Genomic DNA, 72,057 nt, shown 5'->3' on the forward strand with positions numbered 1-72,057 from the left:
GTTCCTCATTACATTTTCGGGAAAAGCCAACAACCTGCAGGGATAACGATGCAGCCAGGAGTTTCTCTTTTGGCAAAAGAATTACACTCAGAATATGAGTGCAGAAAGGTGGTAAGAGTAGGCCTCATTGTACAAAAGCATTGATTAAGAGGCGCTGGATTATAAACATCATAGCTATATTTCATGTTTATTGTCAGTACAGGAATATCACGTCACCCTTAGTTCAGGTTGTTCTTGTTTTTCAGACATTGTGGGGCAACGTCTTTTTTGCTGTTTTTGTGCACCAGGCAGTTTGTTGTCCCCCTTTAGGGTGAGTCACGACAGTGTTTTATGAGCTGTGTGTACTGTGAGTGTTTGATGGTATGTGTGAAGAGTTCCCAGAATGTGTGTTTTTAGTTTAGTATGTGAATGTGTGTGTGTACATGCGTGTTTTTTTTACAGGGGTCCGGCGCAGGCCAGCCTTTTTGAAGGAGGCCAGACAGCTGCCTTTTACTGCCCCAGGGGGTAATAAACAGTGAGGGAGGCGTAGTTATTTACCCCTTTTATTGGGGCAGCAGGCAGAGGAGGGGACTTTATTGGGGTCACACTGTAACTACACAGCTGCAGGGCAAGAAGAGAAATAAAGAAGAGATAGTTTGTAAAAGAAAAGAGCCATTTTGCATCACTAAATTCCTGTGCGTGTGTGTGTGTGATTGTGTGATTGTGTGTGTGTAAACCGGGAGTCATCCATCTTTCTCACCGCCTTTTTTCATTTCCAGGTCCCTTAACAGCTCTCTTCTTGTCAAGCACATCTGCTGTCAATCTGCTGTGCCCTGTAATCAAATTGGCATTTCCTCCTGTTTCCGACATGCCCACTGACCATTTGATGATTCACGAGTAGCTCACTGTTCGACCCAAAACATTCCAAAATGCACCTCTAGGGCTGTGTTTGAATGGCATACTAACCATACCATTCATACCAAGTATGACGTAAAGTTTAGTATGTAGTGCATTTTTGACTGCTAGGTATTTAGACGTGAGAAATGTCTGAAGTTTACTAGACTAGCAAGAATTTCTGAAACGTATTTAGAATTTATGAGCTTACTGGACAAACTCAAATGACCCAAAATGCATTGCTGCTTTTCAGACTGTCAAATGACTGACTGCATGGCATATGGTTTAACTAAATAACAGGCATGGCATAGGCTATGGTTTAACTAAATAACAGTTAGATTAAATATTTGGGAATAATAGCAAGTGACATTAAGGTCATAGTATAGGTAAAAGCTAGATCCAGCAGCCAGTAAGCCTAGCTTATCGTAAAGACTGGAAACAGGGGGAAAAAAACAAGTTCTCCGACAAATAATTGCGAAATCTACTAACCAGCCAAGGTTTAAATACTGAAATTTCAGTGATGGACAGCAGCGTATTGTCATTTTTGCCCTATAAAAACAATGTAACACGTAAAAAAGTGAGCTTTATGGGTGCTGTTATGCCAATGTTGTTACCTCCACGATGTGCCTGGCTAGTTGTTTCAAGTCTTTCTGTTAAGCTAAGCTAACCAGTGTGGTATGGTTATTCTCATTTGAGTATTGTCAAGTCGCTTTCCCAACATTTTAAACTATTCCTGTACTTCAACATGCCTTTAAAGACTTTTCCAGAGTTATATGAACAAAAAATCCAATTGGCCTGTGAAATGGAAATGAAACGTTGCAGTCTAATAGTGGCAGTCCCTCAGCTGGCTCTCTGCATGTCGCCTCACATGCCAGGGAAAATTGCAGGATGAGCAAATCCAAATGTGTGATAGAAAAGTGAGCTGACAGAGAAAAAAGTCAAATGGAAAAAGATGTTGAGCCTTGAATCACAGCGAGGGAGGAATAACGAGGGCATGTGGCAGAGAGATGATTGACAGAGAGATGGATGGGAAGACAGAAAAACTGAGAGGGGGGGGGGGGGCAGACAAGTTATTCTAGTTGCAGACAGCTGCCGAGAGCCTAAAATAAGATGTTGCTATCTAATGTGTACATGTTCTGCAGCTACACTCTCAAACCATAAAACATGTGCCCTGTTAATCGCGTTATGTCCCTAATGGTTTTCAGTTCAGGAGGGCCAAGAATCCACGTCAGGCTGAGTTAATATCGTGCTTTATTGTTTTTCCATAGAAAGTGTTGTTTCCTAGGATCACATTTCATAAAAAAGAGACAGAGTAAAAACTTTAGCAGTACTGGATCAGACTCCTAGTGTGGTAATAAATATAAAATGTCGTCATGAGATAGAAAAGGTTAAATTTGTGGAGCAGGGCTAAAGGAAAAGAGAGGAAGGGGCACATCAAAACTGACCTGAGAGCTCAAAGATTGGTTACACATCTACAAATGTAGTCACACACACGCACACACACAGACACGCACACAATGCCAGATAAATGAGCTGTCAATCAACAAATCTATCATATTTTCGTGTTTAAAACCCAGCTGGTCATGTTTGCTGGAGCTGGAGAGACAGCGGGATAACTCAGGAGCTAAGACCATCGTGTAGATATGTGAAATACTAGATACAGTTACCACATGAATTACATAGTGAAGATAACAGAGATACTGGAATAACTAGAGACTTATATCTCCCAGTGCCGCCTTAACAAAGGGTGGTGGTGATGCAGGAGAGGAGAGGAGAGGGGGGGGGGACAAAAAGTGAGAAGTGCTCTTGTTCATTGCCGCTCGTAGACTCTGCTGCATATCACATTGTCTGCTCCCATGGTCTGTAAAGAGGAGAATGTGGGTGGTTAAATACTGGCAGTTTTTAAAAGTTAACGGTGGGGTAGGTAATTTTGGAGAAACCAGCTCGAGTGCGCTAGAATTTGAAAATACACAGCCGGAAACAATCTGCCACTTCCTTACAGAGCCCCTCCTCCAACACACACGAACGCGCACATGACCAATGAGGGCACGAGAAAAGTTTGTGCACAGATGGAAGGCTGACAGGCAGGTAGGCCATCCAGTTACTTTAGCCGGGCCGGCTAAAATGATTGGTCGTGATTTTTACAGTATTACGGCTTCCACAGGTGACATTTTGTTATGCATTTTTTGTCAAAGCACTTAAGATATTCATTGCTATCGGGATGTTAAGAGCATTCCATGGAATATAACAAAAAGTGTATCTCGAGCCGGTTTCTCAAACTTACCCCACCTTTAAGTATTATCATAAATGTTTATTTTAAACCTTTAAACCTCCAAATTGACCAGTTGTTAATGTCTCCAGTGGTGAATATATCACTATGTGAAACTCTTTCGAACAAACAATAAGGAATCTTTTTAAGCAAACATGCAGCTCCTTGCAAAACACGTTATAGTACGGCTGGCTTCTAAAGAGCAGTTGTAGTTTTGGTGTTTTAAAAACATGCCAGGAGTCTCTGATTTGAAAACACCCAAGCAACCATTGTTTCAAAAATAGTTATGTTTAAACTGTGTTCAATTTGAAGCTCTGTTTTACTCCTGAGAGAACTTTAGGACGCATTCTCTGGTTGGAATGGTTAACCGGTTAATTTCGTCAGATAGTTATTTTTCAGTCAACCTGTGACAGCCTGGTCATTTCTTATTAAATAGAGTTCTTTCTGTGGATTTGCACCTTATTTTTCACAGAGGAGAGTTTTGGTAGCTGTCAGAAAGAAATAATTATATTCAGTAACATCGTTTTTTGTGTTTCTTTATCAGCCTTCACTTCACAAATCACTTTACGTCCCAGTTCTCTGTTTGCCCTGCCCTTTCAGATAAGACACTGTTTGCACACTCCCTTCCATGACTTCAAGCGCGACACAGAAGCTTTCATCTCCTGCCAGGAAAATAATTACATTGGCATTTCAGTTCTCTAAACTCAATTACATAATTATACAATCTAAAGAAAACACTTCAGATTATAGTCTGTAGTGATTTAGTTGCACAAACGCAACATCTCTATAGAATCTTTATGCTTCTACATCTAAACTATTGTGTACTGTACCAGGATCAGTTTGCCGTCATTGGTGATCTCTCGGGTCCAGGATGTTTTAGGCCCTTCTCCTTTCTGCAGAGTCTGCTCACAGCTGATCTTACTGTCGGTTTCCCAGCGTGGATGACTCTGAAGACAGATGAAGAGAGAAGGAGATACATCGTTGGATGCATGCTAATTGTTGGATGTATAGATGAATGAATGCACTGATGTATGTGACGCCATTCAGATGGGAAGGGAGATAATGGAGAGAGAAACAACAAAGGTGGAGCAGGCGATCACTGAGAAGTGATAACTTGTGATGCGCTCATTGTTACGGTTGCAAATGTTTGCTTTGGAGACGGACAAACAGAGGCTATGTTTGGGAAAACGGGGAACGCAACGGGGAGAATTAGGGAGGGACGGAGGGCAAGCAGGGGGAACAGAGGGATGACAAGAAGTTAAAAGGGGTCGAGGAAAGTGTAGAATGATAGGCCTTCAGAGACTTAAGGGAGGAGTAAAGAAAGGCTATCAGTCCAAATATGATGAAAAGCCAAATGAAACAGATTGATGTAATCTGGACAGCTCCCTCCCCAAATGCATATTTATTCTATTTACTTATGTGTGTGTGCAGAGAAAATAGTGCTGTGTACCGTGCAGGGGCGTCCGTCCACAGTGATCTCATTGAACTCCTGCCCCACAGTGAAAGTAATGTGGGTGGTGCGGACGGTGGTGGAGGTTTTAATGGACAGCGTCTCTCCGTCCTGCGTGATCTCCACCAGGGGCTTAGAGGCTGCCTTCACCGCAATCATACGCAGCATCATGTTCACACCTGAAAGAAAACCCGCATAAATATGACAATGATAAACTAGACAGGTATATAAAAAGAGATTAAGGTTTGATCAAAATGAATGCAGCTTTGTCACTTTTGTGTGTGCATGCAATGTCCAGACATTTGTTACATTTATTATTATTCTTTCAGGAAGTTAAACAGACATTTCTTTCAATCCTGCACTCACACAAACTCTTCTCGTCATTGTATGCAGGAACTTTTGTATTTGAAGCATGACAGGGGACTGCGTGTGCTTGCGTGTTTGTGTGTTTGTTTGTGTGTGTGTGTGTGTGTGTGTGTGTGTGTGTTTGTGTGTGTGTGTGTGTGTGTGTTGTGTGTGTGTGTGTGTGTGTGTGTGTGAGTGTGTGTGAGTGTGTGTGTAGCTGTTTGTTCACAGTGTCTGCCTGCACACTCAGGGTAAAAGGAGCAGCCCAGCATTGCGCAGCTCTGTCCAATAATGATGACAGAGGAAACAATGAGGTCAAGACCGGCACATCTGCATTCCCTCCAGACTTAATAACACACGCACACACACACACACACACACACACACACACACACACACACACACACACACACTCAAACACATGGGCTAATATGATTATTTGTACTGCCTGTAATTTAATCTGCACTGTTCTCCATTTTTCAATTATATAGCACACGTATGCTCACATACAGCGTGGGAAAAGAGAGGGAACCAGGAGCAGAGGGAGAGAGGGAAGGCAGATGGGAGGGGGAGGTCAGACAGACGAGGGGCAGTGGTCTGTGGGTGGTGTGTGAAGATCTCAGCCCAAGTGTGAGGGGAAGTGTGTGTACGTCGTCCTCCGTGTATCTGCCGTCGAGTTGGGTTTCGCACTTCTCACCTCTCACACATTCCCACCTGTCACCATGGGTAAATATATACACACTCTGAAATGCACAGTCATTCAGCGAGCATTAGTCCAGGCTGCACACTGTATGCACTGTATGTACAGCAGACACAACACAGTATTTATGTGCAGTGTCATCGAGTGCAGAACCATTTTTTCATTGTGATAGACTCATTATCACCTCTTGCATCGGGCCGCATGTTGAACACATATCAGTGTCTTATAAACGTGTGTTTGATTTTCATATATAGTAGTAGTAGTTTCACAGATTTGCAGTCAAGTGTGGATACTAAGTATATGCACTCAAGTACTGCGCTTAAGCTCACATTCTGCTGTACTTTGTATTGTATTGTAATAATACTTAACATTTTAAGGGTACATTTTTTACTTTAAATATGATGCATCTTAAATTAACCCAGTTAGCAAATAGCTACGTTAAATTCCCAGACACAAAGAGACTCAGTCTACTGGTACATTTAGCGGACATCAGTTGCATAGTTATATATAATTAATGAGAACCCCACACAATCAAAGAATGAGTATACAAAAAAATATGTACCACTTCCTATAATGACATTATAAAGATTAATTAATCTAAAGGTCAGTAAACTGATAGTGGGGTTCAACCAGCATTATAGCTCCAGAGCCTCTTGAGAACAAAAATGTCTCCTTCCTAAAAGTGTGGATTACTTCAGGCAAACAACCGGCGAGTGGACTGAACTCTTCATGATGGCTCAGACTGAAGAGAGGAGTCAGTGCCGGACTGCGGACCGGTTTGAAGTTTCTCAAGACACTGCCAGTTTTAGAAGTAAAAAATGACCTAAACAGACTTTTTATATTTACACAAACCTGGCCACATGAGGACACACACACACACACACACACACACACACACACACACACACACACACACACACACACACACACACACACACACACACACACACACACACACACACACATGGATAGACAGACGGTCAGGGTTGGAGGTCAAAGAGCAGAGGGCATGGAAGCATTTGGGACACTGGAGGGGAGGGGGGCAGGAGTGAGGAAAGGGAGAGAGGATGGAGGGTGCTGGGTGCTGACAGGCTGCCTCCAGCTGCGCTTTGCTCCCCGATGAAGCCGAGGGGCCATTCCTCTCAGTTAGTCAGAGGGAAAGTATAGGAACACATGCTGGGATACATGTTTGTGTGTGAGAAAGAGTATTGGGTTCAACAGTGGCACTTGGTGGAGTTTAACCTAAATTATGTTGCAGATCCTCCTCAATGAATACTTTTCTTACATCTCTATACCCTCGTCTACGCCTACTTGTGCAAAAGCATGCACAAATGCCCTCTCATTACACACGGGGCAATATCTGCCACTTTTCCATTTGTCATAGAACCTTACTTTCCGCCTGACTCACCAACACACAGGCTGAGACACAGAGAAACATAAATAGAGGGAGATAAACAGACAGTTTGAGACATATTAAATGCTAATTGGTGTGTCAATCTAACAGGGAAGTTGGAATTTGAGCTCCCACCCATGTGGTAATGTGTCTACATTCAGAACAATAGCGCAACTTGCCAGCTATTTTAATAACGTCGTGTGTGTGTGTGTGTGTGTGTGTGTGTGTGTGTGTGTGTGTGTGTGTGTGTGTGTGTGTGTGTGTGTGTGTGTGTGTGTGTGTGTGTGAGAGAGAGAAAAAGAGAGAGAGATAAAGAAAGGCCCTGTTGTTTGGTGTAGTCATCTCATAAACTCATGAACTCATGTCTCCGTGTGCGCCTACGTGATTATATGAATTCCAGGTGTGTGCTGGCAAGTCATTTCATGGGAATTGGCTACTAACGACAGACGGCTCTGACGCTGACATGCACGCGCAGAGTCACACACACGCGGCCTGTGCAGACTCCATATAGTGAAGTTACAAAACAGTGAGAAACTCAGCAGCAAGTGTTTGTCTTTTTTTCCCCTTCTGTCACATCAGATAATGATGCGACTGTCCAGCACTGTATCATGAAATAACGGTCCTCTTTAAGAAACACACAACATTAATTACACTGTAATCTGAGTTTTTTTTTATTTGAACTGTATTGTCATACTATATTTTAGATATTTTTATTTAAGTGTATTTGAAGTGTACTAAGTATTATGTTCGTAACCTGTATTTAAATCAGGCTTTATAATTATTTGAGTGACCGAGATCATGTACGTGTATTTCAAGTGTACTATTTATTAATTTATTGAGCTGTACTTAAATCAGGTTTTAAAATTGTTTGACTGATCATGCAATGTTATTATTTGTTTATTGATTGTTATGAACCTGCCTGAGGACCACAGATGGAAATTAGCTATTAGCTATAATCTGGCATATTGCATCTCTTCTCTTTGCTGAGATGAATGTTTTTGGTCCTTCTATAAATAAATACAAACAAAACACGCACGCACGCACGCACACACACGCACACACACGCACACACAAAATCCGAGGCTGTTTTACAGACAGATGTGCTGCCGTTTGTCTCTATTGTGTTAGCAGGGGAGGCCAAAGGGGGAGAGGAGAGGACGAGGGGTGATGCTGGCTGGAGGCCAAGCACTCAGTTTTGGGTTCTGCAGAATGACAAAGACCCCCTACCCATGCGGTACAGAGGGTGATCCTGGTGCGCGGGCACAGAGGAAGATTTGACCTATAAATGTGCTGAGAAAGCTGCAGTTTGAGCTGACACATCTTATCTGTGTCATTACGCACAGAAATTAAAGCCACTCTTGCGCAAAAATTCAAACTGCCACATTCGGCCAGGGGTTTTTCTTTGAAATAATAACTTGAGTCACTTACCCAACTTTTTTAAGAGTTCCTCGAAGTTCTCAGAAGTCTTCATCTCCCAAGTGCCGGCGAAATCAGGGATTTTTCGCTCCATTTTATGCTGCAGGTATTTTGGGGATTAATAGGTGTACTGTCAGGTCCAAGTGTGCTCGGTGCGCTGATGTCCTGCGCGTCTTGCTTCCAAAATGCTCCAACTGTCCCTTCTGAGTCTCGTCTGGGTGTGTGTGCGCACCGTAGGTTTTGGCTCTGCGCGTCAGTTTCTGCTGCCCTCTTCCCGAGATGAGTGGACTGTCAGGGCTCTGGTCTAGACTCTTACCTTTGTGCTGGTGCACTGTATAAGTGGCTGCGCTTAATAGAATTGCACGGAGAGCTACTTGTGTAGGGATGTACACGCCCCTAAAACACGAACCCGCCCCGAAGGCCAACAGAATACCGGCAAAAGTTATCAATGCCTCAACCTGACCACGCCCCTGAATGCAACATGTGCACTTCAGGGCTGTCCATAGAGACAGAATTGATAGACCCATCTGATCCACGCGCCTAGCTTGAAAGCCAGAGTGACCGCGCCCTGATGGTCCTGTGAGCTCTGGAGAAACCCCTTGATATAATGTTATATGATATCACAATGTCGAGGTGTATGAGGTGTTTGGCCTATGAGGCAGCCAGTAGGCTCATATGTCGGTTAAATTAGTGACTTCAATGCGGTTTCATTATTTGTACAAACAGGGAAGCCAGACCAGTCTGTTGACAGAACATGTCGTCTTGGCAGGGCGGTGCAAAGGAAGAACCAGTCAACTGGCAGACTGAAGGGTGCAGGGTGGCAGAGTGTGTTTGCGTGTGAGTGCGCGTGCGTGTCTGTGTGTCTGTGAGAAGAGAGGCCAAGTCCACCCCCCAGCCTCCTGTGAGCCACGGCGGTGTGTCATAAAAATAAAAGTGGTGGTAATGGGATACAGCTTCTGGCCTCGACCGGTGGGCTATCCATTTAACTGGGCTTGCGTCAGAGGAAAAATCACTCCGAACGCGGGAGGGAGGCAAAGGGGAGAGAGAGGCAGAGATTAAAATAAGAGGTGGGATTGGCGCAGGTCGGCAGGGTATCCTCAGGGCTTTTCGCCCCCCCGCTGCTCGGACGGAAGAAAGGGGAAAGGAGGAGGAGACGCCGGGGCATTTGGAACCGCGCGTCAGACGGGCCTGTGGGGCAGGGTCAGGGGCCCGCGTGGTTGGAGGGAGTCCTATAAAGAGCACACACACCCACCCACACACACACACACAGTGTATGTCGGCGCACGCGCACGCGCTGATGATGGATGGCAACGGGACAAAGCCGACGTTAACTATTGACTTTTGATGGATGATCCTATCCGCTACACTGCACGGCGAATTAGCGCGAGGTAAACCGGGCATCTTGGAGGAAGCCCCCCCAACAGGCCGTATAGACTTCACGCACACACCCCGGACCCCGCTAATACACCGGCTCCATGCCAGACTTATAACAGACTCACTGACTAACAAAGGTGAATCACTGGCTCAGATTGAATCTTGGTAACGCAATACGCGCTTTTACGCACAGACATGCGTTCAAATCCAGAGCCTTGCATCGGGTCAGCTGCTCTGTTTGATGTGAACAAAGCTCACTCACATTGTTCCCGTTATCAGACACACACACGCACACACACGCGCACACATACACGTCATTGGCCACACACCATGCCACAATCACAGCATGTGCTCACAAGTTCTAATAACCGTGAGGCATGGACAGCCAACTGTAATTTCCTCTTCCACCTCCATTTCACTATATTTGTTCACCATGACAGCTGACTTGCATGTTTGCTCATGCAATAATGAAATAAAACAGTAGAAAGTAGAAAAGTACGATTTAAAGGCCTGATTGGTTCACATCCACTACACATGTTATATATGAATGTAAAGCAGCATCAGGCTGCCTCTCTACTGCTACGGTGGTCTCTGCAACATGGCCTGTTCAGATGAAGGAGAGTTGATCATGCCCAGTTTGAAAGTGACTGATGCAAACACAAAGGTTACAATGGAGAGCTGTCCGGTGTTGGGGAAATTCATCTTCAGCCTCGCTGCAGGCTATTAGCATATTAGCATGACACAACAAGAAATGCATCAAAGGCCACTGAATCCAACAGGCAGCCGTGCAGCCCAGCGACAGCCTCACCCATCTTGTGTGCATGCTGTCCAGAGGGGGCTTGATAAAGAGCTCTGAAATGTGTGTGATGCTGCATGTCAGCACGTGATGACAAAGCACCGCTCAGCATTCAGATGCACTCAACCGTGCTCTGCTCATATCAACCTTTCTCTCTGCACTCATTCCTTCCCTCCATTCCCCCTTTTCCTTTCTGCCTCTCCTTTACCTCACGCAACCCCCCCCCCCCCCACCCTCCTCATTTTCTTCCTCCTCCTCCTGTCAAGCTTTTGTTCTTTTGTGCTGCTCTGACACATTCCTCAAACACGCTGAAGAGAAGAAGAAGGGGAAAACAGAAAGGGAGAGGATGGAAGAAAGAAAAGGGGGGAAGCGTTAGTGAGAAAGTTAGAGACTAGAGTGCAGGTCATTTTTTATCTCATTGTTGGGGAACAGGATAGGGAGAGTGAGTCAGCAAAGAGAGCGAGAGAGCGAGAGACCTTGGAGATCAAAGGCAAACAGAAAGTGACAGTGATGGAGAGCTTGAGACACTGAGAGAATGAAGCAGATATGTAAAGAGAGACTCCTCTATCTTTCGAGGTGTAGAGGTATTGGTTTGCTCCTCTGGTGCCAACTTTATTTCACTCATCTTCATTTCCTTAAGTTCCCTTCCCACCATTATTCGCCCGTATACTGTTAGTCCTTTTGTTGTCTTCATCTCTCTGTGTTTCTCTCTCATACCCTTGTCTGTAACTGATATACTCAACCGCCAACGCAGAGATTCACATGCTTTATTACATGCAAGCCAAACAAAGAGTATTGTGACTTGTTTATAATAACATTTGTCTCTTAGCAGCCTGAGTTCATGATGGCAGAGTGACACCATTAAGAATGAAGAAATAAACTGCAGCTTTAATACAAAACTGTCTGTTTTGCTTTTGGAAAATCCTGATACCTAAATTATATTTTGTACCTCTGAAAGTACAGAAGCAACTGTTTAGATAATACATTAATAACTTCACAATTCCTAACATTTACTGTTTCCAGCATCTCCTTTGGGGAGCTTAGCTGCTGTGTCAGTTTGACATAGTTTTAGCTTTACCTTTATATTATCTCAGATGTATCTACAATGAGAGTTATCAATACTTACTTTTTCATGTTTTCTATATCCATGCATTCAATGTTTTAATCTCCTGTTCTGTCCCAAATTGATCATTTTCAAAAAACTAAATCTGACATTGAGACACAGTTGCTTGCAGCAGTCGAAACCATAATAGTCTGTATTTTACTCTCTGTTTTCCTTTTGGGGGGTCTGACTCATTTGAATCAGGCTGAACCTTGTATCAGCGCTCTCCTCAGCGTGAACTCTACAATATCTCCACTCTCACTTCCTCCTGTGCTGATTATTGTTTCCTATTTCCTCTCCCTATTCAAATGACACATATCTGAACCGGTTGGACGGTCTACAGAACATGTATTGTCCCAGTTTATCTGGGTGTGGAATGAGAAACTATACATGCACCATATTAAACTCCATGCAACATTTTCTGTATGTTTTAATATGGTGCCGTCCATAGTAGATGTGGTCCTTATAACATTCATTTTCGAAAAGGAGCTCCTTGTCTGCACAAGTTAAAGTGTGTGCCTGTGAAAGTGTGTGTGATCAGCCCGTAGTAAAGTCACTCTTCAGTAACATTCTCCACTTTATCATCCAGATGACACCCAGTAAAAACTGCTCACCAGTAACCCCGGTAACCCTGGTAATCCCAGATGTGAACTTGACCCTGGCCTTCCTCGTCGCTGACTCCTGGAAGTCATTATCAGTGGCCTCAACCCCCAGAGGAAGCCACTGGGCAAGATGTGCGCATGCATGCGGACAAAAGTGCCCTGATTAACAGTATATTTCTCTTATGATTTACTGCTGTGTCAGTGGCGGGTTAGGACCTCCCCTAGGGGTCCTGCGATAAATATGAAGGGTTGAGGGAAGATTAACTGGGCAGGAAAGGGGAAAAAACTGTTCTGCGACACAAAGTGGTGTCCTTTTCTTTAATCTGTGCCCTTTTCTTATGAAATACTGCACAATTCTGCCACCTCTGTTGTCTTATATCACAGTCTGACACGCAATAATCACTCCCTCCTTATACAGCAGGATACACAGGGTTTCTTTTTAAAGGACTGTGTCCTCAACAAACAGCCACAGTGTAACACACACATTCACGGCCAAAAGTGTGAAGCACTGTAAGCTGCTGCCGTGCTGACCCACCAAAACCATGTGGGTTTGATTAGAGCAGAGGAGATTGTAGCGTTTACAGAATGAGGGGAAAAGAGGAACGGAGAATGGAGATTGAAAGTGTGCATTATGTGTGGAATCACAGCTGGACAAAAATAAAAAGATTTTGGGCGCAAATATCCTATTAATTGGGCCATCTGTGTGTGAAATATGCTTTGAATGCATCTTCGTCTATATGAATATGTGTGTGCATGCATGCATGTTTGTATTGAAATCTTTCTCAACCAGACATTTGTAATTCATTTATTCTCACTCTTACAGGAATCTAACAGAAAGAGTAATGCATTTCTTATAATCCTGCCCACACACGCATCTCGTCACTTTACACTGGAACTTTTGCATTGATAGCATCAGAGGGGATTTTGGATTTTGTGTGTGTGTGTGTGCGTCTGTGCATGACTCAATTTGAGTCTTCTTGTGTACATGAGACTAGACCTCCAGATGCCTGGGCAGTTGCACCCAGACGCCTGTATTACTCACACTCTATTCCTTTTGTCCTTCACCCCCCCCGCCCTTACTTTTCCCTCCCCCTCCAGTCTTTGTGGTTCTAATTATCACGCTCATTTGTTATGAGTTGGAGGGAGAGCGAGAGTTGAGAGCGTTTAGATTAAGAAGGAGAAAAGCTGAAGACGTGTTGAATCGAAATTAAAAACAACGTTTATTTTTCTTCAAGTTATTTTAAATTAGCTCAAAGTCGTGGTCCAGACTTCTCTTCTGTTTCTGCAGTGTTCCACTCTGCCACTGCCACCTACAGTTTAATGAGCCAAGGGCCCCTCTGAGGTGCTACGTGACAACAGCCCTGTAAAACAGCATTGTATGGACTGAATGATGCTGCATTACTCTAAGTTCAACAGGAAGATAGGGGACAACAGAAGGGAAGGGTTTAAAGGAGGGAGGTCAAATATGTAAAGAAGTGAAGTAGATCAAGATGTTTATGGGGATGGTCGTGTGAAGTACAGTGAGCTACAGTGGACGAGAGGATAGATGCAATGAGGGAAAGCCGAGAAAAAGAAAAGTGCTGTTTCCCATACTTTCACTGCTTTTCGCCCTATTTTATTTAACCAACTAAAAAGTTCAATTAAAGTGCAGCCCTGTTTTTTTTAATCTTACCCCTCCTTCTTCTTGCATCCTACCGCTCTGCCCCCCATCCCCCACCCTCACACCGCCTCTCACTCTGCACTCATTCTTTTATTCTCCCGTTGCCTTTCCTCTCTGACCCGAGTGAACGCTTGTTGTTCGCTGCTGCTTTTTCCACAGCCATGATTGTGTGTCAGCGTGTGTGTATGTGTGTAAATGTGTGCATTTGACTTTATGTGGATGTGTTTGTGTCTATGAGTCTATAGTTAAATAATTCATACTTTCACTGTACGTGACCAGTGTGCGTCCCTAGAGTCTCCAGAATTGGGAATGGTGACATATTGATGTGTTTTATTATTTCTTCAATAGCACTCAGCAGAAATATCATACCCTGGTGCCTCGGGGCAGGAAACAAAAAAAATACCGTCAAGTTTAGGTGCGTCCTGTGATCTCCTCATGATCATATGACGTTTGCCAACAGCCTGTGAGAAAATGAAAGGATGAGAAACAAAAGTTGGAAAACTAAATTATAAACGAACAAACACTCATTGCACCAGAATCACGAGGTAGAAAATGATAGAAGGAAAGGTTGTATAATGATGCGCTGTGGAAGAATGGAAAGTTTTACAACATCAGGGCTGCATTTCTCTCCAAAGGATCCTCTGTGAGCTTTATTACCAGCTCAGACACATGCAGTCAATGCACCAAATCACAATTTAACTAGCATTTCAATCTTTACCTCCTCACTAAGATGCATTACTAAAGTTCCATCTGTCATCTTCTTAAATGAGACAAACTTTAATGATTACCTTCTTCTGGAGTTGTTTCTTCTTGGTACTGAGAATATGATCAGCTTTAAAAGCAAAGACAGGCAGGTTCATCTCCTTAGAAATGACATGTTTGACCTGCTGAGGGAAGACCTCCAGTTTTTCCAGGTCTTTTTTTAGGGGTTTAAGAAATAAAGATAGGTTGAAGTTACTATAGAGTTTAGTGAAAAAAGTCCAGGGTCAGGTTTAGCAGGTAACTGTCAGGGGGGCCGCAGAGCATTTAGTGCAAAGGTTACTGCGTGGCAATTAGTTTGTGAGTTTTTTAATACTGCACACCAACCCTGTCACTTTTTATTAGTATTTCTAACGTTTGTTTGAACAGGGGAATATTCAACTTTAACGAGCTGTTTGAAGTTTTAGTTACAAAGTGTTTAAGAGCAACCGGCTGTCTGAAGTAGACTGTTTGTAGTCCAGCAGAGGGCGTTCTCATACTTCAGTCTCATTGACCTACCAGTAAACTAAGCTAACAAATAACAATAACAAAGAGGATACTAACTACCATTTAATTAACAAAAGTAAAAATGTTAAGTTGTTAAAGCCACACCTGTATGACGACCTAATCTTGTAGAGGGGCCCTTAAACCAAATATAGTTTTAAAGTCTCTTGTGATTACATGGTGGCTCTCTTAATAATTCTCTTCTAACCAAATCAACTAACAAAAAATGCACTAATTACTAAGAATACAATAACAATGTACAGACAATAGGAGAGCCAGGCATACTTTCCCCCTATGGCACTAAGAGGTTAATACAGTGTTGTAAGAGTTTACATTTAAAATGAGATGTCAGGTTTAAAGAATAAAGGGATAAGTCCATGTGGACCTCTAGCATGGGTACATTCAAGAATCTGCGTGTAAAAGAGATGAATATGAAAAAAACATCTGAGACATAAGTGGTTTATTTGTGTGCTGAAACATTGGGTATTTCAAATTGATTGGATGCAAACACTGATATGAGGAAAACAACAACCTCACCAACATGAATCTAAACACAGTTTACAGTTAAAGTGGTTGAAAAACCTTGACTCGTTTTCTTTGACCTCTTTCTGAGCAATACTGCCATCATCTGTGTGTCTGCAGTCTGCGCATGTGGAGGCTGATTATTAGAGTGTGAGAAATGGTCTGATGGTCTCTATTTACTTTATTACTGCATAATAAGATATATAATAACAACAATACGTTACAACTTGAGATCTGTTTGAATATTAGCACACGCTGTTAAGGTGTAGCCAACTTGTGAAATGAATGTCTTTATCTTGAAAGTTGCACTGTAGAGCTGGGCCCTATCTTTGGGTGTAATGAGTAACGGTCAATATTCTAGTCATGATATCAGTTTTGTATTGGTATTGATCATTCCTATCAGAGCACTGAGCGCAACTGACTCGACTTTACTTTTTTCTGCAGGGTTTTTTCTTGGTTATCCGGATGACTCACCCACTGTTTGCACATGAGTGAGTCACTGACTCCCAGCCCTATTCATAGTTTTGTTCTGGAAACTTTGACACGTCACAAATACAAAAAAGTGGTTTGGATTGAGTTTGTATTTTAATCCTGCAAGTTTTGGTACTACATCTGTATGGAAATATTTGGAAACTTTCACAAGTTCAGTCTTACATTTATTTAAGTCAGACATTTTATAGTTTTCTCTTGTTCTTCTTTTTTGTCTATTTTGACATGTAAAATATGTACAAAGCATGTACATAACATGCTTTGTGGTCAGGGTACATTTTCTAACTGTTACAGATACCGTCAGTGCATTAAATACAATGAAATCCCTTTTGTACAGCAATTTTATTCATACTCTTCTACATAATACTATAGCTGTGAATAAAATGAAATGCCTTTAGAACACCAACTCCTCATTATCCGTCAGAGATACAAACTTACAGATAGGCACAAGCATATAATAGTGGTACAAAAATACATTTAAAAGAATGAAATGATTACAAAAATATGGTTGATATTTTGGTAATTTAGAGATTCATATAAAATACTCTTTTAAAGCCAAACACTTTCCAAATCAAATGTTCTCAAATGTGTCCAGGAGACCTATTGTCCTATCTAGTTTCTCAAGTTAATTTCGACAGTTATAAATGATAACCAGAAGAACGGATAATAAGCAGAGCCATGTCAGTTTGAAGCTGGGAGCATCACCAGTGCGTGGGTCCTGGCAGCCTTTGGCGTTGTTACTTGGTTTTAAATCTCGAGGGTTTCCTTCAAAGTGGACCGGCAGGCACTGATTGCTCAGCTCATTACAGGCCAGGATCAGATGTTTGGTTTCCTCTATGACGCTCCTGATGCCGCACGTCCCCGGTTCGCTCCTCACGGTGACAAAGCTGAAACGCTGCCGGCTGATGCACATGTTCTCCTTGTACGTGGCTCCCCCCTTGGATGTGCACACAGCCATCACCCTGTCCAGGTCGCTCGGGTGCAGGAAGGACTGGGTGGGTCTGGAACAGTCGCCGTTATTCTTGATGAAATTCATCCATTGGTTCTGGTCCAGAGTAGTAGGAGTACCAGAGGGAATGTGGCGCTTCTTGAAGTTGTTGAAGGCGTAGTTCCCTTTGGAGAGCTGGCAGGGAGCGTCGTTTATGGCAAAGGCTTGATGAACCAGCAGGAGACAGACGGAGAGAAGGGGGAAAATCCTGAGGGCAGCCATTACCCAGCAGTCCTAGAGGGAAACAAATACTACAAAGTCAAAACAGTACGAAAAACTGCTTTTCACCTTGAACACCCCTAAGTAATCCTTTACCTCTTAATGTTTCTGTTCTACCACATAAGTGATAGGACACATAGTAAAGGAAACAATGTGTGTACAGCAGCTGTCTGGGAGTTTTCAAACATCAAAGCAGGATAGGATATAGACAACAGCTGCTGGATGATCACTTCCCTACCTTGTTTTGGCAGCACACATGTGTCTGTGAGCAGTGAGTTTGAAGCTCCTGATATAAGACCTTTCTTCTGTTGTTCAGTTTCAATTCCTCATTTCTCTTCCTGTCTGAAAGGGAGGAGCCTCAACTGTGTGTGTGCATCACTGAAATATGTCCACACGGCTGTGCTTTAGAGCAAGGGGAGGCATGATGGTGTTACAGCCATAAATACTTTTTAAGGTCCAGTGAGCTATCTTTGGTGCCAAGTGCCTCAGCACTGCTGTTACTACACAGCTACTGCTATGTGCTAAGCCAGCTTGCTACCTCAATATCTTTAATTACACTTAAGTGAGTGCACACCTTGAGTACCTATAGTATTAATGTGGCTTTTATTGTGTTTTTGTAGACAAGTGTCATGAATTACATTTTTAAAATTGTATATTTTTCTTATGATTTACTTCTAGGTCAGTGGCATGTTATAGGACCTCACCACGGGTACAATAACTCTGAAGGGTTTCAATGTAAAGGGTCGCAAATCAAAACATTTAAGAGCCACTGCTCTGTGTGACCTGATAACACAACACAACAAACAGTGTATCACACACATTCACAGACAAAAGTGTGGGCATGCTGACCCACCAAAACCATCATTGTTTGATTAGAGCAGAAAACATGGTATGGTTTAAAGAGGGAGGGAGACCACAGGGAACTGAGGAAAAAGATGAGGAAATGAGAACAAGAATGGAGACCGATATACCTATGTATGTACAGGAGTATTTGTGTAATCACAGCTTGCCGAAATCCTCAAAGAATAGATTTAGTGGCATACGTTTTGTGTTTCCTGGCACGACAGGCCAGCTGTGTGAATCCTGTAAAAGGGGCTTTGTCTACATTACTGTCAAATTGTTTCTCTATTATTATTTTACCTGGTCAAAACGACATCTTACAGGATTCAAGTATATGCGCACTTGTGCTTTTATGTGTTCCCAAATTTGAAGAGCTTCTTTCAAAGAAATTATTCTTGTTTGTCGCTATTAAGTATCTTAATAAGTGAAAAAGCCACTTTAATTTAACATTGACCCAGACCTCACCATCCAGTACCGACTGCTGCTTTAATGTGGCTCCTATGGTGTTCTGTGTTTTATGTAAAAGTGTTTTAATGCTTCCTATCTGGGTGATGTGTTTTTATGAATCATATTTGCACAACCAATGACACATTTCTGTCTGTCTAAATAGACAGCTATTTAGAAAAAGTTCTTAAGACATTCTTGCTGCCATGAACAGCAAGAAGGCAGGAAACAAAGTTTAATGCCAATTTATAGTTTGTTTAATACAGTAGGTTCACAAATTGGGGTTCTCTAAACAATGTTGGTAAGGCAAGTACTTATGGGGTTATTTTTGTATTACTGTCTTTCTTTAAGATTGCATTGTAGACTTCCTGTACAATATTTCACCAATGTAATATTACTGTTTGAAAATATGATCATAACAACACACGTAATGACAAAACCAAAGCAGGTGTGGTTCCCATTCAAGTATTTTAATGAGGTGCCCACGTTGACCAGTTATATACACAAAAGAGAAGAAAAAAAGATAATAAATGGCTAAAAAAAACACGTTCTAATAGACTCAACACATAAATATAACTTATTCATTTTCAATATAATGCCCTCAGTTGAGTTCAGAGACGTAATGTTTGGACAACATTATTTTATACTTAAAAACGCACTTTAAAACCTTCATCATACCTTTTGATTTGATAGTGTCAAGTCCAGGGGCAAAATAAAATAATAACATAATATAGGGTATGATAGCACAGGTAAATATTCAATAAGTCTACTACATGTCTTTCAGTGCAGTGTGCTTGTGTTTCAAGGCAGGAAAAATGAAATAACGGCCAAACGTGAAACAAACACAACAAAACAAAATATATATTACAGTATATATATGAACCAATCATGCATCCCAGACATTGCAAGAGCAAACAGACTCCCGAGAGCCAGCAAACTGTATTTACATGCAAACGGAAAAAAAGTCTGATACCAAAACTGCCAACATCACTAAATTTAGATGGGGAAAAAAGTGATCAGGGCAGCAGGTGATTAGTCCTGTGTCCAGTTTACTATATAAAGGTTTCCCTATTGCCTTTTGTGACTGATTCTGCTTTCTGTCCCCAGAACAAACATGGATCAGTGATAACAACATTGGCAAGAGGGAAGATGAAAGTATGTTGTGCGTGTATCTGGCCTGAAGTCCTGAAGTGGAGCTATGGATCCGTCTGTGGAGAAGGTGAGGGTTCTTCTTTCTTTCCTGCTTCACAGGTCGAGTTCAGAGCCATGTCTTGTTTTTTCTCCTCCTCTGGCTCCTTCATCCTGAAACATGAAAGGGAAGAGTCATTTCCACTGCCGCTTAAATGCTGTCAGTGTAGTTTGTTCTGTTGTCCAGCAGAGGTCCCCATTTGTTAAAAAATAACCAGAAGGATGAAATGAGTCTGGCGCTCAAGTTTAGAACCACTAGCAGTCTTAAATTATGTTGAATTGAAGTCCATTATGAGTTGTTTTTAGTCCTCCAAGATTGAGATATGTTATAGGATAGTTGAATGGATACTTAAGTTCAGATCAGTCATGGTATGATACACAAAGAGGGAAGAAATGCATTCATGTGGATCTATGCTGGATGGGTCTGCATCTCGAATGAGTCACGGTGTCAACGTCTCCTGGAGACTTATTTAAATAAAAAGTATTTTTGTTGACACGTTTCAAGCTGCAAAGAACCAGAACATCAGAATCCGGTGAACATCCAGGATGTTCAGCTAAAGGTGCACTGCATCCTTAGCCAGCTGACAAAACTCTTACATCTAAAACTGCAGGACTATAGGATTCCTCTTCTTAGTATTGACTGATCTAAAACACAGGCAACACTGTGTGCCCTTGAACTTCCCCGAAAGTTTACAATATAAATATATAAAATAATATTTTCCTTAAAGACTGCGGAATATCTTTGTGCACTGAAACTCTAATGAGAGGGGTTAAAGTCTAGAGAATAAGCCACTATGAATGGATGATTAAAACTGGAATCTAACTTTTAGAAGTTATGGTTTTAAGGTCAAAAGTTATAATTTTGAGCGTTGACCTTGACATGGGAGCAGGCCGGCTACTGGGAAGGACGTCCCAGCTAGAGGTAGAGCTGTCACAGATCAAAAGACAAAATCACATGACCAAACACAGAGAACATCTTGGGTTTAACATTTCAAAGAGACAGTGTGCAAAACACACTCCCTCCCCTCCTCTATAGAAGTTTAAAGTAAATGCACACGGTTGATGGACATTACGAAAGCCGATGGTTCTGTAGTGGGTCTCCCTGAAGGCTCCCAAAAAAGAATCCAGGGGACTCCAAGATAAAGAAGGGTATGATAATTTCACTGTAAGCATTTAAAGATCCAATCTCTGATCAGAAGTCTTATTATATCTTCAGTTCAAATAATAATTCATTTCTGTACAAAATAAAAATCATAGATTTCTTAAAGGTACAGTTCACCTAAAAATCCATTTTTGATCTTACATGTTCTTCAGTGCTATCTATCATCTAGATAGTTTTGGTGTGATTTGTTTGAGATATCCGCAGAAAGAAAATATTTGCTATATCAAATTTGCTATATCATATTTAAATGATTATTTGGAGTAACCCGGAGACATTGCTGTTGAATTTTTTTCAAATGTAATTTTTTGCGCCCTGAGCGATGCAATCTGAGGGCCATCTTGTTCGAATATAATCTAAAAAAAAGGCAGATATCTCCACGGCCAAAATGTCCAATACTTGAAACTTCACACCAAAACAATCTAGACTGATGAATGCAGTAAGAAAAAAATATGTGTTATTTTGTTGTGAAAGACTCAAAACTGAAATAGCACATATATGGGAGCTTTGTGAACCCTGATCAAAGAGTGGAAAGGTTAAATCACTGACGATGGGACCCATCATGCTTTCATTAATGAGTGGTGGTTATGAAAGAACATTCTGGAAAACAGCCATGTTATTGCAGCAGAGGTCAGGGAATCAGATTATCCTTAGCGCTGATTTTAGGGTTGCTTTTAACTTTTTCAAAGAGGATTTACTGACTTTTTCTATACAGGCCAACCAACGACACCAATGCTTATATTGTTATTTGACCGAAAGCTGGTGGTGTTTTGAATCAGGACTCATCAAATGACTGGGTTTACTCACTGGTTCCTGTTGATTCTTGAGGAGGTTACCCGACCCAAAGTTTCATATAAACATCAATTTATATCAATAGGGGATACTTAATAAGAGAATAATTATCTTGTTAAATTGATATTTAGAATGAGTTATTAAGGAACTGTGACCAAACAAATAGAAGATTGGCAGGTGGATATAATATGCACAGTTTCTGCATGCTTTTGTAAATGTCTTTTTGCATTTCTTTTTACATATTTCAATTTTAGTCAATATTTGATAAGCCAATATCAGCCAAGCCCATTAGACTATCATTTATATCATGTGTTACGCATAAGTCTTTAATTTCCCCTAAAATCAAATGTTGTAAGGATTTTAAAAGGCTACAATTATATCCAGTTTTCTTTAATAACCCATTGTTTATCATGGTATTGATCTAAGATCAGCGCTTAAGGATATCTTTCAAGCACAAGAAGAATTTGTCACAGTGTCAGTGCAAGTTGTGCTTCCTTGTCAATATTAAGAGCAGGTAAACCACCTGTTTACCACAACTGATTCACGGTGGAGGAGGGTAAAAAATCTGCCAAGAGATAGGAGATGTAGAGTAAGAAGAGATGGGATACTAAGATGGCCGAGTGGTGTCCAGAAAGACAGAAATGACTTACCGTATCGTCTTTACGATGAAGCGGATGATCACTGACAGACCAACACAGCCACACATCACTCCTATCACTATAGCTGTGACTTCACCTGCACAGGGAATACAAGTTGAAGTATTATTTGAAGTATTGATTTTATCATTAAAACATCATAATCAGGTGAAGTCTTACCAGAAGTGAGCTCCCTCCCTGATTCTACAACAGATAAAAGATTGGACACATCATTAGATCACAGTAGAGTTTTAGTCCGTACACATTTATATATTGGTTTATCTCAGCTGGTTAGTCTGCATGACAATCTTATTCTTATTCAGTTGTGTTGCCTTTAACAGCCGTGCTGATATCACAGACCTTCCAGTTCAGTCACTCACCACAATGAGCACTTTACACAAATTCTTTCTCCTTTGTCTTTGCTTACCACTCTTTCTCCCTCTTTCACTTCTCTGTGTCTCTTTTCACTCCCTTTTTTTCTCAGTTAGACTCCCGTGACAACAATGGAGTCACTGTTTAGTTTTTGCAAATCCTTTTCTCTAATCAGCTAGCAAACTAACACTGCTGCCCCTCGCTTTCAAGTTTCAAGGCTTTTATTTGTCATACGTACATAGCTACAGTGCAGTTATGACGATGAAAATATTAGGTCACAGGCTCCTCCAACAGTGCAACACAATAAAACAGATAAACACAAAGAAATAGTTTCCACCCCTTTCTCCTTTAGTCCTGTCCCTCTCTCTTTCTAGTCCTGCCGTCCAAAGTCTCTTTCACTCGCACACAGTCACCGGTAATCCCTAATATTCCCACATTTCTCTCCACATTCCACTTTTCCCTCTCTGCATGGATTGTGCTAATTGCTAGCTTTGGTCCACCCGGCCTCCCGCTGGCTTGTTACTGGGGTTTGCATTAAAAGCAGCATGCTGCATTATAATCCACCGATTTAGAAAGGCTGTTAGACCAAAGCACATGAGTTTATAGCAGATTGGCTTTGACATTTTGCAACTGCACATTTATATAATCTCAAATTATAATTATAGTATAGTATAAGTAGTATAAGTATGTACTCTTGGAGAGGGAAAACAGTTCAGCAATTGTCTGATTCCCAACAGAGTATGTGTTGTTCTGTATGTCTGCAGTCAACATAATGATGAATTATCTTCTCCTACATGCTCTGTCTGTCTGACCTGCAGAGAAGGAGGCGAAGACGACCCTGTGGTTGAGCGGCTGTGTCGTGCGGTAGTTGTCCTGCAGCAGCATCCTGTCTGGACCCTCAGCTTTACTCGAGTAAAGTATCGTCTCCAGCTTCAGCAGCTGTGGAGAGGTGAAGAGGAGAGGGATGAAAATGTACATAACTGAGTAGATTGATTACTTTCACCACTTTCCAGTAATATCATAATGTTATCTTGGCAATAGATGGACATACAAATAATTTAACTTATTGCGATGTTCCTCAAATGAGCAGAGTTTATTTATACGTGTATTTAAAAAAATAAAATGTAAAATGACTGGACTAAATCATCTTGGTATCAAGTATTGCAGCAAATCCACCAATTTAATCAATGTAAGGAATAGAAGAAGACTATTTTCAGTTTCTTTTCACCATCATCCACAACAATGCAGATTTATGTGCAGTATTTCAACTAAATGATGCAATTAGTCGATGAGAAAACACGTTTGTTTTTTATTGTTATTAAATGTTCTATGGGGATTTGATAATGCAGCATAATAACTCGCAAAATATAATTGTATAAGGCCAATAATCAGATGCAATAAACAAACAAATATGTTAATGATAAAACTTCTATATATATCGGTTGGGCTGAGAGTCTTTGTTCAGCCAATACAAAAAAGGGTTTATCTTCTATTCAGGCATTAGACAATGTTTTCCTGCATGTTGGATCAGTTTATGTTAGAGAGGATACATTATCAACAGTGCAATCAGTGCCTGCATGAAGGTGAACACTGAGTTGAGGCTTGTTTGACTACAGAGGGATTCTGTATGCTTTAGATGAGTCTCCGTGTCTCAGCTTTACCTGTGCCGGAGAGATTTGAATCCTCTCATTGAACAGAGTCCAGGTCACACTCTGGTGGCATGGCGGTGTTGTTAGGGAGCCGTTGTAGCGAAAGTATCTCCCAAGATCCTCAGGGAGGAGGGTCTGCACGTCAAAGGCTGGGATGAACACCTTCTGATCTGCCAATGGGTGAGAGGAAGAGAGAGAGTTTGTGGGGTCATATAGACACTACTGCCAAAGCCAAATATAAAATCAATGGCCCAAAAAATTGGTTACATTTCATGTTTTGCCTAAAACACATGTAAATAAAAACAATACATGTTTTAATACATTTCAAATAGACCTACCAGCGTGTCTGATGCGACCCAGGTAGTTGAGGATGTTGTTAAATGCCAGGTTTGTCTCCTCACCTGTCTAGGAAACCAAAACTCAGGCTTAAATGTGTTTTTACATTTCACAAAATACTACTAATGCTACTGTTTATTTGCATCGGTTTTATTACCACAATGAGAATCCCTAAAACAGCCAGGCCGTCGCTCTGCGTCATCGCTTTGGACATGTTTGGGTAGAGCTCAGAGTTGTAGTGCACCACATGGAGCTGCAGAGGGGAAGAGACTGCTTTTATTCACACTCATGAGAAAGATGTCCTGGTGTATTCTGGGTACAGCTCTGAGTTAATAGAAGACACAAAAAGGCAAGGTTGCGTGCAAACTGTTCTCTTTTAAACCCATTCCAAAAACAAAAAAGGGACGAGGACACTGAGTCCAAGCTTAATTGTCTCATTAGGTAAATAGACTACTTATGCATGAGAGGTTCCATTTCTTCTTTTTTTAAACTAATACTATTTATCTCTTTCATTTTGTTGGTCATTTTCCCTGAGTCTGCATGGTTTTGGTCTTTTTAAATCTGCTTAACTTCCCCCATGCCTGTTCCTCTCCAGCCACTCACCCCTGAAGAAAGCTTTGTGTTGGAAAACCTTGAGAGTGATAGACGGAGAGGAACCGAGGTGCAGAGGGGCTTTACTTTCCTCACTATTATACTCTTTCTCCGCTTTTCTCAGGTTTAAAGACACAAACCAACAGAAAATAGTTCTAATTTAATTCCACCCTGTCTGTAGAGAGACTGTTTGTTCCTAATGAACGCATCATTTCGATTTGATTATTCTCACGATCAATGGATTGCTTTTATTTGGATGGTGAACTAATGGCATGCACCAGGCCAAGCCCTGCAGACCCTTTACAGTCATATATAAAAATTAAAAAATAAACAAAAAAATCACATTTGTGGAGCTACAACGAGGGAAATGTTGTCATTTTTGCTAGAAGAAATACAATACAACTCACTGACATTTCAGTGAAAACAATGAAAGCTTCCTATAGACAGTTACACCCACCCTCATATGTAGATGTGTGTGTCCTGATGAAATATAATCACGCACTATTACAAATCTGCAGTGTAATCTACTTTTTATCTGCAATGAAATCTTTGTGATTCGATTGAAATTTTGTAATTATACACTTATCTCCAAAGGTTAGCAAGTTGTAATTGGAATTGTAACCCTCCCCTTTGTCTCTGTGACTGTACTTGTCTTTTGATCAGTGAGAATCATTACTGTGTGTCAATTGATCATTTAACCTTCTTTATTTTTCCTGGCCATTGCAGTAAAATCTCTTCAATTTAATTACAAGACTCTCAATTCATCCTTAGAAAACTAGAATTGCCTCACTACTTGACCATGACCCCCCTTTAATCTAACTGGATTTAACTGTTGACAGTAAACTGTGTTTGAACGCACCTCTGCATCTGCGCTCATCCCGTTGACGGTGTGTTCCCCGCCCCCGTGACTCGGGCCGCCGCTGCCCCAGTGGAGGTGCATCTGCACGGCTGTGTAGAGCCAGGGCAGCCCCCCCAGCCCCATCCACTCTGGCAGCTCAATGACCGCTGGTGGAGAAAAACAAGAGCTGTCAGAGGAACGATAACTGTACAGGAGAACTAGGTGTATGATGGGAAAGTGCATGGAGGATTATTTATTAAAACAAATCTTAAATGTTAGATTTAGTCGTGAATTTACATATTGGGAGTGAAATGTTTGCTGCCATGTTGCCATGGGCGATGGTGCAGTATAAACAGATGGAGGCTGCTGGGATAATTCTGAGAGGGTGATGTTAGGAGATGGCTGCCATAGTTACCTGTGTGTCCATTGTTGTACATAGCGAAGGGCTTGTTGCCGTGCTGGCTGTAGCCCAGAGGGGTCAGAGGTAACAAACTGGGATCATATTTCGTCTGTGTGGTCACCACTTCAACGGGGGACTGTGCATTACCAGCGCAGTCTGGGAAGTACTCCGACCACTCGGTCTGACCCACCAAGCCTTTGAAGAGACAGAAGAGGCAGTGAGGTCATCAAATCACACAGCCTGCTGGCTCACTGTCCTTCAGTGAAAAGCCTCCATTGATCAGTCCCTAATTAGACGAGACGATTACCCCTGCTCCCACTATTGTTGTTGTCCTTAGGTAAACAGCCTCATACGGTTCAATATAAAACGTAAAAAAAATAGAATAATAAAAAGCAAAAGTACAATATAAAAGGCATCGAGAGTATACCATAAACATAGCCTATCTCTGAATACACAAGGCAACTTTTTATGTTGTTGCTATAAGGATTATAACTGATTTTTTAAATAATAAATTGGGGACGCTGCTTTCATTATTAGGAGTGTAACACTAAATCAATACACTTGATTATCGCATTATAATTTGTGCTATTTTGATTCTCACAAACACTATTAATAATAGATTACAAGCAAGATTGGCTCGGATTGAAAAACTGGTGGCCTATAGTGGTATGTTTGAATCACGATATATCTCCACGCATTAAATCGTAACCCCTGTGTCAGGATAGGAATTGTACGGATTCTTACCCTGACACACTCCTGCTTAGCATTAACCCTGTGTCCTGCAAACCTTTAGACAGTGTGTGTGTGTGTGTGTGTGTGTGTGTGTGTGTGTGTGTGTGTGTGTGTGTGTGTGTGTGTGTGTGTGTGTGTGTGTGTGTGTGAACGGCTACCAAGAAAAGCAGATGATCGTGGCACTTCATAAACTAACTGAGGTTCATCTGATAATACATTTTAAAATACGCTATCAATCAATACTGAATTATACTTGAGCCTTAAATAAGTGCATGAAAAATATGATACTAAATGACGACATGTTAAAGTTGCAAAGGTAAATCAAAAGATATTTTGAATAAAAAAATAATTCAATGTTTTATTGAGTAAAATGACATTGAGGTCAGAAAATATATTTCCTTTTTAATATGTTATTATATTATTTTAATAAAGTTCCTTCTTTCATTGAATATTTGTTTAATTTTACATTTATTTAAAAAAATCTCAAAATGATGTACTGCAAATTAAATCCCACATTTTTAAGATTTCTAATTAATGTTGACCTTTTAAAAATGTATTTTTCCAATTTCATGTATAAACACAAAAAAATATGAATTATTTTGGTTCTCAACCATCTTAAAAGTCTGCTGAAAATCAAAGTAAAACATTTTAATGTTGAAAGTAGACAGCACAACAAAATGTCAAGATTCAAAATATGAATCAATATACAGATTGAATGGTTAAGAATCAACAGCATATAAGGTCCTCTGCTATATAACACTAATGTCTAATGTACTAGTGTATATACTGCATACTTCTGTATACTTATATAGCAAAATATGCTGTATTAATTATCGTGCACCAATTGGCGTGGTGAAGATTAATATTAATTTAATTGCAGATTGGACAGAGAAGTGTTATAGGGGGTGAAGGAGGGAGAGAAGATATTCAGGTCCTTTTATTCACGGAATAAAAAGAGGAACTAGTCTCCCCAATTGCATGATAAAAGAAGGTTTAAAAAAGAGTCTGAAAGAAAAAGAGAGTGACATTTGAATCAAAGAAGGTGAATTTCAATGGCAAGGAGAGGAATGCTTTAGAAAACAGACGACACAAAAACATTTCAGTGGTGTGCTAAAAACATCTCAAAACATATATTAGTGATCGCAGATTTAGCATAGTTTAGAGTTCATAACTGGCATGCATTTGACCCCACAATGCATATATGGACTATACAGTGTTTGAAAGCCATGGCTCATTGTTTGCACACACACAATGTGAGGAAGGGACTTTACATGAGCAATATGAACACATACCACATCTCCTCCCCACTGCTCTCCCCCCTGCCCCTCACTGCTCTCCACAGCAAAGCCCCGACCCACGACTACAAGAGTGAGTCCCGCGGCCCTGCCACAGGTCACCATGGGGTCTCCATGGTAACTGGAGGTCACACACACACACACACACACACACACACACACACACACACACACACACACACACACACACACACACACACACACACACACACACACACACACACACACACACACACACACACACACACACACACACACACACACACACACACACACACACACACACACACACACACACACACACACACACACACACACACACACACGATGAGGAAATGATGGAATGTGAGACTGACTCTCCTTTGATTACTTTACATAACTGTCCGTCTCTCGTGGAAAGAAACGGTGTAATTGTGCTCTTTCGTGTGACAAAAAATGTTGTGCCTAACAAAACTGAATTTCCACATCAGCTGACAGCGCAGCTACGGCCCCATCATGCAAGGCTGCATCACACAACACGCCTTAAACACGAACACCCTCACTCATTCACATTGAATCCCAGGGACTTTTATATTGAAGATTCTTGACGAAAACAAACCATCTGAACCAAGACACATGTCACTAAACATGTCCACTACCAGTCTACGATTTCACCACCTTTCTGCACAACAAACGTGCCTTTTATATTGATCATTATAAAGCCTAAATGGCCTACTATGTAAAGATACCAGTGTGCACCAGTCACAGTTTGCTGTGTATTCTGTATACTGTACGCCGGTGTTGCTCCCCTGAATACATGCAGAGAGTGACGGTCTGTGTGCCCCATTCATCCCCACAATGTCATTGTCCACGGCATAGGCAGCCAGTGTGTTTCCACAACACAATAAACACATAGGTTATTGTGCCCTGCAACAATACAAGGCCACGATTTGCTATGCTTTAGCTTCATCCCGTCCCATCTCCCTCTCTCTGTGCAACACCCTCATCCTCGTGCACCTGCCTCCCTCCGCCTTTCTCACACCCTGCCTTTTCCTCGCTTTCTTCCTCTCTATCTCCCTCCTCCCCTTAATCATCTCTCTGTGGCTGATTTTCTCATGCCAGCTTGTTGAACTGTAACTAATACAGACAGAGAGAGAAGTAGAGGAAAACAGAGGGGCATGGGTCGGGAGATATGAGGGGGAATACACAAATCCTACCCAACTTACAGAAGATTTGATGATCATTTGAATGTTTGCAAAGACTCTTTACTCATTGGATAGCAGCACTTATTTTTAAGTGAACGTGTGCAAGTCTTTGTTATTAGCAGACTACATTACCGCAAATCATCCTGAATTAGGAGACACAGAAATCTATCGTATAAAATACTATCCATGACGTTTGGATTTTGCTCCTGCTCTATAAAGCTCTTAATAGTCCAGTCCTAAAGGATTAATTATATCTGAGATATGTAAAATGTTCCCAGATCATCTTCCACTTTCTATTTCTTTTTGTATCGCTCTCTGCTGCACCTTTGAAGTTCCTTTGCACGAGTTGTGGTGCTACAAATAAGCTTGAACTCACCAGTGTAGGTCCAGGTAATTTCCTCTGAAAAAGAGAAAAAACGTCAAAAAAGCGTTTATCTTTCAGCCATTTAAAGTTCACTGTGATTCAAAATAGATTTTCAACAAAGAACATGTTAAAGCATCACAACAAAATATTATATGTTTCAAATCACTCTATAATATGTGAGACTTTCATCACTTCTTATCTACTGCTGCTCCTAACATGATTCCAGTTCAATCAAAGTGCTCAAGAACTCAAGTCCAACGACTAGTACTCACATCGTAACACCCAAACAAATCCACAAAATCAAAACAAAACTTTCTAACCCGCTTACCAGCAGCCGGGGCCGTCGTCCACTGGAAACACAGAAGCATAAGAAGGATACAAAGACCCAAAGAGTCCATGTTAGCCCTTCTTGCCCATACACAGAAATAATTGAAAGTGAACAGAGAGATGAGGAGCAAGTGAGAGGGAGAGAGAGGGAGAGAGAGGGAGAGAGAAAGAGAGGGTAGGGGGGGAAACCAACTAGGTCCAGTGATCCCACCGTCCACAGCTCTGCTAAACAGCGAGAGATTGGATGTTGCATTACTGGCTCCACTCTGACACATGAGGCATCAGATCAGTTCTCAGCAAGTGAGAGATGGACAGAAAGGTTTGAAGGGACGAACATGGAGAGAAATCATGGACACAAAGAGGGAGCAGTGGGTGAGATAATTCACTGTGAGCTGCTGGGAAACTGAGGGGAACAGGACAGAGAGAGGGAGAGAATAAAGCGCTGGGAAAAAGAGGCTACTGCAAAATGGGGTACAAAAGATGGGGATGGAGGTCATATGAGGCAAAAATTGCATGGATGACAGGAGAGAAATGTGTGATAAGAAGGTGTTCGTCGGGCAAAACATGTTTCTGAATTCTTGCTAGGTGTTTTTTGATTGGGTTTTATGAACATACATTTGCATCATCAGAGCATTTTAAAAAAATGATTACCTTTTATACAAAGACATTCTAAAAGGGACAATTGACATATTTCTAAACAACAAAAAACAAAGATTGAGCAAACTTAAATAACACAACAACCATTACCAAAAGAAAAAACTGTCATCGGATAATAAACATGTCAGTAATAGACAAGTCAGTACACCAGCATATAACAAAATAACCATATTATGTATTCCACTTTAAACCAGTTAATTTCCTGGAATGAGTAGGAAATAACCTCATAGACCCCATATTCTTCCAAATATATTGGAAGGGCTTTTAAATGAAAGTCAGATGTTTTGAAGTTGTATCAGTTTAACAATACATTTCATTTATCCTTTTTTGTTCCCAAAACGTAACTAGCAAAAACTCAACATGGGAAAAAAGAACTAACATAAAGAGAAGGAAAAAAGTTTTCCAAGTATGAATAGATTACTATGAAGCGGTTAACAATATGTGAGCATTCAATTAAAGAGTGATCTTCCATTAATGTTGTTTTATTTGCAGAACTGTATTCTGTATACCGTTTTACGTCAGCTTAATTTGTCAATTACATTTTTCATATGAAATATAGCTAGTTAATGGACTATTTATAATCCGTGTATCTACCGTCCAATTGTTTTTCTTTATTAAACACGTAAACAGAAGAGCGTTTGAGAGGCCTTTTTGCTTTTTACCTTACTAACTGGGCTAATGGTCATTGGAGCGAGGGGCGGGGCCAAACTCACGGAAGTGATTTCAAAACAAAAGCGGTGATAATATTATAAACAAAGGGAAACAAGGTGAATTTAGCGATCACAACGGAAACAGCCAAGACACACATTGAGCCCAGAGAATGGATGTTATTAAGGGCTGTAAATATAATAAGCCTATGTCTAAAATGGACAACATTGTTAGGAGATTTAAACTATACAGCGGTTCTGCACTGCGGTCACTCAGCCGTCTCTCGAGTTTGCTTTTTCAAATCAGCTGCTCTTCATTTCTCCTGCTATATTTGACGAGTGATACAAATATTTGTTACCACAAGTTCTTAAGGAAAGTGACACTGTTGGACTCGGTTCTAGTTTGACTTCTACCAGAAATAAAATGAAGTACTTATACTGTGTACTTTGTGAGTAATCCTCTGTCATAGTCCCCTCCATAATGCATGTTTTTCTGCTATCTTTGATGAATGATACAAATATAATGTTACCATTACTTCTTAATGAAATTGATATCTGTTTGACTTTGTATTAGCCTACTACGTACAATACATTGAAGTACTTTTACTGTGTATTTTTTGAGAAATACTCTGTCAAAGTCCCCTGCTGAGAACAAAATCAAGCCACTTCTGCTAAGTTTGATGAGGGAATTCTTTTTTGTTGCCATTAGTTCTTCGTGAGATTGATCCTGTTGGACTCAGTACTAGTGAAACTACCCCCACAAGTAGCCTACTATGAAGTACTTAGGCCTACTGTGTACTTTTCCAGTACTCCTCTGTCAATATTCCCTCCTGAGAACAAGAATGCATGTTTTTCTTTTAATAAGCGTTAAAAAACCTTTCTTCCTGAGACTGATATTGTTGGACAGAGTATTTTAAGAGGATATGGTGGACATGATATCAGCAATACTTCCAGTCAGTACTCCGGCAGCAGCATTTTTACCCCTTGGAAAGTCTATAGAGACTGGCCTGGATAGCTGGTCTATCCTTCTGCACACTGACACACTCTGTCACGCTTGTTGGCCTCTTATGGGGCTGCTGTCTTTTAAAATATGATTATTTCTCTGCTCCTAGTTCATTCCTCACGGATTATTCCATCAGTCCCAGTCATTGCATGTCAGTCATTAGAGCTTCGAAAAATGTGTCCAATTCAACAAAATGTTTTTTTGTGAGTGAAGGCCAGAGCTAAATTATAGATTGTTTGATTGTGTAATTACAAGGTGAGAGAAAATAAATCCACATCCTCCTATGAAACGTATTTTATTTCCTTTTCCATGTTATACTTACTTGTATTAGAACATGTACATGTTGAACTACATACTGGATATCTTCCCCAGCCTCAAGGAAACACAATAAAATAAATGGATTCATAATTTTTTTTTAATTGATAAAAATGTATAAATTAATAATGTTGTGTGCAAACATTTCAAATATAAAATGAAAAAAAGTTTACTTTTGAAATGATTTCTCACAAAAACCTTTCTAAATTATAGTAAATTATTAAAAAAGGTTTAGTCAATAAACGTGTTTCTGCCTAAAATAGTTGAAATTGAACGTAAACTATATCAAACACCACATCCATGGCAATTAATCCATTTGTGCCCGCTATTTAAATTGACTTTGGTTAGTTAATACAAATATATATATATATATAGATAGATAGATATATAGCATATAATTGATGCAGTCTTTCTGAACACTTTTTTTTTTTAAATGCTGCAAATTAAGAATATTTGTAATGTTCTAATCTGCACAGATAGTGCCTTAACTTGAATTTGGAAACACGTGGCAACTTTTTTAATACAGCAGATGAAAAGATTTGTGGAAGGATACATTCTTCATGGGCTTCAATGGCTCTCTAGATAAAGGGCGCTTTATGGTTTCTTGTTATCCTCAGATAGTGGTTTGTTCAAATAACTAGTGACATTTTAATAAATATTACAAAAAAGGGCTCCAAAAAAGGCATATATATACACATACATATATAACCTGGTTATGTCTGAACTAGTCTGCTAGAACTAGAACTAGAAGCTAGTCTGAAATACAGACTTAACCAGTCTGTATTTCACCAAGCACCACAAGATTCAGAGTTTATAAAGTACAATTCTGGGCCATTGATTGTGTCATTTCTCCAAAAACATACACTAAAAATGCCTGTTTTGAAGCCTTAAAAGGGTGCAGGAAAAAGACTTTACATTGTATTATACTTAAAGACAGGACTATTCAGTTAAGAGAAGAGAAAAAATGAAAGAAAACTGTTATAATGGGTGATGTAACATTAATGACAGACATAATATGAGGTCCTTGGCAGTTGGCACTCAGACTTTAGAGGGGTCATTTTGTGATCATGGGGCATCACCCTTACAGCATCAGGACAATATCATATGGAGTCAGACACTGGAAGTGTGCTGGAGGCGTTGACTGGGCCTGATGGAAGGATGAGGCTGATGAGACTGAAGAATCTGCGAGGAATGAACTAGCGGCTGAGAAATAATCTTAAAAGACAGCAGCATCATAAGAGGGCAACCATGTGACAGAGTGTGTCAGTGTGCTGAAGGATATTTGTGACCAGCTATCCAGGCCAGACTCTAAAGACTTTCCAAGGTGTAAAAATGCTGCTGCTGGAGTACTGACTGGAAGTATTGCTGATATCATGTCCACCATATCCTCTTAAAATACTCTGTCCAACAATATAAGTCTCAGGAAGAAAGTTTTTTGTAACGCTTATTCAAAAATAGCAGAGAAACATGCATTCTTGTACTCAGGAGGGGACATTGACAGAGGAGTAGGCTACTGGAAAAGTACACAGTAAGTACTTCATAGTAGGCTACTTGTGGGGGTAGTTTCACTAGTACTGAGTCCAACAGGATCAATCTTACGAAGAACTAATGGCAACAAAAAATAATTCCCTCATCAAACTTAGCAGAAGTGGCTTGATTTTGTTCTCAGCAGGGGACTTTGACAGAGTATTTCCCAAAAAATACACAGTAAAAGTACTTCAATGTATTGTTAGTAGTATGCTAACTAATACGAAGTCAAACAGTATACATTTCATTAAGAACTAATGGTAAAATTATATTTTTATCATTCATCAAAGATAGCAGAAAAACATGCATTATGTAGGCTACTATGGAGGGGACTTTGACAGAGGATTACTCACAAAGTAGCCTACCCTACATAGTAAAAGTACTTCATTTTATTTCTGGTAGCAGTCAAACTAGAACCGAGTCCAACAGTGTCAGTTTCCTTACGAACTTGTGGTAACAAATATTTGTATCACTCGTCAAATATAGCAGGAATAATAATCGCTGTATAGTTTAAATCTCCTAACAACAACCATTTCAGACATAGGCTTATTATATTTACAGCCCTTAATAACATTCGTTTTCTGGGCTCAATGTGTGTCTTGGCCGTTTTCGCTGTGATCGCTAAAAGCACCTTGTTTCCCTTTGTTTATAATATTATCACCGTTCCAAGCAAACGAGGGCTTTTGTTTTGAAATCACTTCCGTGAGTTTCGCCCCGCCCCTCGCTGCAAGGACCATTAGACCATTTAGTAAGCTAAAAAGCAAAAAGCAAAAAGGCCTCTCAGACGCTCTTCTGTTTACGTGTTTAATAAATAAAAACAATTGGACGGTAGATACACGTGTTTTTCTTTTTACCTTACTAAAAGGTCAAATGGTCATTGGAGCGAGGGGCGGGGCGAAACTCACGTAAGTGATTTCAAAACAAAAGCGGTGATAATATTATAAACAAAGGGAAACAAGGTGAATTTAGCGATCACAACGAAAACGGCCAAGACACATATTGAGCCCAGAAAATGGATGTTACTAAGGGCTGTAAATATAATAAGCCTCTGTCTAAAATGGACAACATTGTTAGGAGATTTAAACTATACAGCGATTCTGCACTGCAGTCAACTCCGCCGCCTCTCGAGTTTGTTTTTTCAAATCAGCTGCTCTTCATTATTCCTGCTATATTTGACGAGTGATACAAATATGTTTTACCAAAAGTTGACACTGACACTGTTGGACTCGGTTCTAGTTTGACTTCTACCAGAAATAAAATGAAGTACTTTTGCTGTGTACTTTGTGAGTCCCCTCCATAATGCATGTTTTTCTGCTATCTTTGATGAATGATAAAAAATATAATTTTACCATTAGTTCTTTATCAAATTGATACTGTTTGACTTTGTATTAGCCTACTACTTACAATACATTGAAGTACTTTTACTGTGTATTGTTTGAGGAATACTCTGTCAAAGTCCCCTGCTGAGAACAAAATCAAGCCACTTCTGCTAAGTTTTGATGAGGGAATTCTCTAAAGACTTTCCAAGGTGTAAAAATGCTGCTGCCGAAGTACAGACTGGAAGTAATGCTGATAATATGTCCACCATATCCTCTTAAAATACTCTGTCCAACACAGCCGTGGGAACATGTTTCAAATGGGGGGTGCTGTGGGGATGACACCAGGGCTGGTTCTGACCAATTTGCTGCCCTATAGGCAAGATTTGAGCAGGCAAACAGAGAAACGTATTGACATGGTGGACAGCTTATATAAAAAGGCTTGAAATGCATTTAGGACTCAATGAACATGTTTGATTTGGGGACGTCACATCCTCTAGGGGGGTCCGGGTTATGCCCCCCCCCCCCCCAGGAAGATTTGTTTTAACATTTTAAAGTAAAATCAGTGCTGGAATTGGGCCGGTACTCACCGGTACGCAGTACCGGCGGCACTTCTGGTTCTGACCCATGGAGTACCGGCACTTCTTGCTCAGTACCGGCATGCTGGCGGTACTCCGGTACTCATGCACCGTGCCAGTACTCAACACTCTCCCGCCGTTCTTATTATACATCCATATATATATATACAGCCGCCCGGTACTCAGTAGATGCGTCATGAGGTGCCGACCGGACATTCTCATCGCTCTAACCGCTGGAGTTTCACAGCGGCTGTCAGCTGTTTACTCCTGTCATTCAAACAGAACGTGCTGGAGAGGGGGCGGGGCTTATCTTCTCCATGTAAATACTGTGGTGGAAACGACTATGTCAAAATTAACCTATTTGACCGTGATTTAATAGTAATACACGTTTCAAAATAATAATAATAATAATGCCGAAGTAACAACATACTGAAAACTGTTAGTAAAACCATGTTTTAATGCTTTACAATTTACATACCTAGATGCACGTGTGTTGTGTTTATGCAGTGCAACTCCCACCCAGTGGGTGGCTATGTAGAGTGATAGAACAGAGCAGGCACGCCCCCGAGAGAAGGAAAGCAAGTCACGTCACAAATTAGCATTTCTAAAATGTTAGCGTGGATTAATAAAAGTGCAAAAAGACAGCGGTTGTCGCCGGAAGAAACTTCAAATACAGAGAATGCTGTGCCTGTGTTGGAAATTGTGTCTGATGGGGAGCTTTCTTTGGTTGATCCTCCTGCTCCAAGTTCTAGTGCATTAGCATTAGCACTAGCTCCGCCGCCTCCTCCAGAGCCTCTAAAGTTAGCTGCTGCTGGCGCAACTGCCACCACCAACACCGGGCAAAGCGATGCACCTGACTGCTGGACAACGGACCAGGTGCAATATTTTTGCAAGACCAATGCATGGCTCCTTCTTAAAGATAAGAAGCTAGGATGTCGGATATGCAGAGATGTCAAATCTTTGGGAATACACACTGGACAAGGACTGAAACTGTCAACTGAATGGGGTGAGTGTGCAGTGTCTCATTTCGGTGTTGACAAGGGCAAACAACAAGCTAGCCTGAGAAAAAAAATCAAAGAACATAAAGAATCACAAGCCCATGTAAAAGCTGCTGACATCCTTACATCTGCTTCACGTGAAACTATTCAACATCAAGTGCAGTCTATGCATAAATCTGAATTAGACACCACTATCAGAGTTTTTCGAACGGCATATACAATTGGCAAACATAGCCGGCCATTCACAGACATGCCAATTGATTTGAATGTACAGAAACTGAATGGGCTGAACGTGGGCAGGGTTTTGCACTCCAATAAAACCTGTGGCGAAATCATCGACCACATAGCTCATGAGCTGAAGAAAAAAATGGCAAAAGACATTACAGAAAACCAAAGAAAACTCTTGTGTTTTGGTCGATGAATCTACCACTATTAGTGGTAAAACGGTGCTTGTTGTGTGTCTACGCTCAGCATTAGCTGATGCTGAGCCCGAAACGTTTTTTTGGGAGCTGATCGAGTTGGATGGAACAACGGCTGATGACATCACAAAGGCGTTAATGGAGTGTCTTGGAAGAGATTTTAACGAGGACTTTTTAGGTCAGTGTTTCGTTTCTTTTGCATGTGATGGGGCTTCAGTCATGCTAGGGAAGAGAACAGGCGTTGCTACCCAGTTGTGTAGTAAATTCCCAAGCCTGTTTGTGTGGCACTGCTCCAATCATCGTCAAGAGCTGGCAGTTGGGGATGTGGTCAAGGAGGTCTCAGGGCTCAATCATTTCCAGATCTTTTTTGACAAACTCTATTCCTTGTTCCATGCCTCCCCCAAAAATCAGAGGCAGTTAGCGCAGTGTGCGCAAGCAGTCGGACAGCGTCTCCTGGTGATAGGGCGTGTTTTGTCCATCCGCTGGGTGGCTTCAAGTGAAAGGAGCGTCAGAGCAGTCTGGGAAAACTACCGAGTGCTTCATGATCACTTCACAAATGCTGCAAACGACACGAGCAGGGATTCCAGAGACAGAGCAAAGTACAAGGGCCTGGATGATGTGCTCACATCTGCAACGTTTGTCAGCAATCTGGGACTGATGTACGATGCGCTCACAGAGCTCAGCGACCTCTCTCGGCAACTCCAAAAAAGAGAGATGACACTGCCTACAGCAGATAGGCTCTTAACTCGAGAAATACGAGTTTTTGAATCCATGGTCACCATGCTTGGCCCACACATGACTACAGTTCATACAGCTCTAGCTGAGAAGTCCTTCAAGGGTGTTGCCCTGCGTGAGAATGGCAGGCTTGTACAGATTCATGCAGGTCAGTTTTTCCGCAGTATGGTAGAGAATCTGAGACACAGAATGACTTCCACAACCTCCTCTCATGTCAGCACAAGAGAAATCCCATTACATGGCCGGGAGGCCCGGGACAATCAGCTAATCCAGGACATGAAAGTTATCCATCCTGGAAGTTGGCCTGAAGAGGAGTTAGACGTACAGTATGGGGACGTAGAGGTGCTACGTTTGTGCGAAGTGCTGAAAGTGGACAGAAGAGAGACTGTTCAGGGCTTTCGCGAATACAAGGAAACCAGGGCATCCCGTACACCTGCTGCCATGGAGCCTCTACTGAAAGCAGTCCGAACCATCGCTGTCTCCACTAGTGAGTGTGAGCGGGCATTCAGCTGCATGAACGATATCCTTACTGCAAAAAGGAATGCTCTCTCTGTCAGCCGACTGTCCAGCCTGGTTTTCATTAAATGTAATGGACCATCACTAGGACAGTTCAATCCGGAACAGTATGTGAGGTCCTGGCTGGCAAAGGGAAGGAGAAGTGCTGATGAAAGAGCCTGTCCAGCTCCAGCCCCTGATACTGATGTCCCCAAGGCCTTCTGGAGCCTTTTCTAACAATGTGAAGTATATTGCAAAGCAGCTCACCCAGTGAGAAGACTTTTGGCATAATGTGCCGATTTGTACAGATCCTGGAGATAGAAGGACTTCAGACCAACCAGGGAGTTATCTGATCAGCTTGGTGTTCAATGTAACTCTTTACCATGGCTCAGACTTTGTTACTTGCAGTTACAGTTTCTCATTTTAGATTGTGCAAATTTTGCATTTGTTTTTACATGTTCTTTGTTCATGCTCTTTATCATTTTTCTGAGTTGGAAAGTTAGATTGCATCATAGTTTACTTTATACATATTTGTATTCTTCAGTGGTGAAGTATATTGCAAAGCAGCTCAGCCATGTGAGAAGACTTTTGGCACTTTTTCGTTTTCTGAGTTGGAAAGTTAGATTGCATTCAAAATGTACAGAAATACTTAATTTTGTTAAAGCTTTTTATAAAAAATGCTTCTGACCAGAGCTTTGTTTCCTTGTCATTAATGTTGAACACCACCAGAGGGGCTCTCACCTGAAAGGTCTCTGCTTCATGTGTCTTCAGCAGAAGATCTAGACTTTGATTGCTATATTTTCAGTTAATATTGACCTTACTGAGCTTTAGCCATATCCGCTGCCTATCATAAAAAATGTTAAGTACAGTGAACCTTTCTAAAATATACAGTAGTAAAGAGACAAACCCACCAGCATTATAGTAGCCAAATTCTTGTTTGTGGGCTGTATATATACAATTGACTTGAAAAAGTTGCTGATTTTAGAGTACTGGCACCTTTTTCATTCCAATTCAAGCACTGAGTAAAATGCTTCAATCTGGTGCACTTTGAGCATAATTACTAGACACCTGATCTAGGGTAACTCTAAAACACCCATATGGAAAAGATCGGTTTATATTTTAATAATCAAATAAGTATGTGAACATAACCAATAACCTACCATAGCCAATAACAAATAAATGTAACTTATTTTATTTTTGTTGTTGATTCATATCTTATTTTACCAGTTAACATTTATTTATTTATGCATCTTTTTTAATCTCTCCAGTTTTAAACGATATTTTTGGTTTACTGTCATATAGTCAACCCGGTATCACGGCAAGACGTGAACATGTGACGATTTACCATGCTGGGAGACGTGAAGATGTCACGGTTTCGTCCCCTTCAAACGTGACAGCTACACGGTATTGTTAACCCATGTTAACCAGTGGAGAAATAACCGGAAATACCAAGCAAATGCTACCCCGACGTAATGATTTATTTTTTAATAGTCACACTCGATTACAGCGATTTTCTTGTTGCCCCAGCTGGTCGACACCTCTTTTAGCATAAACAAAGGCTACATTAATGTATTACATCGATGTTAATCCATGCGTGTGGATGTGGAATTAACGGACGTGACGTTGTGCGATTGAGTTGCCAAGCAACAGCTTCGGTTCATGTTAATTTACAAACTATTCAACTACAACCGTAGTTATATTTAAAAACATTTTAGAAGGCCTCACGAAATACTTTAATGCACATTAAAATGTAAATGTGAAGGAATGTGTGTATAACAAAATACATCGGTCATTAAACGAAACCGGAAACAGACGTAGGCAAGATCCTCAGCTCGATGATTGGATGGTTATCCGCAATGCATGCTGGGATTTGGTGTTTATGTGATGTGAAATCTGAAAACGTTTTTTAAAAATACAATAATACTTTATTCCGAGTGTGCTTGCTTTTCTCTTTGAAAGTCATCACATAACGGCATTGTAATACACGGTTCGGCTGCATTAAATATTACATATCTGCCGTAATTCTCTATTTATAGAGCCCTGCTGAGAAGACTTCTAGACAAACAGGAGAACTGCCGCCAAAACTGAAGATGTGACGTGGATCATAAATATATAAGCAATTAAACAGCATCTTACATTTATTTTCACACAATACGTCTCCTTGCAGTATCAACACTAATTCGGCTGACTTTTATATTTGATCCAATTGGTAGATAGGCTGTATTTACACCATAACCGTGCAGAGGTTTCCTCTCTGAAACATCCGGTTTCACTATGAGTGGTCGCATTTTCGAGAGCTCCCGCTTTGGCGGTTATTCCTCACGATTTTTTACATATTTCATCCTCCTGACAATATGGATTATGGACTCCTACCTCAACTCATCAATGAGACAACATCACTTAGAGAAGGAGAGTAATGAAAGCGGGGATAAAATGAACCACAATGACTTTTACCTTCTCAACGGCTGGGAAAGGAAACACCTCGCTTTTGGAAGTGCAAGCATTCATGCATTATTAACTGCAAACCCGACGCGAAAGTACTTACCCCCGTCAGGCAAACTAGACCGAAGAAGTATGATCGTCTTGGTCTTATTGTTAGCGGGAGACATCCATCTGAATCCGGGCCCGGTGCAGACAAGAAGCCAGTCCTGCAGGCTCGAGCAGCTAGCATCTCAATTAGCATCAGAACTAGCATCTCTTCCGCTGCAACAACAACTACGCGACGACAACAGATACCGTGGAGACAGCGGAGACCAAGGAATAAACGGAGACTTCGAGATTCCCCCGGGGACGCCTCGGCAGACAGACACGCATGAGGCAGAGGAAGATAACCGAGATCCGAGGGAACAAATATCCGCCATGTTGTTAGCCACCCTGCTAGCATATCAACGGCTAAAGCTACAACGGAGCCTCCCTCCCCCCACCACCACCACCACCACGACAAGCCGGTTGCTGTAACGGACAAAGACAAATATCTGCAAGCTGACGACATTGTGCATTTAAGCAACAAAAATGGACTACATATTTTTCATCTGAACACTAACAGCCTGAGACACAAACTGGCTGAACTCAGGCAGCTATTCATGAACGGTAAGGCAAGCATATTATGCTTTTATCAAAAACTACTCTAGCGAGGCCTTTAACCTAGAACTGGAGAGCCTGGACTGGTCAGATGAGCTCAGTGGTACACAAGTTGAAGAAACATGGCTTGGTTTTCAAAAACAAATTCTCTGCAATACTCAATGATTTGGCCCCCCTAAGAACAACCAGGGTAAAAAATCGCGCTGAGCCGTGGATGCACTCCGGCATACTGACCGCCATGAAAACCAGAGACAAAAAATGCTCTGAGTTTCATAAAAGTCAGTCAATGCTTTCCAAAAGCACGAGCAGTGAACTCCAGGCCCACGTGACTGAACTCAAAATTGAAAGAAACAGACTAAGAAATGACGTAAGTTCCATGATCAAAACTGCCAAAAAGAATTTCATCAATGTCAAAACTGAGGAAAACAAAAATAAACCCTGTGAACTTTGGAAATTACTCAATAACCAGCTTGGCTGCAGTAAAAAAACTCAAAACGAGATTTTATAACTTAAACATAAAGACAGATAACAGGCTCATCACAGACAAACTGGATGTGGCCAAGTACTTGAACATTTTTTTCACAAACATAGCCACAACTCTTGTAAATAAATTACCCTCCCACTCAGGGCTTTTTGGAGTAGATCACATCATGACCTACTACAAAAACCTAGGGGTACACAAAGATGATTTCAGTCTAGCAAGGGTAACAACAGCAGAGGTACTCATTAAACTGAGCGCCCTCCAACCTAACAAGGCCAATGGCCACAACAATATCCCTTCCAAATTCCTCAGAGACACAGCAACCGCCATCTCACCAGTCATAGCTCACATAATTAACCTCTCCATAAAACAGGGAAAAGTACCCAAAGACTTCAAAATTGCAAGACTAACCCCCCTGCACAAAAAGGGCAGCAAATTGGACCAAGGCAACTACCGCCCTGTTTCTATACTTACCTCCATCTCGAAAGTCATGGAAAAAATAGTATATGAACAGGTCGAAAAGTACCTCGCGGAAAAGAAACTAATCTATGAATTTCAATCTGGCTTTAGAACATCCCACTCCACTGACACATGCCTTCTTTATTTGAGCGACCACATCAAACAAGAGGTGGACGAGGGCAAGTACTGCGGCATGGTGATGCTAGACCTACAAAAGGCTTTCGACACTGTCAATCACCCCATTCTGATTGACAAGCTAAAAGCAATTGGTTTTGATAAACTATCGGTGAGCTGGATGCAATCCTACCTGGAGGGGAGAGAACAGATGGTGGATGTAAACGGTACTCTGTCCCCCCCCCTCCCAGTGAGCTGTGGTGTTCCACAAGGAAGCATATTAGGTCCGTTACTGTTCCTAATTTATGTAAATGACATGTCATCAGCATGTGACTGCAACTTGTTCCTGTTCGCGGACGACTCAGCCCTGCTGGTCTCTGACAGGAGCAGATTGCAGGTTGAAAAAACCCTCAGCTCCAAGCTCGGCAGAATCTGCACCTGGCTCGCCGATAATAAATTATCATTACACCTGGGTAAAACAGAGTCCATTCTCTTCGGTTCGAAACATAATCTCAGCAAATCCGACGACTTCTCAGTTGCAGTGGGCGACATTATTGTCACAAGTAAGAAGGAAATTACATACCTAGGATCTATTCTTGAGGCAAACCTCTCCTGTGACAAAATGGCATCCAATGTAATAAAAAAAGTCAATCAAAGAACTAGATTCCTATACCGGATCTCCTCTCTGGTAAACAAAAACACCCTGAAAACTCTGGCAGGAGCACTCATTCAAGGGTACTATGACTATGCTTGCACGTCATGGTACCATAGCACCTCCAAGGCGCTAAAAATAAAACTTCAAACATCGCAAAATAAACTGGTCAGACTTGACCTTTCATCTAGAACCCACCTCACCTCTGCCCACTTTGACAACCTAGGATGGCTTAGAGTAGACGACAGAGTACAGCTACTTGCAATGGGCCTGGTCTACAAGATCCACTACACCTCTATGGTACCCATGTACATGTCAAAATTCTTCCCAAAGGTCAAGGAATACCATGATCATAACACCAGAGGGAGCTCCACAAATCATGTGAAACCCAGATTTGGCACAAAAAAAGGGGGAATACACGTTTCGCAATTATGCCACATCAAGGTGGAACGCTCTTCCCACAACTGTAAAGGAAAGTAAAACTATACTTACCTTCAAAACCTCTCTTAAAGAGCACCTTCGGGGGAGAGCATTGCAAAACTGGCCCCGGTAATGGTACAAATCTCAACCTGTCGTTCAATGGACAGCTTCCCCCCCCCCCCCCCATCTATGTATATACTCGCATTTTAGACTCTGTTACTAACTGTATATCTGTAGACTTGGTATGTCTTAAATGTCCGGTTAGGATGTATTAGAACGAAATCTAAAATGAAAATTGTAAATAAGCAATCTGTATGTAAAAAACCACCTGTATGTAAATTGTAAATAAGCCATCTGTATGTCAAATATGTCTTATGTCTTAAATTATATGATGAATTGGAAATGGGGGACCCTGATGTAAACAAGACGAAAGTCTTTCTCTGGTCTGCATCCCCTTAACAATTGTATGTTTTGAGCTGTACTGTACTGTACCCAATATACAAGCTGTTAATAAACTTTTCAATCAATCAATCAAGAGCTGATAGAAAGGGACACCTGGTGGTCAAAGCACGTTATTGAATTGTATTATTTTATTATTAGATATTAATAGGAGGATGTGCAAAACAGACAAACTAATAAGGCTTAATTTAAACATTAAATAGTACTTTAGGTTAAGGTCTTATTTTGAATAAGAAAAAAGCTTTAAGAAGAATATAGAGGGATGAAACCGTCTTGAAACCGCAGGTCCTTCCTTCCTGCAGCGGTCAGACTTTACAACCAGCACTGCCCCTTGTAGACCCTCCTACACACACCACAACACAGACTATAACACCCCTTGCTGCTAAATACAAACCAACTTTGTGCAATATGTGCTATATGTGCAATATATATATGCCATTAATAACTGTGTAATTTATACCTGGCCACTAAATCAATATATATGCCGTTTTGTTTTTGATCTGTATTTTTGAAAATTATGTAACTTTTTATCTTTTTTTTAGCATATTGTTTATTATATTATAACTTAGTACTTTTTTAGCATATTGTTTATTTTATTCTAACTTAGTACTTTTTTAACGCATGTAAGATATGCAACACTAAGCTGTCTGTGGCTCTTTCCTGCTGTAACGCTGCACATTTCCCCTGTGTGGAACTAATAAAGGTATTCTGATTCTGATTCTTTAATGGTCACACATGCAGAGCACACAACACACACAGTGACATTTGTATCTACAGATAAATATTAAGCCTGACAAAGTACTTAACGTCTAATATATTGCTTTCCTGCAATGTTAACTATGTTTAAGCACTTATTTGTTTATTATTAAACTGATATTATACATATGTATTATACTCTTATAAGATGTATGTAGATAGTATAAGAAATGTGCAGAATGACAGTTTAATGGTGGAGTATACACACATATTGATAGATGTCTTGTAATGCACTGTTGAGGAACCTGCGACCCAAGTTTTTCATTCATTGCATAACTACACAGTAGTTGTGTATAATATGATATGTCAATAAACCTTAGCTAATAAAATCTTGAAATCTTGAAAGGGATGTTCAAACTAGTCATTATATACAGTCTTTAATGAACTATTAGTAGAGAATAATGAGTAATGAATATACTTTATAGAGATCCTATTAATATCTAATAATAAAATTCAATAACGTGCTTTGACCACCAGGTGTCCCTTTCTATCAGCTCTGCACGGTTATGGTGTAAATACAGCCTATCTACCAATTGGATCAAATATAAAAGTCAGCCGAATTAGTGTTGATACTGCAAGGAGACGCATTGTGTGAAAAGAAATGTAAGATGTTGTATAATTGCTTATATATTTATGATCCACATCACATCTTCAGTTTTGGCGGCAGTTCTCCTGTATGTCTAGAAGTCTTCTCAGCAGGGCTCTATAAATAGAGAACTACGGCAGATATGTCATATTTAATGCAGCCGAACCGTGTATTACAATGCCGTTATGTGATGACTTTCAAAGAGTAAAGCAAGCACACTCGGAATAAAGTATTATTGTATTTTTAAAAAACGTTTTCAGATTTCACATCACATAAACACCAAATCCCAGCATGCATTGCGGATAACCATCCAATCATCGAGCTGAGGATCTTGCCTACGTCTGTTTCCGGTTTCGTTTAATGACCGATGTATTTTGTTATACACACATTCCTTCACATTTACATTTTAATGTGCATTAAAGTATTTCGTGAGGCCTTCTAACATGTTTTTAAATATAACTACGGTTGTAGTTGAATAGTTTGTAAATTATCATGAACCGAAGCTGTTGCTTGGCAACTCAATCGCACAACGTCACGTCCGTTAATTCCACATCCACACGCATGGATTAACATCGATTTAATACATTAATGTAGCCTTTGTTTATGCTAAAAGAGGTGTCGACCAGCTGGGACAACAAGAAAATCGCTGTAATCGAGTGTGACTATTAAAAAATAAATCATTACGTCGGGGTAGCATTTGCTTGGTATTTCCGGTTATTTCTCCATGGGTTAACAATACCGTGTAGCTGTCACGTTTGAAGGGGACGAAACCGTGACATCTTCACGTCTCCCAGCATGGTAAATCGTCACATGTTCACGTCTTGCCGTGATACCGGGTTGCATATAGTATACATTGAAATGATTTAAAACCTGTTTTTATTTATCCTAATAATTATAAAGGAGTGCCTTGGAAATATTTGTTTACATAAATTGTGATCAAAAAGTGAACTATCTAAACCCTCAGAGTCTTTTACCTCACTGAGCTGTAGTTATCAGCCTCTCACGGAGCGTCCACACAGCAGCGTGCATTGACGCTTAGAGGTGGGCGTATCTGAAGCTTGGGGATTTTTTGCGACCAACAACCAATCACATGAATCTCCCGCCCCGACATACAAAGCAATAGCAATGTTAAAATGAAGTAAACTGGATATAAAATCCCCAAACAGGCGAAAACCTACCAGTTTCATCCACTGTCTCTGCCACCTCCCTCCATGCCTCGCTCCTCCGGTTTGTATCCCGGTAGATGAACAGAGAGACTGATCATACAGCACCGGGTGATTCACTACCGCTATAATGAATTTTCCCTCCATTTTTTGGAATATGAGGAAATGACCTGCGTCGTCTCTCCCAGCATACACGCGGTTTGATTGGCTAGCGCTTGTACTGGCAGATTTGCATAAACGGGATTTCATTGGCTGACGCCTCCGTCGAGGTGTCAAAAGTTGAACATTGCTCAACTTTTGAAGCCAGCAACGCTCCACGTCGCTTCCCACAATAAAAGTGACGTCACCCCATTCAAAGTGAATGGGCAGAAGCGTTGGAAGCTTCAACGCACGCCGCTGTGTGGACGGGCGGCCCCTACACACGGCGGCGTGCATTGCCGCTTCAACGCTTCTGCCCATTCACTTTGAATGGGGTGACGTCACGATTCGCCGAACTGCATTGTGGGAGCAAAGCGTAGCTTCTCTCGCGGTGCTTGCTGCAAAAGTAGAGCAATGTTCTACTTTTGCCGCCTCGACGGAGGCGTCAGCCAATCAAATCCCGCGTATGCAAATCTGACATTACAAGCGCTAGCCAATCAAACCGCGTGTATGTTGGGAGAGCCAAACCGCAGTTATTTCCCATATGTCAAAAAATGGAGGAGAAAATTATCGTGGCGGTACTATATGACCAGTCCCTCTTTACATACAGGGATACAAACCGGAGGAGCCAGGAATTGGGGGAGGTGGCAGAGACAGTGGGTGAAACTGGTAGGTGTTCGACTGTTTGGGGAGTTTATATCCAGTGTACTTCGTTTGAATGGACAGCTAGCAAGCATAGACAGTATATTTAGCCAGCATGGATGTAGCATGAATGCTTTGCTTTGTATGTCCGGGGCGGGACATTCATGTGATTGGTTGTTGGTCGCGTTGACTCCCCAAGCTCAAGACACGCCCACCGCCAAGCGGCAACGCACGCCGCCGTGTGTAGGCTCCGTGGCCTACACACGGCTGACATGTCAGTCTGACATGAGAGCTCTCCCTCCACATTATTGTAGAAACAGCTTATTTTATCCGTTAGCGCAACAGAAGCTAAAAACAAGCAGTATTAACCAGTGCATGAAGTCAAGTAAAAATAATCCATTAGAAGTACAATCCTCATATATCATATTATTGTTTAAAACCTAAAAATACCTCCTTACATAGATGTTCTTAGTAATTGGCTGTGGGTGTCCTAGCCTCCTGCTTTATGAAGAATAGGACGTGTATTGTAAACCTGAATACATACACTATATTTAAAGTAATTCAGCCACTTCAGGGGACCATGGGACTCACATCAGTTAGCATCAGAAGTAAAAAGGCAAAAGTGTTTAAAACTACCATTTATCAAAGTATTTTACTTAGAAAAGCTGCAGTGTGACCCACATACTTTTAAACTCAATGTTACCCAACACAAGATCAAAGGTTCCTGTTGAGCTACACCTCCCTTTTTTGTCTCATACGCCAATTATTTAAAAATAACCCAATAACCTACATAGATTTATTGTTTTATTCCGGGATGGTGAAACTTTAGAAGATCCAATACTGGACGAATATGTAGATTATATTTCCCACTCATGGACTTAGGCATCCATAGCCGTGGGAACATGTTTCAAATGGGGGGTACTGTGGGGATGACACCAGGGCTGGTTCTGATCAATTTGCTGCCCCATAGGCAATATTTTAGCTGGCAATGAAAAACCTCTACAAAAGACCAATACACTACAAAAAGAGAAACGTATTGACATGGCGGAGTGTCCAATACTGTCAGTCTCAGGAAGAAAGGCTTTTTAATGCTTATTAAAAATAGCAGAAAAACATTATTGTACTCAGGAGGGGACATTGACAGAGGATTACTGGAAAAGTACATAGTAAAAGTACTTCATAGTACTTGTGGGAGTAGTTTCACTAGTACTGAGTCCAAGAGTGTTGTTACGGCTGCTGCCTTCCTGGTCCTTTTAATTGTGTTAACCTGTGTTATATGTAAATGAGCTGTGCGGGTGCCCTGACGTCATTGGCTGCCATCTCCTGGTCCGCCCCCTGAAGATTGTGATTGGAGCACGCTGGGCCCGACGCACTCCAATCACAGCACACACCTGCTGGAGATGACTTCAAAGCCTGTGACTGAAGATCACTCTGGAGGCTCTGTTGAGTGAACAGACGCTCTCGCTAGTTGCTAATTTGTGTGTGAATGTGTTAAACAGTACTTGTGTGGTCAGTGTTGATCAGTATTATTGTGATTAGATGTGTCTTGATTAGTTTAGTGTTGTGTGACTGTTGTACTTTGCCTCAGCTGTGTTTTTTTACAGCTTCCTGTATTTATACTGTACCACTTTGACAGTGAGGGTTTTACTTGCTATTTAGTTCGTTATTATCTATTCCTTTGTATTTAAACAGGCTCCCTTTGTTAGAGTCCTCCTTTTGTTTGTTCATTAGTTAAGTCGGCGCCCTTTTGGCCCTTTTGTTTGTTCAGGCTGCGTGCCTTCCATTTTGTTTCACCTTGCTTTATAATAAAACTACTTACTCGAGTTATAAACTGAGCTCTATGGGGGTCTTTAAAACTAATGCATGCGCGAGCACACACACACACACATACATACATACACACACACACACACACACACACACACAGACACACACAGGGGTTACTATTTAAAAATGTGCAAATGTATTTGGGAACCTGTCCATATGCACATATTTTGGGGGTGGACCTCAAATCCTCTAGGGGGGATGCTCCCCTGGTAAGATTTGTTTTTATTATTTGGAGTTAAATGCATCAATCTGGTGCATTTTGAGGGGGAAATAAAGAGACTACGTCTATGGAAACACCCATATGAAACAGATGCCACATCATGTAGACCAGGGATGGGCAACTTGGATGGTGGTGGGGGCCACATAATGTATTCTGGCCACCAGGGGGCCGCAGATTCACTTGGAACACACACACACACAAATTGTATGTAATTATTAACAAATTAAGTCTGATATCTTTATTGACATTTTACAATCTAATAAGCTCACTAAACAAATATCAGTTCACAGATATGTTATTTAATTTGTACAAGTGGCATGTTTGTATTGAACAGGTTATTTAACAGTGGAATAAAACTATTTTAAACTATTGGAAATCACGGGAAATGTGGGTGCATTAAGATTAACCATTAAGATGACATAAACATGAAGTCATGACTAACCCAGACATTAGTTGTCTAGCTTGAACCTAGCTAAGACACTTGTAGCCTCTGCTGACGCACAATAAGGGGAATGTCAACACAGACACTGTCAACCCGCACTCTGCTGTTCCTCAGCACCGCTCCCCCTCCCTCCCGCTGAAATTATGAATGAAAAGCGTATAGTCATAGACAACACGGCAGTGTCCGTTACAGTTTGTATTCATCTGATTTGAAATAAACAAAGTCATGGTTTTTAGAATATTAAACTTGTTTCGCCACATTCAGATGATAAATACAGCTTTTAAGCTTGTAATGGCATAATTACAAGTGGCAATTTAACGTCACAGCAGGCATAACAACAGCCGGTGTTTCTTGTGAGTGTTTCCCGGGAAACAAACACAATACACACAAACGCGTCACAGATTATTTTTGCGGTATTTGGCTGCCGAACGAAATCATGTACGCAGCTCGCGACGTAGGAGTCTAGTGGATGGTATCAGTACTACTTTTTTTTAAATTAATTATGTTGTTTATAAATGAATCTGAGGGCCGCAAAAAGAGGAGGTGGGGGCCGCCATTTTCCCATCCCTGATGTAGGAAGACAAGAGGCTTGTTTGAGACACATTGCGGCTCGCCTCGAAAGTAGACGAGAGTAGCCGATCGCAGCCGGGGGAGGTGTCAAAAAGCTCGTCTTAAATCGGACAGCTCGGAGTCGGAGTCGGCTTGACTGGCTGGGTTTGCAATGGCGAAAATTGCGTTGGCGTTTTTCGTTGCAGATGAAGTGGATGCAATAGAAATCCCACAATTATTATATCACTACAAATGAATGACTCAAGTGTCAGTTCATTTTGAAACAAATCAGTACAAGGGGGGTTGAATACATGTAAAAGACAGAACCACTTATTACTTTTCAAAACTACTTCCGTCAGTGGTCTTGACAAGTTTGCATTTATAAAGAATGCACAAATGTGTATATTCGTTCATGTCAGATATGTACTAAGTAAATGCATTTGTTCCTGCTCAAGATTAGATTCAACTTTATTGTTATTGCACATATTACAGGTACTGAGACAACGAAATGCAGTTTAGCTTCTAACCAGGTGCAACAAGCAGTAAAGTGAAAAGTAATGTACACAACCTACAGAATAAAAATGAATTGAATGATGAATAAACAGTGAGGGGTATGAATACACTAGATATCAGCCTATGAGCAGCATGAACAGTGTGTATGAATATGCTAAGATATATAAAGTATGAAAACGGTAAGCAGTATAGTATAAAATATATAGATATTAATTTCATGATGATAAACATTGTGGAACAATGATGAAAAATGGGAATGGATGTGGCGACGTAAAACTGACACAAAACAACAACAAACTTTTGCCAGCCAATTGGAGAGTTTCATCAGCAGCACGTGGTAAAAACCACCAATGAGCGCTCAGCTCGAGATACCAGCGAGTCGTTTCCCATCCGCAGCCCGTGGAGAGGAACTGCGCCGCCTCGCCTCGCTCTCAAGGCTGCGGGCGTCTTTGTCCCGCGAGATTTCAACGTCTCATGTAGGCGGGCCTCCAGAGCAAGTCGGACAAAATGACTAACCATCATGCAACGCACGAGCAAGACGTTGATCGAAATTGCGATCAACGTCTTGCTAGTGCGTTGCATGATGGTTAGTCATTTTGTCCGACTTGCTCTGGAGCATAGACTGTATATATAAAGCTCTGTAGGCTCGCCTACATGAGACGTTGAAATCTCGCGGGACAAAGACGCCCGCAGCCTTGAGAGCGAGGCGTGGCGAGGCGGCGCAGTAGGCTTGTTTGAGACGCGTTGCGGCTCGCCTCGAAAGTAGACGAGAATAGCCGATCGCAGCCGGGGGAGGTCTCAAAAAGCTGGCCTGAAGTCGGACAGCTCGGAGTCGGCTTCGTCTTCTTCTTCTTCTTCTTCTCTCGGTTTTTTGGCGGATTGCAAACAACTTTAAGGTGCATACCGCCACCTCCGGAGTCGGCTTGACTCGGTTTGCATTTATAAAGAAATAAAATAACAGATTAAACGTATATATTGTATATATAGTGTAGTATGACAAGTCAGAAAAATGTGAAAAAGGTCTGTTGTATTCATCCTCAATTCTGTGCACGTGCAGATGCAGTATGGTCTTTTTATTGTGAATGAACAATCAACTGTCATTGTTAGGATTGAATAAACTTGCATCTTTCTGTGCAGGAAAACAATTTTGCATGTCGTTGTAGTCCTAAATTAAGTCGTATGTTATCAATTCACAGTTATTATTTGTTTCGATCAGAAGATTACATAAACTGAACATAATGTGTATGCATTTATTGGACTAATCAAAGTTTGTAACAGACTGAATGTTTTGAACCTATCAAGATGTGCAAAGACTCTGACATAATATGGTTTGAACACGAGGGGGAGCCATCTCCACGTGACAGGTTTGAGGCGCATGGCTTACTCGGAAAAATCCACCCTAAAACTGAATTGACACTGCCATCACTTCATAGTGTATACCATTGTTAATATTTGTAACAGTAAACAATCACAACTCTGGAACTACTCCACAGTGAGCGGATAATGGAACAACGGAGTCATTTTGATGGGAAATGGAGATTGATTGGAAAAAGTATTTGGATGGTACGTCCCATGGCTATGTACTGTATCTGTAAGCACACCTGAGTCCTTCGCTGATTCAGTGCCAGTCAGACTGCTGAAAACTGCCACCCGATTACGTCATCAATTAAAGTTTTGATGCATTGTTTATGTTTAGCTGTAAATTGTAAATGTAAAGGAATTTATTTAGACTTTTTCATTGAATCCATGCAATCAATGCATTTTGCAATAATTTGCACATTCAATCCTTTTGAGTATATCTGTTAATTGTGTGATTTCTATTTTATGAATCATGAGATGTTCAGTACTTAATATTTATATTCTATAATTCACTGCATTCTATTTCGCTGTAAATTACTGCTTTATTTTATTGCTATCTAACTATATTGTATTAGTGTCCTTAAAGATTTTTTGTTTTTGTTTTATGTTAGTTTTTTGTTTTATATGGAGAGTTTTTGTTTTATATGTTATGCACCATGAGATCAAGTCAAATTCCTCGTTTGTGTGAACGTACTTGGCAATAAACCCGTTTCTGATTCTGATTAATGTACCTTTTGTAGTGTTATGCAAACTATCAAGGCAAATCCCTCGGCAATAAAACAGATTCTGAATCAATAATGTTTTTAGGGTGGATCTTCCTCCCTATAGATTATCATAGGCAATCAAATGAAGTCTTTTGATCTATAGATTACATCATATTCAGGAGTAGAGGATATATCTATCCCTTAAAATAAAATGTCAATAGGTTACATCACCTGCTGCAATGTGAATGGTTTCTCAAGAAGAGCCATTCTCGTCTTTAAATAACAGACAGGTAGATGCATAGATAGATGGATGGATGGATATATAGACACAGCGCCATATAGATAGAAAACCAGTCTATATGGCGCTGGATAGACAGATTAATATAGCCTAATTTTTGTAATCCCATCACGAGGTAATTTACGTAGAGTATTACTCTTATTTATATTATTTTATAACAGGCCAGTAAAAATGTACGTTAACACATTTGTTATGACTAATTTCCTCACAAGAGCTCGAATCTCTGGCACTATAAATCCACAGTTGTATTTGTTCTCCGCTCCATCTTTTCACACTGTGTGTAGGCTATACCAAGTCGGTCAAACGTGAAGCACTTCAGCCAAATTATGCAACAGCGAGAACTAGGGATGCACGATATTGGTTTTTTGAAACCGATACCGATAACTTCCTGCTTCTCAAGACCGATACCGATAACCGATAATAATATAATATATATATATATATTAAATGTACCTGTAGTTTTTGCACACCTGGTGGTAAAAAAAAGACTAGTAGTGAGCAAATGACATGAGCATTACTACTATGAACAAAACAAAGCCAAGAACAGTTTTGACTCTCGTCAAGCGCCATCATTTCTATGATGAAGTTAGAGATCGTTTTAGCCCTGGGGTCGTCTCTGGCAAACTTCTTGCCTTTTTCAAAAGCCTCGTCGATAGGTAAAAGCCCCGGTGCCTTTGCAGCTGGTTTTGGATTCGCCGCTAGTTTAGCAGCGCAGGCGTCTTCGTACGCTTTTAACACACCATCGTAGCGATGGCGATGTTTCAGGTGACAAATCAGGTTGGAAGTATTATAGCTCGTTGCCTTTTTCCCTCCTCGTGGAACTTCTGCATTGCATTTGTTAATACAAATAGCAAGCGAACTATCTAACTCTGAAACTTTGAAATAGTCCCATACTACCGACGACATGTTTGTTTACTGTCCTAGCTTCACGGCCGCACACCATTTACGTCACAGCCAGGCAGTTAGGGAGCGCTGGATTTGTGAAAAACTCCCCTCTTCCTAAACCACTAATACCACAGTACTGGCAAAACGGGAGGAGCCGAGTGAAAAACAAGCGCCCCTCATCCCAATCCACCTACACCGCAGTATTTTTTCTTTTTTTTTACCCAAAAAATATATTGTATATTATCGGGGCTATTAATACTGTTATCGGGTTTATCGGGATGACGTCATAATGCCTAATATCGGACCGATAATTATCGGCCCGATAATTATCGTGCACCACTAGCGAGAACCTTTGCGGGCCTCCCATAGCTGAGAGTAACAAATGCGTCACTTCCGGGCAAAAATTACGGCTCCGCCCACTTTTGGGGGAAAACAACGCTGTCAGTTGAACAGCGGTCAATACAAATTCTGAAGTTTTTGCCAATCCGATCAGAAATGAAAGAAAATCGGAGACTTTTGGATCTTCAAAGAGCCCGATTCCAATGGCCAGACAGGCAAACAATTGCATTAAGCCATTAGAAATCGACGATCGGGCTCGATATATGGTTAAATATAGCAGTAGGCTATCGATTTTCATAGATGAGAGTAACATCTACGTGACTTTACGGCCCCGCCCACTTTTGGGGGAAACAACGCTGTCATTTGAATGGCGATCGAGCCTGAAGCCACAGAGCTCTTCTTTTACTGTCCTTTCTTCTTAGACGAAGTACAGAAACACGTAACTCTGGATTATTTTTAATGTTTGAGGTGCAATAAACGACACAGCAGCTTTTTGGCATGATAAAACTATTATGTTCTGCCTCGCTCATGAGAGTAACAGCTGGAGAAATTACAGCCTCGCCTACTGATTTTTAATTTAACCATATATCAAGACCGATTGTCGATTACCAATGATCGAATGTAATTGTTTGCCTGACTGGCCATCGTAATCGAGCTCTTTGAAGATCCAAAAATCCACGGTTTTCAAAAATGTTTGATCGGATTGGCAAAAACTTCAGAATTTGTATTGACCGCCATTCAAATGACAGCGTTGTTTTCCCCAAAAAGCGGGCGGGGCCGTAATTTTTGCCCGGAAGTGACGTAGGTGTTACTCTCATCTATTGGTCGCTCATGAGCCCATTGAGGGGCGTGGTTTGAGAAAATGTCTACACGCTATTGGCCGCACGTCTTAGGGGGCGTGTCATCTGAGTTCATTCATAAATGTAGAGGCGGAACTTCTCTCCAACATGTCGTCTCTGTTTATACCATGGTTTATAGTTATACCAGGGTTGCCAACTTTGGGTACCTGGCTGGAGTGAGATTTTGATATCATGGGTTGCAATTACACATACTGTATGCGCACTAAATGACTGCTATCGTGTCAGTAGCGGGACCTTAGCATATATATAGGATATATATACGAATACACAATATTGGACACAGACTATAAAGGGCACACAGTTTCATTCACTAATGAAAGTCAAACACATGTTTGTTTCAACACACTCTCACTCCCTAAGCATCCAGGAGCGACGTTTGGTCAGTGTCCGTGGCGTCCAGTTGTGACGCTCCTAGGCTCCTTCAGCGTCATAAAGGGACGCAAATAGCTTTCAACTGATTGCAATGTATTCCCATCTGCGGCGGGATTTGACGCTCATGGAAGCACGGCATTCGTTTGTGTCGGCTGCTCTTAAAGGCAATGTGAGCGTCCATTCCCATTGGATAACGGATAATTGTACACCCGGAAGTAAATATTCCTCTTACTGTCGATTGATTTTACAGTGATATCTGCACTACTCATCGACTAAAAAACACCAGATTATCCTTGTTAATTACACAACATTGATTGGTTTAAATTGTGTGCAATGCTTTTGTATTTTTCCCGTTCGATTCGGAGAAACAAATATTTTTTCTGAGTAAAGGATGGCAGAAGACACTACACTACCCAGAATCCCCAGCTATCGTTTGGACTACACCATGTGCTCTATTTGACAAACCCCGTGATAGTCCTCAAGCTCTGTGATTGGAGAGTGTGCTCCGAGGGTTACGCCGATTCTCGAACAGCACTTGAAATGGGATGGAACCACGGCAGACTGTCCAAAACTGGATTTGAACGGGTCCACCGCGTCCCCCCCCTCCCCCACCCCGTCCCCAGAACTACACATGCTGGCTATTCTGTTTCGCAACATGTTCTCTATCTATGGCACGTCTCTACTGGGAGTTGTAGTTTTAAAAGACGTTTTCGTATTTCCCATAATAAGAAGTTGCCAGTATTAAACTGTGTACATCCCTGGAGGTTTAGGGGATAGGAAACACTCAAATTTAAAACATATAATTAATAAATGGGTAAAAATGGCTTGTGCCCATAATGGGCAGCATTAATATATATACACACATGCCAGCTAAGGTCAGAAGAGCTTTATTTAACAGCTGGTCTTATGTTTGTGACCCCTGTTGTTAATTGATAACATTACATTACATTAATTGATAAGCCTGAAACATGCACTTGTCAAGGTTCAGAGGCAAATTTTGCAAATATGGCAATAGCCATCGATCAGCTTAAGATAAGATATACTTTATTGATCCCAAGTTGGAACATTTGCGTTACATCAGCATGTGTAACAGTTGTAAATATGCAGTGGTGTTTATTTGTAAATCATTTAGTATAATCACACAAATTCTGTGTTTTATATTTAACAATTCTGTGTTCTTTATTTATTGATTGTTCAATACCTGACAAGGCCGGAGATGAAATATCTACATACATCTTATAAGAGTATAATACATTATGTATAATATCAGTTAAAATAAGTGCTTCAACATAGTTAACATTGCTGGAGGTATGCACAAATATTGATAGATGTCTTGTAATGCACTATTGAGGAACCTGCGACCCAAGTTTTTCATTCAATGCAGAACTACACCATAGTTGTGTAGGCCTATATGATATGTCAATAAACCTTAGAAAATCTTGAAAGGGATGTGCAAAATAGTCATTATATACAGTCTTTAATTAACTATTAGTAGAGAATAACGAGTAATGAATATACTTTATAGGGATCCTATTAATATCTAATAATAAAAATAATGAAATTCAATAACATGCTTTAACCACTAGGTGTCCCTTTATATCAGCTGTGCACCTTTATGGTGTAAATACAGCCTATCTACCAATTGGATCAAATATAAAAGTCAGCCGAATTAGTGTTGATACTGCAAGGAGACGTATTGTGTGAAAATAAATGTAAGATGTTGTTTAATGGCCGATATATTTATGATCCACGTCACGTTTTCAGTTCCTCATGTTTGTCTAGAAGTCTTCTCATCAGGGCTCTATAAATACAGAACTACTGCAGATATGTAATATTTAATGCAGCCGAACCGTGTATTACAATGCCGTTATGTGATGACTTTCAAAGAGAAAAGCAAGCACACTCGGAATAAAGTATTATTTTATTTTTTTTAAATGTTTTCGGTCTGTTTCCGTTATTTGTTAATGACGATGTGCTGTGAGATGTGAGACTGGAATTGCACAGGGGAAAATAACGTAGGCTATCTTTAGATGCGGATTTTGTTAAACTAATATGTTTGCGCTGTGGACCAACACTATACATATATATATAAGTGCTCGATATATGCTGTATCGAACCAATAAACTAACACAAACTAACTGTATCACTAAAACATGATGATGATGATGATGGTGATAAAGAATGCATAACGTTCCGCTGTTCATTATAATAAAAAAAACAGAGCATTAAACAAACCATCATGCTCTTACTTTGAAATCATGCGGAAATGTCGTCATCAGCGGGCCATCACATGGTTTCCGAAAATAGCCGAGTGACACGAGTAGATTTTAGCGGAGACCGGCGGAAAATATGTCTCAAAATTCCGTGTGTGTAAAAAGACGATCCACAAGCAGAAATGTGAGATCCGCGAGCAGAGATTTGAGATCAGCAAGCACATTTTTGTTCGACAAATACAAATTGGATTCACAAATGCCTGATCGAAAGTTGTAAATGTTAAAGAGATATTCACAGATCTTTTTTTTATTTGTGAAAATATTTAGCGTATTTGCAGATCCGTTTTACACTTGCACATTTATTTGTGAGTTTGCAAATCTTTTAAACGCATTTGTGGATGGTGTTTTACATTTACAAATCACATATTTACACACAAATTATTTGTATGTTCTCACAAATAATTATTAGACATATTTATGCCCATATGTTTCATACCAAGGAGCAAGGACCACTTAAAGGTAGGGTAGGTAATTTTGGAGAAACCAGCTCGAGTGAGCTAGAATTTCAAAATACACAGCCGGTGTCAGTGGCCCTTTCTCATTTCTCTAACTCCCCTCCTCGACTCCTATCCTCGAGACTTAGTCCCGCCCACAGGAGATGCGAGCCGAGGAGCCGAGGAGGGGAACCGAGGAGAGAGGAGGGGAAGCAGCAGACGGTTAGAGAAATGAGAACTCCTCTCCTCTGATCGGTCATTTTAAAGAGACGTCCATTAATGATGACAGGAGGCACAGCAGCCATCTGTCTGATGGACAGATGTGTTCATGACGACTTATATATTTACTTTGATTCATTCACAGTGCGGTATAATGAGACAATAACAGGCTACAGATGCGGACACACTTACACACACACTTACACACACACTCTCTCTCTCACACACACACACACACACACACACACACACACACACACACACACACACACACACACACACACACACACACACACACACACACACCACACACACACACACACACACACAGCATAATCAGGCTACAGCCGTTGTGTATTTTATTATGTGAAGCACTAAATGGTCTTGTAAAAATATCGACTCTTTGTTTGTAGTTATCTACTAACCTAAAGCAAATAAAGAGAGTAGGCCTGTTATACTGAGTGAGTGATATATATTATACACACTGCTCTGCTTTCTGCACGGACCTCACAGCTGTTCTCTCTGGAAACATCGCGACGCGATGAAAGCAGTTTCTGAAATAATAGGCTTGTTTGAGACGCGTTGCGGCTCGCCTCGAAAGTAGACGAGAATAGCCGATCGCAGCCGGGGGAGGTCTCAAAAAGCTGGCCTGAAGTCGGACAGCTCGGAGTCGGCTTCGTCTTCTTCTTCTTCTTCTTCTCTCGGGTTTTTGGCGGATTGCAAACAACTTTAAGGTGCATACCACCACCTCCGGAGTCGGCTTGACTCGGTTTGCATTTATAAAGAATGCACACGTCATGTGTTTAATCGTTAATGTCAGATATGTACTAAGTAAATACATTTGTTCCTGCTCAATATTAGATTCAACTTTATTGTTATTACACATACAGGTACTGAGACAACAAAATGCAGTTTAGCTTCTAACCAGGTGCAACAAGCAGTAAAGTGAAAAGTAATGTACACAATAGACAGAATAAAATATAGAATTAATTGAATGATGAATAAACAGTGAGGGGTATGAATACACTAGATACACAGCAGCCTTTGAGCAGTATGAACAGTGTGTATGAATATGCTAAGATAAAGTATGAAAACGGTAAGCAGTGCAAGTATAGTATAAATTATATAGATATTAATTTCATGATGATAAACATTGTGGAACAATGATGAAAAATGGGAATGGATGTGGCGACGTAAAACTGACACAAAACAACAACAAACTTTTGCCGAGCCAATTGGAAAGTTTTATCAGCAGCACGGGGTAAAAACCACCAATGAGCGCTCAGCTCGAGATACCGGCGAGTCGGTCGTTTCCCATCAAGCATTTCGCTTCCGCAGCCCGTGGAGCCCGCGGCTGCTTCTCAGGTCGACTATTTTCATTTCCTCGCTCCTCGGTCCTCGGTCTCACCGGAAGTTGATTTGCCTGCGCCATCTTGAGTACCGTCCCATGGCTCTTATTTCTGCCGGAGGACCGAGGATCGAGGAGCGAGGAGCGATAATGGAGGAGCGATAATCGAGGAACCACCAGACCATCCTCCGATGAAATCCTCAGATACTCGCCCCGCCCCCTTACTGTGTATCGCTCACTGATTGGACGAGGCAGTGCATGCACTGATCTGATGCTTCTTGACATGAGAGCAGAGTGAAGAAAATACATGAACCTCACGGGAGTCACTACTCAGTTTATACCGTGTTTTCAATTCATGTTTCATTTAGTTACAAATATGTGATATATCTGAACAACAAAGTGGTCAAAAATCATTTTATTCATTTGTTGGAAACATTTTCATGATCGCTTTTTTCGTTTTACATTTTCATTTATTGTCATTTCCATTCAGTCAGTCATTAAGTGCTATTAAAATGTTAATGTGCTACATATCCACACAAACACACAAAGTGTGCAATCCAATGAATGTTAATCTAACTGGGTTTTGATAGATAACATATCTCTTTTTCTTCTCTCAATTATTTTATTTCTTTTGTGCACTCTAATCAATATTAATCAAACTATTGTTCGTTTATACATTTTAAGAATGGCGTTTATCTTTTTTGAGAATGAGTTCTTATTTTATTTTATTTATTGGGATCTACAACAGATGATACACATGTTTGTGTCAGTAAATGTGCACTAACAGAGGCGGGGGTGTGTGTGGAAATAACGGGGACAGAGCTGGCTGCTGTCAGACGATCAGCTGTGCACCGTCATCACAAACGGACGTCGCTTCACGTGACGCTCCGGAGGAAAGGACGTCCCATTGCTCTTAAAACTCATTTCCCTGCTTCTCGTGGTTTCCTTGCGTCTCTCCATGCTTCCCTGGTGGGAGGGACTAAACGCAGGGAAACGACGTAAGTGAGGGAAGCAAGGATTTCATTTAATCGACCTGAGAAGCAGCCCGCGCCTCGCTCTCAAGGCTGCGGGCGTCTTTGTCCCGCGAGATTTCAACGTCTCATGTAGGCGAGCCTCCAGAGCAAGTCGGACAAAATGACTAACCATCATGCAACGCACTGGCAAGACGTTGATCGCAACTGCGCAGGTCTCGCTTGTCTCAAACAAGCCTGTTATCCAGGGGATGCATGCAGAGCTGTCATTGGCTGAGATAAGTCCGGCCGTGCGTCACGCCTCCACCGTTCCCGGAAATGCATCCGCGGAGGAGCCGTGGAGGAACCATCAGTGTATCCTCGGTTATAGCTCCTCCAGAGAGCCTCATCGACGCTCGATCCTCGGTCCTCGAAGTGAATTTAGAGAAATTAGATGTCCTTCAAAATGGCGCGCTGAAATTCATTTCCGGGTCACTACCGGAGGACCGAGGAGTCGAGAAGGGGAAATTTGAGTATTGAGAAGCCTATTTTGACACATCTCTGTTCCCGGAAATGCATCCACAAAGGAGCCGTGGAGGACCCATCAGTGTATCCTCGGTTATAGCTCCTCCAGAGAGCCTCCTCGACGCTTGATCCTCGGTCCTCGAAGTGCATTTAGAGAAATGAGTTGTCCTTCAACATGGCAAGCTGAAATTCATTTCCGGGTCACTACCGGAGGACCGAGGAGTCGAGGAGTCGAGGAGGGGGATTTGATGAAATGAGAAAGGGCCAGTGTCACTACCCGATCTGTCCCCCTGCCCGATCTGTACTGCGCATGTGCGACATGGTCGAGAGAGATGAGTTATTGTTATTACAACGTGACTTCACTATTATTTAACAGCTCTTTTTATTGGGTTCTTTTATTTGGGGTTAAGTACATTGTCAGAAAAAGTGAGACATGAATTTAACTTCTGTTAGATAGCCATATGCCATACATTTTTGCATACATTCACAGTAAATATTTATTCAGTATGATAGCTATCTAACATAAGTTAATTCATTTCTCACTTATTCTGACAATGCATTAACCCCAAATAAAATAACCCAATAAAAAGAGTTGTTAAATAATAGTGAAGTCACGTTGTAATAACAATAACTCATCTCTCTCGAGTTTTCTTTTTGAGCTGTGCCAAAAGCCACTGTGTCAAGTGTCCTACTTGGGTTGCGGTTGCCATCCGGAGTTGTCCAATATGGCGGACCATCTCGCACATGCGCAGTACAGATCGGGCAGGGGGACAGATCGGGTAGTGACCATGGATGTATAGTAGTGACAGCCCGAACACATATGGTACCTACACCGGAAAAAATCTGCCACTTCCTCAGAGCCCCTCCTCCAACACACACGAACGCGCACATGACCAATGAGGGCACGAGATAAGTTTGTGCCCAGATGGAAGGCTGACAGGCAGGTAGGCCATCCAGTTATTTTAGCCGGGCCGGCTAAAATGATTGGTCGTGCTTTTTACAGTAGGTCTAAGCCGCAGTGTTTCTCAAAGTGTGGTCCGCGGACCACTGGTGGTCCGTGAGCGTCCCCTAGTGGTCCGTGAGCGTCCCCTAGTGGTCCGTGAGTATATTGGTAACATTTCACATTTGAAATAAATACATTTATTTAAGTTTTTCGCACTCTCGTGGGAATATCTCCGCAATGGAACGAGCTTAAGTTTCACTTTCGATTGCATGATATAGCCCAGATAAACACCTTCATCACACATGTTGCCACTTGTTTGTACCATTTTCAGGCGATTTGTAAAAAACGATGTGTTTTTGGATATTTGTGGAGTTAGGTGGTCCGCGAGTGTTTTTGTATTGGTTAAGTGGTCCTTGATATGAAAAACTTTGAGAAACACTGGTCTAAGGCTTCCACAGATTAAATTTTTTTATGGATTTTTTGTCAAAGCACTTAAGATATTCATTGCTATCGGGATGTTAAGAGCATTCCATGGAATATAACAACAAGTGTATCTCGAGCCGGTTTCTCAAACGTACCTACCCCACCTTTAAACAATAAAAAAACACTCGCGGACCACCTAACTCCACAAATATCCAAAATCACATCGTTTTTCTAGACCAGATAACAAATCGCCTGAAAATGATACAAACAAGTGGCAACGTGTGATGAAGGTGTTGCGCTGGGCTATGTCATGCAATCCATTGCGGAGATATTCCCGCGAGAGTGCGGACAATTTAAATGTATTTATTTATTTATTTCAAATGTGACATTTTACCAATATACTCACGGAACACTAGGGGGTGCTCACGGACCACCTGTGGTCCGCATACCACATTTTGAGAAGCACTGGTCTATGTGTATATACTGTGAAAAAAGCTTGAAGGATTTTGTATTGACATGACATATACCATGTTTAATGCTGCACATTTGTAAACAATTATTTATTAATACTGTGCCTGCTTGTCGGTGCATTAAATATAAACCAGTCACTGAGGATTATGCAAAGAAAGGGAGTTTATATTTCACCTTATTTATTTTTCTAAGTTGTTTAACTATAGTATGCCAGTAGTAATTACAATTCCTCTATTGTAGCCAGAGAGTCTGACAGGTGGAATGAGGACACAGCAACATTGTGCAATTGTTTGAAAACTGTCCTGGTTTGCAGTTGAAAAAGTATATATTGCTCGGACTATGCAAGGAGAATGTAGAGACAGTTTAGATTTAGTCTCTCTTTAGTCCTCTGTTTCCCCTCAGGCGGATCAGGTTTCTGTTGTGGTGCTTCGCTCTGGCCACACCTGCTTGCGCGTTTGGCCTTAAAGGAACTCCTGCGTGCTTTCACAGCTTGCATACTTTCACAGTGAGTAAGACCTTGAGACAGACATCTCCTGGGTAATTTCATTACAGGAAAATTAAACAATATTATTTTCAACATGACAGTTATATCAGTCGTGTCCTGATATTAACCACAGATTTATTTACTACACGTTCTTCGTGTCACCTGAGGACACAAAACCTCAGCGGTGAATCTAAACATTAATTGCACTGCAGTGTAACTTCATCGGCAAAATATCCAGTTTATTTCAGATGTTGGTCATTAGTTTCCAACTTGAGTAACCCAACAGAAACAAGCTTTATTTTCAATATTATAGGCCAGTTTGAAGCAGTGCACTTTGACCCACTTCATTGAAAAAATAACCATCCATAGGCGTCGGTTTGATGTTCACTCCTTTTTATTTATCTTTTCTATTTATTGTAAGACAGATAGTAATTCATGGTTACAACTGTATCAATGTTTTTCCTCCATTTCTCTCTTTTTTGTCAAGTTGACTACAATTATATTGCCAAGCATGTCAATACAAGGAGAAGGTATAATGAGAAGCATAGTGACACAAATAACAAACCAGGTGGGGGATGGGACGAAAAGAAGATGGAAATGGTGGGGGTGGTCTTCAACACCCATGAACTCAGAGTAGGTTAAATGGGTTCAGAGGAATGCTGTGGGGGTGGGAGAGCTTTTTCTATCGACCTGGACCCTGTTACATACACATATACAAACACATACCCTCTACCTTGGTTTACTATTACCCAAGGTTAAGCATTCATGTTTTTGGACAATAAGAATTCCTGCTTTGCTCACCTGCTGTTGAGCTGAAGGTACATAGTTACAAGGCTCAAAGACAGGTATTGTCATTCAAGCAAGGGCATTGCTTGTTGTTTGTGTGTGTGTGTGTGTGTGTGTGTGTGTGTGTGAGAGAGAGTCAGTGTGCACGTGTTGAAGAGTGAGTTCAGTGGGTTAATGTATGTTGTATGTATAGAGGGGGATGGGCAGCCCCTTCTTCCCTGACCTTGTCATGTGTGGAGCTTAGAGGCCTCGACCACTCCTCATGCTTTAACCTGACATTTCACATCTAAAAATACCAGTAAAACCCTGCATTATAACCGACCTGTGATTAAAGTCTTACTGGGAGAGAAAATACCAATACATATGATGAGTATGGGACAGATAACGTGTGTGTGTCGTCCATACATATTGACTAGTGGTTGCATACAGCAATGCATGGGAGGGGCGGTGAGTTCACTCTGTAGTAACCTTAAGTAGAGGGGGAAGGTGCTTCATGAACATACATCCCAGAGCTGGCAACTGACTTGGTGCATGATTGTAAGACCATTGTGACTTACATTTTGAGGTAGTGATCTTAATTTATGACACATTGACGAAACATCGTTCACCGTAACATTGGACGGGTTAAGAGGCCTCCATCACTCCTAATTCTTTAATCTGACATTTCATATTTAAAAATACCAGTAAAATAGCCATATAACTTACTAGGAGAGTAAATACATATGATGAGTAAGATAAAAAATACTTTATTGCACACAGTTGGGAAATTCAGGTGTTCAATAATAGGTATTCAATAACAGAATAGCAGTGAAACACGGGACAGGACAGGATAGGAAGTAAAAAAAAAAGTTAACATGTAAGTAGCAGTATGAATAAGAAAAATAACAATAACATAAGGAAGACTAAGAAGCTAAATGTACCAATACAGATATTAGCAAAGATAATTCAAATGGAAATTACAAGACAGATAAGGTGTATGTGTGTGTGTGGTCTACACATATTGACATGTAGTGGTTGCATACGGCAATGCATGGGAAGTCGGTGAATTCACTCTGTAACCTTAGGAAGAGGGGCAAGCTGCTCCATGACCCCATATCGCAGAGCTGTAAACAGACCTGCTGCATGACTGTAAAATCTTTGTCCCTTACATTTTGAGGTAGCGATCTTAATTCTAACTACAAGATACAATGAGAAAAATCCTTCACCCTAAAATTGGACAGGCTTAGAAGCCTCCACTGCTACTCATTCACTACATGTGATTACAGTCTTACTAGGAGAGAAAATACCAATACATATCAAGATTGAGATTGAGATAAAAAAAAGATCTTAATCAATCACTGTAGGAAGATTCAGGTGTCATAGCAGCGATAAAATAAGAAGTAAACACAGGATAGTACAGATGGTATGTGTGTGTGTGTGTGTGTGTGTGTGTGTGTGTGTGTGTGTGTATGTGTGTGTGTGTGTGGAATATACATATTGACATGGTGGTTGCATACAGCAATGCATGGGTGGGTCCGTGAGTTTACTCTGTAGTAACCTTAAGTAGAGGGGGAAGCTGCTTCATGACCATAAAATCAGAGCTGGAAACTTCCTGCTGCTGATTGTGAAACCCGTGTCACTTAAATGTTGTCTTAAAAAGTCTTACTTTAACTATAGAGCCACAATAAAAACTAAATAGAATACAATATTACATTTCTAATAAAGAAAATCTACTTTTATCTCATGCTTTCACTTTTTAACTCGTGTTTTTCCCACCTGTGTTCTCTAGTTCTGAACAATGACATTTTTTTTTACGTGAGAGTATTTGTGGCACAAAATATGTGAGCCACACAGCCGGTTTGTCAGTTAAACTTACGAAGCAACTGAAGAAATTGCAGAACATTTCTTCAAGTGAACCACCAAAAAATAAACAAAGTATATCAGTAACATCAGTGACAGTTATTAGCAAAGATGTCTCCAATTGGGTTAAGCATTGTGTTTTGATAATAGGTTAATAGGTATTTGCTTCTATAGGATCTTCAAGTAAGGTATAGGCTTATTTGTGTCTGAGTTAAATGTATTTGGAAAAACTGAAAAAAGTAAGAGGAATCCATGGAGTTGCGTATTAGAATTAATTGGTTATAAAGTGGAATTGTGTCATTGTCGAATCAATAGGGAAATATAGCGTGTGTTGTACTGGGTCAAATTGTTTGTGATGTGAATGTAATAAATCAGGTTCTCTTCCAGGATAGGACATGTAGGCAAGTCGAATAAGAATGTCCAACTCTTTGGTATTGTCTTGCAGTCTGAAAAGCATTCAAGGCACCGTAGTGTATGTTAAAATCCTAGTTATTTTTGTATCAAAAATGATTTTCACTTGGCCTAAAAAAAGTGAGTGCCTCATATGCTTGGCTGCCTCAGCACATTCAATTAATTAAAGAAAGCTTTCATTATTTTTAATGTGACATTTTGATAATGCCATGGTCTGTGTGGTGACGTTCGGCTGTAGCCTACCCAGTTTTAAAAATGATGTCAGCCATTAAATTATATTCTCTCTCGACACATAGGTCAAAGTCGAGTATTGTAACAATCATGTGGACATTGGTTTAATGTGTCTGGGTGTATTTTACACACATTCCTTGTTTATCAGGCTTTCCCCCCCGACAACACAAATGCATCTATGCTTTTGTGTTGTCGGTGTGTTGTCATGCTGTTCTACTGTTGGTTACTGCTGCATTTGTTCAATTATCACAATATGTTGTCACATATTGTGCATGTCTGTGCCTGGCCGACTCCGTAGTGCGTGGCGTACGTGTGTTTACACCACCCCAGCTCCTCCTCGCTGTAGTAAAGCAGCCTGTCCCGAGACCACGCTCACGGACAGCACATGAGTAGGCAGGGCCGTGAGGGCCCGTGTGGCCGACCAATCAGCGGCTAGTAGAGCAATCACTGGCTGGAAAGCTCAGCCAATAGCGATCGACACTGCTGGGCCGTCAGCCAATAGAATGCGCGCAAAGCGTGGGCACGTGGATCTGGGCACATGTTGACGCCTTTATATATACAGTCTATGGTTGACGCTCGTAAACTGCCGAGAGAAAGAGCCAGCATAGACACAAACCGAAGAACAGCCGGCCGGGAGGTGTGTGTGCGTATGTGGGAGAGAGAGGGAGAGAGCTGAGGCTGGACGCCCCGATGCTGCTCCAGCCACGGAGTGTGTATTGACGGATCTGTTGTTTCAAAGCCGGAGATAGAGCTGTTTACTGTAGTTTTTGACAGCGGGCTGTTTTATCTCACATTGCTGAAGGTGAGTAGCTCCTCGGACTTTATTTTGTGTTTGTTTTACGGCTGAGTTGGTTGGCTAGCCTAAAGGAATTTCCTGCCCGGCTGTATCCTGTATGAGCTCCTGATACAATTGGTCAAAATAGCCAAAAGCAGTTCATTCTCACGTGGATTTGTTCCATGCAGTTCTTTAATAAAAGATCATTACTATGTCATCAGGGCTTTAATGTTGCCATAACATTATAATAAAACATCTCTTATCTAACCGATACATTTGTTGGCATGTCATCCCGGTTTATTTCTAATATTTTATATGCTTCAATACATGTACGGAACATTTCGTATCATGATATTTTAGTTTATGTTGGTGGTGCGCAGACAGGCAGCCAACACCTGAGACGCAGCCTCATGGTCTGTACCTGTGCAGACTTTACACAGACAAATGCACCATCACTCCCACCACACCCCCCTCTATACTCACAGCACCATACCATCCCATCCACTATAGGCTTACAACTAAAACACATAGGGCGTGGAACATTTTTGAAATATAGCTTACTTCCACTATTTGTTTCAGTTGACTCGTGCAGATGCATGTAAACAACGTGACATTTGGTTTTAAGAGGAAGCAGGTGGCTTAAAGGGAAGCCAACCATCAGATGCAAATGAAACATGAATGACATTTTGTTGTAGTCTTGTATAGAATTGCCTATATACCTGGTATTGGGACATTTTGTGGGTTAGTTAATACACCTTTCATCAGATACAATCACAAACGTAAATATCTCTTAGTCCCCTTTGTCTGGGAGAGTTTAGTTTTATTTCTCAAATTGATGAAAGCTGTGTTAGTGTGTATATTATTGTTTTGACATCTCTAATTCCCCCCTCTATGTTGGTGGGACGAAAGACCAGCAAGCACTCAGATTGTAGACCGAGAGTGGAAAGAAAGTGACATATTGATGAGAGAGAGGGAGGCACATGGCCAGAGATACAGAATGTAAAATGTGAGTAGGAGAGGAAGAGGAGGAGGAGGGCTGGTCTGTGGAAAAGGAAAGGAAGAGGAGCACCAGGCTTGTGTGCATAACGAACAGGATGAGCTGAAGGGAGAGCAGAGATGAGAGGCATACAGAAATATAGCCGTAGAGGAAGAGGTTTGTGTGCGAGTGTGAATCCAAGGGGGGATGGAGAGCAAGCCTGAGACAGAGAGGAGGGGCGAGAGAGAGCACCGGAGGCAGTGAGAGAGAGAGAATTCTGATTTCACTACTCTACACCCCCATCCCCCTCACAATTTACTCTGTTCTCCAGTCTCCAATCTCCTCAATGGTAGCCAGACATGCACTACCATTGTGTGCCTACTGCCTACTCTCTGCACCATGTTTAAACTAGGGCACCAGGATACCCACCATTTTGGGTAATTATTTTTGGTAGCGAGATAGGGAAGAGTATAAAAAAGAGAAAGCCGTTCCTCCTATGATATTGTTTCCGTGCCTTTTACTTCTTCTCGGTCTCCATGTGCACTGCTCCTCTCTCTACTAACAACTTGCTCAGTGTCCAGCAAAGCCTGCTTTGTGTCTTCTCTAAGCCTAATTGAGTTTTATGATAACCCTCTGCCCCAACAGCAATGCAGTCCCAGGGCAGCACTTCCTCTCAGCCCTCCATCGATTCCCTGAGCGCCGGTAACAGCCTCCTGTGCAGCGACTCGGAGCAGGCCGAGGACGAAAGCGACGTCTTCCTGACGGCTGGCTCTCCTGTCATCATCGGTGGCGTGGGCGGGGCTAAGGCCAATGGAGACGGAGGGTCGGAGAGTCCCGGGTCCCAGTGGACGTGTGATGGCTCTACAGATAAAGAGGAAGAGGAGGAGTTGAACAAGTCGGAAAAAGGCGGCAAGGCAGCTTGCATCAGATTGGACCAGACAGATCCTTCAAAACAGAATCCAAAGTCACAGGGAGACCTGCTGTTTGCTCAAAAGGTAAGTGACTGATGAGAAGAGGGATGACAGAACAATGTGTGCACAGGAAAGCCCGGTAGACTGATTCAGACAGCATGGACTGACTCAAACCCAGTAGTAATCTATCTTCTCTTCTGCTTCCTCTGTCAGTGTGCTGAGCTACAGGGTTTTGTCAGGCCCCTGCTGGAGCTGCTGAATGGACTGAAGAGGGGTCGATTCGATCAAGGTAAGCATCCTTACATCACTGCTTTCAGTCAAGCATGTGTGCAGCCTGGAGCTAGGGTTGTAGATGCTGAACATGGGTTTATGTGATCTGAATGGCCTCAGACCATCCAATGGAGAGTGTTCTTTTGTACAGCATTCTGTATTGACCCAGCCTAATGATGTGGTCCAAAGTGCAGCGTGTGTGAAGCGACAGTCTTGTGGCTGACTCATCAGCTCATGAGAGTTTACTGATATCACAAGGGAAAGTGTATATGATATACTGTGTGTCTTCACATGCATGCATTTTTTGCGACTATGGGGTCTTGCATTGCAAATACCTGATGTGGGATTATGTTTGTGATTGACAGGTTTAACTACTTTCCAGCAGAGCGTCGCTATGGATCGTATCCAGAGGATTGTGGGTGTTTTACAGAAACCCCACAGCGGGTAAGATGCTTTCCACTATCCAACCTCAGTGTTAAGAACTATCTGCTACTTATTGTAATCTTGCCTCTGCATCACTAGGCACTACATCGAAGTCGGATTGTAGCATGTTAATGATAATCACATTTAAAGAATTATAACAAGAAGTTTACTGTGAGGTAGTCCTGCATTTCAGGCCTCATCCTGGTCAATGTTTTATTGAACAGTTATCGGGATGGGTAGAGTTACAGCATTCACTGGCAGTGCAGAGAAACACCAAATCTTTAGAAATAATGTATCTAGATGTATATGCAGGACTGTAAAAGACCAGATGTTTTCCTATGCTTTAACTCAATAGCATTGCCATCTGTTCCTCACTGTCGTCTTTTTGTTTTTTTTACTTGTCCTGTGTTTTGTAGGGAGAAGTACATGAACACTCTGCTCCAGGTTGAGGTGATGCTGAAGATTTGGTTTCCGCAGATCCACACTCAGCCTGTCTCTGCAGGCTCCAGCTTCGCAGCATCACCCGCTCGCTCCCCCCAGGAAACTCCCCCCTTCACCCCACCGCATAAGTACTGGGATCAGTCACACATTCCCGTCAAGGTGAGAACACACACATTCCTGGATGTGCAAGAGCCTACTTGTGCACACACATAAACCTCCCTCTCTCACACCACCACAAATTAAATTATATATTCACTTGCAAACTACTTTCATGCTCATTTTTCAGAAGCGCAGACTCAGCTGGACGGGGACGGACTCCCCCACCCCTT

At 41.3% G+C, this 72,057-nt stretch overlaps 3 protein-coding genes across 7 annotated transcripts in view; 1 reads left to right on the top strand and 2 right to left on the bottom strand.

Moving 5' to 3' along the window:
- Positions 1-2,107: 2,107 nt before the first annotated feature.
- crabp2a (cellular retinoic acid binding protein 2, a) lies at positions 2,108-8,805 on the bottom strand. The gene is made up of 4 exons (XM_034208059.1): positions 8,459-8,805; positions 4,593-4,771; positions 3,973-4,089; positions 2,108-2,734 (listed from the first exon to the last, which is right to left on the bottom strand). The coding sequence occupies exons 1-4, from the start codon at positions 8,538-8,540 to the stop codon at positions 2,684-2,686; spliced, it is 429 nt and encodes a 142-aa protein (XP_034063950.1). The 5' UTR covers positions 8,541-8,805; the 3' UTR covers positions 2,108-2,683.
- A 7,578-nt stretch (positions 8,806-16,383) lies between these two features.
- On the bottom strand, positions 16,384-31,789 carry ca14 (carbonic anhydrase XIV). Of its 3 annotated transcripts, none has more exons than XM_034208049.1 (14): positions 30,588-31,789; positions 30,272-30,295; positions 26,700-26,879; positions 26,306-26,451; positions 25,013-25,108; positions 24,858-24,924; positions 24,532-24,689; positions 23,683-23,809; positions 22,679-22,702; positions 22,514-22,598; positions 22,395-22,428; positions 20,787-20,840; positions 17,679-20,026; positions 16,384-17,455 (listed from the first exon to the last, which is right to left on the bottom strand). In XM_034208049.1, the coding sequence occupies exons 1-12, from the start codon at positions 30,859-30,861 to the stop codon at positions 20,829-20,831; spliced, it is 1,227 nt and encodes a 408-aa protein (XP_034063940.1). In that variant the 5' UTR covers positions 30,862-31,789; the 3' UTR covers positions 16,384-17,455; positions 17,679-20,026; positions 20,787-20,828. The 3 variants fall into 3 exon arrangements, with proteins under 3 accessions (XP_034063940.1, XP_034063938.1, XP_034063939.1); XM_034208047.1 differs by having other exon boundaries at positions 22,387-22,428; XM_034208048.1 differs by lacking the exon at positions 22,395-22,428 and having other exon boundaries at positions 30,588-31,787.
- Positions 31,790-63,154: 31,365 nt separating this feature from the next.
- The window catches only part of LOC117541008, a 12,041-nt gene continuing 3,138 nt past the window's right edge, over positions 63,155-72,057 (top strand). The window contains exons 1-6 of one of the 3 annotated variants that reach the window (XM_034208042.1): positions 63,155-63,288; positions 70,329-70,678; positions 70,808-70,883; positions 71,230-71,308; positions 71,704-71,887; positions 72,015-72,057. The exon at positions 72,015-72,057 is cut by the window's right edge and continues 3,138 nt beyond it. In XM_034208042.1, coding sequence (XP_034063933.1) covers positions 70,331-70,678; positions 70,808-70,883; positions 71,230-71,308; positions 71,704-71,887; positions 72,015-72,057 — 730 coding nt within the window. In that variant the 5' untranslated portion in view covers positions 63,155-63,288; positions 70,329-70,330. Of the gene's footprint in view, positions 63,289-64,667; positions 64,687-68,487; positions 68,735-70,328; positions 70,679-70,807; positions 70,884-71,229; positions 71,309-71,703; positions 71,888-72,014 lie in introns of those variants that run through there. The other 2 variants (XM_034208041.1, XM_034208040.1) reach the window with 2 other exon arrangements.

This window comes from Gymnodraco acuticeps, unplaced genomic scaffold (assembly GCF_902827175.1).
Source record: "Gymnodraco acuticeps unplaced genomic scaffold, fGymAcu1.1, whole genome shotgun sequence".
In the NCBI taxonomy this organism is placed as follows: domain Eukaryota; kingdom Metazoa; phylum Chordata; class Actinopteri; order Perciformes; family Bathydraconidae; genus Gymnodraco; species Gymnodraco acuticeps.

Coding starts and splice junctions, on each gene's coding strand:
- crabp2a (XM_034208059.1), bottom strand. CDS start 8,540: ATGGAGCGAAAAATCCCTGATTTCGCCGGCACTTGGGAGATGAAGACT. Junction 4,772..8,458: donor GGAACTCTTAAAAAAGTTGG/GTAAGTGACTCA, acceptor GTTTTCTTTCAG/GTGTGAACATGATGCTGCGT. Junction 4,090..4,592: donor TGGACGGACGCCCCTGCACG/GTACACAGCACT, acceptor ATCTGTCTTCAG/AGTCATCCACGCTGGGAAAC.
- ca14 (XM_034208047.1), bottom strand. CDS start 30,861: ATGTGTCAGAGTGGAGCCAGTAATGCAACATCCAATCTCTCGCTGTTT. Junction 22,703..23,682: donor CTTCGCCTCCTTCTCTGCAG/GTCAGACAGACA, acceptor TATCTGTTGTAG/AATCAGGGAGGGAGCTCACT. Junction 22,429..22,513: donor TTCATCGTAAAGACGATACG/GTAAGTCATTTC, acceptor ATCTCTTGGCAG/ATTTTTTACCCTCCTCCACC.